Raw genomic sequence first — 72,089 nt, 5'->3', positions numbered from 1 at the left:
AATGGCTTCTTCTGGACAGGTTAGAGGCCTGACACATGTTTAAAGTGACCAGAATGGAGAGCACTGTGTACATTATTATTAACTCTATTTAAGCCCTGGTATCAACTGTGGGAAGAGCCACAATTAACATTGTGTCAGGGATAATGAAAACATCCAGCCATACCAGTGTGCATTAATCATCTATCCACTAGTCACATGGATCTGGAAGCAGTGTTCATTTATTCTTAGGCATGTCTACCAGTAAGAGTTGTAATCAGTAACGTCCTGCTCCTCTCCCAGATGCTGGAGGAGGCAATATCGTGCTGCCTAAGGACAAAAGTGCCCCAGGGACTGCAGCCCAGCAGCTGCTGCTCTGTGTACAGAGACAAAGAATTATAGAATAAACCAGGTTGAAAAGGACTCTTAAGATCGTCAAATCCAACCATTGCCCCAGGATTGCCAAGGTCACCACTAAACCCTGTCACTAAGGGTCTCATCTACATGCTTTCTGAACACTTCCAGGAACAGTGATTTCCCCACTGCAGTGGGGCAGTCTGTTCCAATGCCTGAGCACATTCTCTGTGAAGAAATCTTTCCTAATATTCAAGCTAAATCTCTCCTGCTGCAACCAGAGGTCTTTATCTCTTATCAACTCTTACTTGGGAGAACAGACCAACACCTATCTCTCTCCATCCTCTTTCAGGCAGTTGTAGAGAGTGATAAGGTCCCTCCTGAGCCTTCTCTTCTCCAAACTAAACACCCCAACTCATCAGACTTGTTGCTCCAGTCCCTTCACCATCTTTGTTGCCTCAAGTCTTCACAAAGTGCTCCCTAGATATAGCATTTGCAATAGAAGCAGTATTGTAGAACAGCTGACACAGTGGGAGGAGCTGGATGTTGTTATCGTTCACATGTTGTGGTGTTCCTATGACGATAATTAATTTCTTAAAATCTCATAGATAGGAAGTTTAATTGCTGTGGCTGGAAGAAATTCAGCATTTGGTTCTTCTAAATTTTTGAGCCTTCAACAGCAATCCGGAGTATTTATACATTTCTCTCACTCTTGCCCTCTCTCTCATTCACACTCACTCCCAGATCCTATGAGGCTATCTTTAGGCTTGCAGGCAGCTTGGATAATTACTAGAAATCACCACCTACTTTCATGTTAATTTCAAATTTTAAAACCAAAAAACAAACAAAAAAAAACCAACCCAACACTGCAAACTGAACTTTAGCTATTCAAAATATGCAGATATCAGTGCAGCCTGGATTCATGTAAATTATCATAGAAGCTTGAGCTGTTTGACATCTAAGCTTTTTCTGGAAGTTTCACTGCTACCCCAGTCAGTCCCCCATAGTACTGTGCTATGCTGTAACATACTGCCAATGGATATAACAGAATTTGAATGAATCATGGGAAAGATTGGAGAATATCACTAACAAGGAAAATGCAAGAGCTCTATTGGACACACACCACCAGGAATGGAGGATTGCCTGTTGTGAAATGTCCTGTCTCCATTCAGCAATCACTTCTGTGGCTGAGAGAAGTAACAAACCTATTATCAAAGGCTCAGAGCAAAGCAGACACTGAGCTTTGTGACCAGCCAGAGTTTAACCTAACTTTTTTAATGTTCACGAAATTTAAGTAGATTTGGATTAGTCTTTTATTCTTCATATATTCTAATATAGATACTCTTTTTAAGCCCTGGCATAGGCTCTTCTATTCACACATTCAAATATTAATATAAACAGGGTGTATTTTCAGGGTGACATATGACTAAGCCATCGCATTTTAGTTGGGTGTGCTGAAAACCTACCTTTTAAAGACCACAAAGCATCTTACCATGTGGTGCAAGCCAATCTTCACTGGTATCTTTTCTAAATTATGGATGTTGGTTTACACTCTATCCAGCTCACATCTCCCCTGTGGAAATAGCTGGTTTCTGAGTGCATTTTAGTCTGAGGTATTGCTGTATAGCCATACAGTTTTATTTATTTTGTTACGACCTGTTTCCTTCACCAGTTCTTTTTTCTCCCTTGGGAAATCTACATTTACACACGACATCTGTCACCTATCTAATTCTTGGGAATGAAAGCTGATGGTGCAATAGTTCCCATCCATATGTCAAGCTGCCTGTCAACATGTGCATGTCTCTTCCCCACACCTTGTTTTTTTGTTTGATGAGGGTGGTCTGTTCTGTCCCTCACTGCAGGCAATGGGGTAAATCCTTTGAGGACACCTAGCATGGCCACAGCTTGCGCACTTCTCTCCCAGGGATGTGCTGTCAGGGCAGCTCTGCAGGGAAGGCCATGGCTCCAGCAAATACGAAGCAGTTTGTGCCTCTAGGCAAGAAGAATGTGAAGCATCCTACTTTGGCTAGTTCCCGCTTATTGCTGATGGCAGACCTGGAGGAAACTGGCTGTATGGTAAAGTTCGAATTAAAAAAGAAGATATCCAAGTCCATCAGCCACTTCAGTTTGCTTGCAAGGGGAAAGAAGCACTTCAGACTCTCATTAAGATACAGTTTTAAGTGTTTGTGCTTGTTACAGAAGCAGATCTGTGTGCTGGAAGGCATGCTTATTCAACTGAGCCAGCTCACTGCCACAAACTCCCTTTCACAAACTCTTGGATTTCCTTCACGCTTTCTTATTCCTCTCAGAGAAAATACAACTGCCTCTGAGATGTCAACATTTAGATATAATGATGATAAATGCTATATAAAAGGTGAAGGAATCCAGAGATGGGAAAAGATCAGTTGCTTGCTACCTATGGTGATTAAAAGTTTCATAGTACTTTTTTAAATCATAGGTGTGTTCACTCTCCTCCTTTCCTGGACAGATTCCAAGTTAGCATGCTATCAGCTTTACTATATATAGAGCTTTCTAAAGATTGAATTTTTTCCCTTCACTTCCTCTGATCCCAAGCTGAGCAGTTGCAATACTTGCTCAGTCCTATCCTGGAGGTGGTTGGATTATGGTAGACCCACATAGTAACTTTCAACAGCAAATGGTAACATGATTTCATTACAGATCATACCTTCTGCTATATTAGCCTCTTATGTACCTTCATGCATCTTCCTCACCATTAACAAAACTTTCTGCCACAGTAGTTACTAGAACATTTTATTGTGGCTGTTCTCGCCATGTCCCAAAATCAAAGGCAGGGTAGCACAGCCACAAACCAAGGATATTGTGATATTGAATAGGTCAGTAGAGTTTGAGATGGGTAAGTGTGAGATGTTGTGGAGCTGCTTGCCAGGGCTGAGCTGGAAATGCCCCTGCCAAGGCAGAGTAAGGTGTTGTGGGAGAAAAGAAGCACATTCTCCCTTACACTCTAAAGATTTGACTTTCCTGCTGCCCTCTCCTATGTGATTTTCTCAGTATGTAGATGTTTGACTGTGAAGTGCTCATCCTACCCCTTAATTGCCCCATGGCCCAAGATAGCTTAATCTTCTCCTAGCACTTAATGGGGCTTAGGTTCCCAGAAATGTCACAAGGTCTCATCAGCTTGAAGACTTCATGACTATTTCACATACTCATTGAGGTGTGGACTGTGAAGGGTTTTGTTGCTCAAATCGTGTTGCAGTCTGAGAGATGCTGACCCTGTCAAAAGCTAATTATGGTTCTCCGAAGTAGACAAGGGAAACAGAGCTAAAATTAAAAAACGATGGCATGTAGATGCTACTGGTGGAATAACATTCATTTCCCTCTGCTGTCATAACAGGGAAATTAAAAACATCACCATTTCGTAGATATCAGCCATAACATGCTTCCTATCTCGTTTTCATGTCTGTGTCCTTTTGCTTACAGATAGTCAGAAATTTCTCAGCAGTGACCCTTTTCATTGTTTTTCAGTCTTCGCCATTTTTCCTACCATTTTTCTGCTGGTGTTATTCTTCCTGTTTTCTCTTGAGGCATTCTGTTATCTATTCAAAGCTTCATATTATTTCCTCCCTATTCACTCATGCTTATTTTAGCTGCTTTTTCCTTCCTCTTACTTTTTCTATCAACTTCCTATGTATCCTATGTCCTCCTTGCTTTCCTCCACACTTTAGCCAGTTGTCTACTCAGAAACCTCTAATATTTAGCCATTGTGATGTAAATGTAATTCATCAGAAACATCTAGAAACCAGAGCCATTTCAGCCTCATAAACAGTGTCCTTATACAATAATGACAATCGCAGTGTTTGCTACTACTTTCCACCTTATTTTTCACTAAAATATTCAGTTCCCTGACTGGGAGAGCACATGCGAAGAAGCGGGACATGAGGAAAGAAAAGCCACCAGGAGTGGCGGCAGTGACTCTCTAAGCAGCTCTGAGCCTGCAAGAATGACTTCTGCTGGTCTGAACTGATGATGAAACCAAGGCCAATGTCAACGTGTCCTCCTTGGGCCTTGTCATTGTCAGTATATACAAGAGGAAACTTGAGCTCAGGCCAAGGACACTAATTTCTCAACTAAAGCTATGAGTATTCAGTACACTGTTTCTGCTTTTGTCCAAGCTCCAGACAAGACTTTTTCCTGACTAGAGTTAGAGAAGTGAGCTTGTCCTGTCCCAATAACAAACCATGTCAAATTTACAGTGACTTTGCTGTGGACAGGCTAATAGTAGAATGCATGCATTACTCTCTCCATGTTTCTGCTTTTCTTTCTCCTCTACAGCTCTACATTATCTTCTGCCTGTTGCCTGTGTTTACCCATTTCTGGCTGTGAAGATCGAAAGTGTAGAGGCATCAGAATGAAGTAAATGTGAGGATGTAGAGTGCAAATAAAGCAAATCAGAACATTAGTAATTAGCAGACTGTCTTCTACTCTATATGGTTACTGCAAGATAAATCACGGCCACATGAAGAAGGCCCACCTGAATTTAAGATCAGCTGTTCTTTTTCTGTAGTTTGGTTTTACATTGCAGAACTTCAGTGTTTTATTCCTGCTGCCCCATCTCATTGGGACTGCAAACCTCCATTAAATCCCACAGATATTACAAATATTTATATAGGGGCTTACTGTCTGCCTTTGAAACAGAGCATGCAAAACTTTTTTATAGTAAATGGCTATATGGCTCCTGGATACCCTGGTACTGTAACAGAGAAAACATACATGGTTCATTTTGCACAGAAAGCAGCAGAGTACTCTCCTTCTCAGCTGTGTCCAGCAGGATTCAGCACTTGTCAGCAGTCTGTGGAGCTTCATGTAAAATCCCATGAAATTTTGGAGAATACTAGGTTTTATCAAAATGGTTAAAATAGCCTCATCAAAAGGGTATTATGCTCTATAAAAATTGATGGTGTTCCTTCTACCATGCTTTTAATCCCTTGCAGCTTTGCACCTTGCACACATGGAGAAGTAGCTGAAACAGAAAAAAAAAAAAAAAAAAAAAGGAATTAAGCATAAAATATATTCATATGGGCCAAAACTGACACTTTCTCCATCCATGGCTGATACTTAAAATGCAGATTTAGGAAACTTTAGAATTTTTATTTTCTTTTTTAATTGTTTTTTAATAAAAATCAGGGCCTGATCCAATCCTTTTCTGCCATCAACCAGTTTCCCACTGAGTTCAGTAGTGCTTAGAGTCCTTACTAAAGAGAGCTGCACAAACATTGTTCAGCCGCAAGCAAATAAGGATGGACTCAGTAGATCTGATGGGAGTGCCTATAAGGTACAACCCATCCCGAAGTGTCAGTATCCTGAAACTTGAAAATGTTATATTATTATACCCACAGCCTAATCTCAAAGGCATCTCTTCAGCTACTATATCCTGTTCAGTGTCCTGTGTACAAACCAAGAAATATAAACAATAAATAATAAACAATAATACCTAAACTACAGCTGCACCTCTGTAGCTTATTGTATGACACCCAAAGGAGCTTTACACCACCCAAGAGGCCCAGAGGACTGTTAGCTCCTTTCAGAAAAGAAGGCAAAATAGAATTGCACTCACCTCCCCTCAGCACTCATTAATCAACAATCACAAGCAAGACAAGCCTGGAAAAATGGATCATCCTTAATCTACTGCTCTGTGAATGCATATTGCTAGAGATGCAGGAAAGTTCTTTATCTTGGGGGAAAAAAAAAGACACATAATTTTCAACAGTGAACTGTGCAATGTGCATATGATGGGGGGGGGGAGCTATGGGTACTTTTCAGGGGTCCGGAAATGATGACCAAGATGGCAAACCCATATATGTTATATATCTCTTTACATATATATGTATCTGAAGTTTCTAAGGAGTCTGTACATGTTCACAAAACAATAATATAGAAGTCTGTGCATTGAAACAGACTGAAATAAATGTACTGGCTGACTTCCCATTAGGAAAAGGGTCTTGGCCTAGACATGATTTCAAGTGCCATCCAATATTCATGACTTTGCAGTGCTAGACAATTCCTGGTTGTCCTGGGTTTAGCAGTGGCAGTCGTTTTTCTCTTTCTTGGTAGCTGGTGCAGTGCTGTGTTTTGACTTTTGGGCTGGGAACAGAGCTGATAACAATGATGTTTTGGTTTGGCCAAGGACTTCGTGAGCCTCATGCTCTGCCAGTGAGAAGGGAAAGCCAGGAGGAAGCAGAGACAGGACACCTGACCCAAACTGACCAAAGAGGTATTCCAAACCACAGCACGTCATGCCCAGGGTGTAACTGGGAGTGAGCCGGAAGGGCAGAGGGACTGCAGGGTGAGAGGAGGTATCGGTCAGTGCTTGGTCAGGCTGGGGGGGGTGAGTTATCGGTCGCCTAGTGATGAGGTGTTGTATTGTCTTCCCTTGTTATTTCCTTTATCGTTACTATTATTGGTGGTAGCAGTAGTGATTTGTTTTATACCTTAGTTACTAAACTGTTCTTATTCTCAACCTGTGAGAGTTGCATTCTTTTTGATTCTCCTCTCCGTCCCTCCGAAAATAGGGGGAGAGCAAGAAGGGGGGAGAGTGAGTGAACAAGCTGTCTGGCTGGTTTTAAACCACGACACTGGTCTGTAACTTGGATTGCAAATGGAAAACTTTAATTCCTGATGGTTTAACTATACTAGGTAACTTCTGAGTGCAGAAAAGTGCTGTTGAATGAAAATAGATATCTTTCTGCTTTCCTGTCTTGTGTGCCTTGAACCCAAATCCTCATTGGGAATTAACATACCCGCTTTAACCACTATAAAACCCTTCATCTTTTGACTCAGCTCAATCCTGAACAGGTTTAAAGAACAGTCTGCAAAGTAATTGCACAGATTAGGGCTCAGCTATGTTGTTACAAATATTCAAAACACCTCCCTGCGGAGGACTGTTCAGTATTTCTTGATTTGATGTGTGTAAAACTTCAAACTCCAGCGGTGGTTTGTCACATGCATGGTTGGTGTGTGTTGTTTTAATGAATGGTTTAAAAGCCAAATGTTCAATTTTCTGGTCTTCTTTTTTTTTTTTTTTAGCTGAATCTCCTGTAGTATTTTAATCTATGCGGCATGTGTTTGTACTGTGCAGGTAGATGGAAAAAGCATTGGCATGTTTTCAGACACAGTACTATGAAATAACCCCTTCTCGGATGTTATCCAATGCTTTTAAAAAGTCATTCATTGCCTTTCCCCAAAGTTTTGATCTGAAGAGACTTCTATGCAATTGGATGAAACTTTAGAAATTGTGCTTGATATATAAATCTTTCCTTTATAGAAAACTTGACTCAGGGATCGTGGGAGGGATATGAACAAGCCTGAAGCTTTTTAAATGTCGATGTGATATTTAGCTAATATTCAAGCAGCTAACAGTGAGCTCAGCATAACCAACAGAAATATATTTTTCAAAGGAAAAGCAAGCAGACTTTGTAGAGTATTGCAATGTGTCCACTTTCAGCTGGCACCTGATGCAACACCAGCATTTTTTAATATCTGTTCTTTTTCAATTCATTTCTTATGATGAAGATTAATTCAAAATTACAACACTGACATATTTTCTAAAAAAAACAATGGGAAAAAGGACTCTGTACCTTTTCCTACAAAAAAAAAAACTGAAAAAAAAAAATGAGAGTATGAAAGATTAAATGAGCTATCAGATTCTAAACTCTTTTTGAGTCACCAGCTAGAAGGCATGTTGACTTTGTAGGTCAGGATGTCTCTTTTCTGCTTCAGACTTTCTGCTGGCCTACTTCACAGTGGCCAGTTATAAACCCAGGGAAATCCTCCTTTCCCTATCTGACTGCTGTCAAATACACATTTTCAGTTGTAGGGGTTTTCTTTCAATCTGAGTAGTTCCAATGTTCATCATCACCATTAGAAATTTTATTTGCATTATTTTGCATTTATAATGATTACTATTTTTATGCTTTTTATTGGTGTAACTGCAAGTGAATGATACATGCATGGTGAGTAATATTAACCAAAATAGTATCCAAAACAGCTATGCAGAAAGTTTGGGTAATGTTGTTACCTAATCAGATTCAAAGAGCAAACATGTCTGCAGCAGGAACTGGAGGGTAAACAAAAATGTATTAAATGAGGTTCATTTGGGGGTTGTTTTTTGGGGGGGGGCTTGTTTGGGTTTTTTTTTAAGCTTTCCAGACAGTAAATGTCTAGAGGAAATTGCCTGGGATAGTGATCTAATCAAGTGAAATTATGTGCCCTGTCAGTTCTCTGACTCAGTTTCCTCACAGTAAGACAGGAAAACTTGTCTGCTTTCACATCCTACAGGATCGACTGGATCTCCTTAGTTCCTCAGTGTGATAGCACACAGGCAGACTCTGCCTTTGTGCCAAGATATGGCCAAAAAGGCCAGCCAGTGTTGACTTCTTTGTAGGACAGGGATGTATCATTTGCAAGCATTCAGACAGCCATCCTGATCCTGCAAAACTCCTTGTGTGGGTAACAGCCACAGAGTCAGAGATACAAGCGACCACGCCACAGGAGAGGAATGCTCTGGAAGAGTTCTCAAGCAGAAGCCACAGGCACGGTCCACAACTGCTCAGGTAGCCGGGTGGCAGCCTGGGACAGAGACCAGCTGCACTGCACAGCACAAGGCGTGCTGCTAGACCAAGCAGTGCTGGCCTCACCACGTCCCCAGCTTCTCTGCACCTGCTGGCTCGCTTCTTCTCATTGCTGAGTACAGCAACATAGCCTTATGGCTGGGCATTCAACTGAGCCCCGTGTGAGAATCCCACCTGAACTGCTCGAGAGCTGCCAAGGGCTTTGGAGACAGCTTTAGCCCTTGTTCCAGCAGAAGGGCTTCCAGCTGCTCAATACCAGAAGTAAAATGTTTATCTTAGATGTTAAAAAGAGCAGATGCTGGTTTCATTGGATCATAAATAACCCAGGAAGATGCATAGGTTAAAGTGCAATGTGAACCAGATTTTCTTTCAGATTATATCTACTTTGCATGGTCTGATTTTAAGGTCATCACCATCTGGAGCACTGGATAATTCAATTAGAAGATTCATTTTGACTTGACCTCATTTATCTTTTGGAAGTAGCATAATAAATCACAGCTTTGTGAGCCACTGTACAAGACAGTTGCTCTGCCTTCCACCTTGCTCATTGATCAGACTGACAACAGCACATCTGACTCTAAGATCTGGAGCTGGTCTTTGTTTCTCTGACAGTCTGGCTTCAGGAGTGTAAGCAAGAGCCAAGCAACTGAAGCAGAAATAACACCAAGCAGGAAACAAGTAATTTCCATGCCACTGGAAATGCATGTGCAGAGAGCAACCATGTGTAGCCTTAAATTGTGTTTGTAAATAAGTATTTCAGTTACTGTTCTTAGTCTGAGTTTATTGCTGGCAGTGGTCCTTGCACTCAACAGTGGTGTCATAGAAGTTGAGCTTAGCATTCAAGCTCAGTTGAAAAATGACAGCAATGCATGTTTTCTGCCAATTTTAATGCAAACTTAGCAGCTGAGCGTGACATTCTCTACACACACTGCATTGTGGGGGTGGAGGGATTTTTTTGCAGAGCAAGACAGGCACGTGGGATTAGCTAGCAAGGCATTTCTATCGGCAAACACATCTTCTCTCACAGCGACAACCCACTTGCATATATGGCTTTGTGAATTGCTGTGTCTCCATTGTCTTGCCATGGCCAAGATTGTTTGCTTTGAGGGTGACACAGAATTCAAGATGCATTTAGACAGATAGAGTGCTATCCAGTAACTGAGATCCTGAATTGACTTAGAAGACTGAAAATCTAGAAGAACTATATAGATAGGGACTGGAAAGAGACAGATTAGAAGAGATATTATAGACATCGATAAACACATGAATACCATGAAGAGATTTAGGATTAGACTGTTTTCTTTTTCAACAAACTACTTTGAATTTATTAAGTCTTACACCATAGGAATTGATGTGTGCAAAAACATTACATAAAAAGCAGCTAAGCAAAATCTTGGCAGAGAAAGCCACCATGGGATACTGAATAAAAAACCCCACTCATTTGATTCTGAAAATCTGAAGATTGATGGATATTAGGAACATATGAACAAATATTATTTATGCATCCTTTTTTGATTCATGTTTCGAATAGGTATCTAATATTGGCTACTGATGGACACCGGGTAATGGAGTAGATGGTGCTTGCTACCTATTTACCTTCTTAAACTGCTGCAGGAATTATCCTGCTCTTCATAGGTATGTATATCATGTGCACACCCAGTGTGGAAGAGGACACCTTAATAAATTGATGCTAACATGGCAGAAATTGCAGTATTTTTATGCTATCAGTGGGATCTACACAGCCAAATGTCTTAAAACTGTCACCCAAGTGAGAATTTTTTAAAACTGCAATGTCTGTGCCATATACAACACATTTTTTTCTATAAATGAGTCTGCCTACTCAGCAGGAAACAGGTCTAGACTAAGAAAGGACTTGTGTATCTTAGAAATAATATGACTTTAGGGAAACACTTATATTCAAATGGCACACTCTGCTTTGTCAATTTGTGTAATGCTTGAAAATCAGTATGTCACTTTGTCTTGATAAAGGCTAAGTGCAGATAATGGGTTAATTGGATTATTGGGCTGTAATGAAAATGGTCCCAGGAGAGCACAGATGCACAAGATTGCATACAAGATTCGAGACTACCCATCAACAACTGAAAATACTTTTACCTTTGACATGCAGATCATGACTTGAATTTTTAGCACACTGATCCAGCATATGGTTTACAGTTTGGATGGATAATCACTATTGATTGATTATTTTCTTGAATGTCAAGGAAGATACATAACTTCTCCCAGTATAATTCAGTGTATGAATATTTCAGCTTTCCTGGATTAGTACTTTAGCTTTACTGATGACAGGTATTCCACAGTCAACATTCTTTTTCTGTTTTTAAGTAATTCAGACATTGCAGATGCAAAGAAGGTGGAATGAGAGAAATAATTTACAGGGATTTTCTAATACTGTTTTGTGGTTTACTGTTTGGCTTTTTTTTTTTTTTTTAATTTATGATCTGTGGGCTATTTCTGTAAGATTCACAAGCAGCAACAGAAAAGCAAGTGAATTTTCAGCAGGCTTGCTAAATTAGTTAAAAATTCTCTCTAACTACATATTCCTGGACTTCACTGGAAAAGACTGGGGAGATCTGCAAATCAGAAAATCAAATAGGATCAATTTGTGCCATCTCAATTAAAACTTTAAAAATAGTTAATTTTCTCCAAAAGCAGCCCCTGTTTTGCAAAAAGGACCAAGGAAGTGATTCAGCACTACTGTAAGTGCAGAGAAGCAGGAAAGGGTGCACTATGCTTTTGTTAAACATTGCTCAATATAGGCATACGGAAATTGATGCCTTCCCTATGTGTTAGCTGTTAATGCATAAAACAGCACAAACGTTCATGACCTAATGTCTGGATGAGGAACTTCTGTGATCTCTCACTTCTTTCTTTCAGTTTGGAACTTGCGGGTTTTTTTGTTCAGCCTACCTCAAAATATTATAACAAAGAGAAGGAAGAAAATGAAATTTAGGCAGGCAATGTAATATAAAAGACCTTTTTCACACCTTTTGACATACCACATGTAGACAGAGACAAATTCTAAGCCTTGTTAAATGTGAAGGCAGGTCGAATAATAATTTTAATTTTAAAAAATAGTTATTCATACGCAGAGAAATTTCCATGTTGGTCAGGTGAATGACTCATACTGAATAATCCATTTGTCTCCATTAAATAATTTTAAATCATTGAAACCGCTATGCCAGGCTGCCCAGGTATCTCTTCTAAGATCCTGATCACTCTAAAACGATGTGATTATCTGCAATACTAGTTCTGGATATTTAAAACATACTTTAAGAACTGTGTCCTGTTTAAGGACAGAACAGTCCATTATGGAATCAGAAACTGCACGTATGTAAATCAGGCTCTTTCTAGGGAGAGGAAATAATTTGAATTCGCCAGGACACGAAGAACTGTCTTGGGCTCTTCATTTTTAAATGCACGTCCTCATTTTTGTCACCAGAACTGCTAGATCACAGTATGGAGGCACTTTGTCACAGTCCAGCTGTGTGCAGCTAAGAGATCAGCCTCTCTGTGCTTCTTCAGGACATCACCCTATCTATTCCCTTCTACCTAAGCAAAAATCACCCTGGGAAAAGTACCTTAATACTCTGCCTGTCAGCTTATAGAGCTCCTTGCTAAAAAGCTGGATTTAGCGTGAACAGCCTCAGCAAAACTGGTGATGTGTAGCAGCTGCCTGGATCAGTTTGTCAGGAGACTAACTAACCCCAGTAATTACAACATTTCATTTAAAAATATATCAGAGCTAAGCCATTAGATTAGTAAACAGTTCCTGTTTTCTGGCAAAGGAGTCTTTCCAAACTTACTCAGCAATTTGTGTCAGATGCTAAATGTCTATGGTCATAATCTCAAATTCCCATTTATTTTCAGTGAGTCAGCTGTTTTTTCTTTTCTTTGTCATAAAAACAAGTAGTTTCACAGGACTCGGTTTCCCTAGACGTCGCACTTCTCACTAAGAGGGCATAGGTTGCTTCCTGTCCTCCTCAACGCTGAGGTCATGAAAACCGCTCAGATCACTCATTTCTCTCCTATTTCCTTCACACTGACTTTCCTTTGGAGAATACCTGATTATTAATGGCTTACTTCACAAATATAAAAAGTGCAAAAGCCATTCCCTCTTGAGCGTAAAGGAAGTCAGGAAGCCAAACAGTACATGGGAAGACATGTATTTTTGAAAGGCTGGCTAGCACAGCTCACTGAAATTAAACTCTATATGCCTGTGAAGCCACTGGGATTATAAATTTTCCTATCATCCTCTATCTCTTTAAGCATTTTGCCTCTGTATTGTGCTGGTGTGAACAGTCTTTTCTCTTTTTTGACAAGGAACAGAATCCCATCTTGATTTTATATGAGGAATTCTCCTGGGGGACTTTGCAGACCCACAAAAGATGGGGCTATTGTTTGCTGGGAAATGACAATACCAGATCAGTGGAATATACAGCTGCGAGCCACAGGCCACTGCTGTTCCTGTGTTGTAATCTTCTCCAGTGAAGTCTTCCAGTGCACAGGGGAATAATCCCTCTTTTCAAACAGACTTATGATTTTGGAGCTCATGGCTCATGTTCTTACTTAAACATAGGGTCCAAGAACTCAAAATTGCCAAAAACCCTTATGTGAAGTGGTCCTGTCTCAGCTGTGCACTGAGGGCTAGCATTGCACTGAAGTACAAGACATACAGGTTATGTGAGGTACACCACTGCTAATGACTTAAATAGCACTGTGGGATGTGCTTAGGCAGTGGCACTCAATGATGTTAGATCATTAGAATTGTTCCCAGAAAGTTTTTGGTCCAAGACAACAAATAAACTCCCAAAGTTTCCCAGACATGGTAATTTCCAGTTGTGGCCGTCATGTTAGGGAAGGCAAGTGGACTTAACGGGCTGTGGGTTGTCCTAAAAGGATTGGCCTCTGTGCTAGCGAAAGATCTATGTTATGCTTGATTTACCATCATAGCTGTAGTCACTAAGTTGGGCTCTTACTTAAACGCCTTTTGTAATTGTGATCTTTAGATTTTATTATTATAATAGCTGGTATCTACAAATGGTACTGTGGGCCCTAAATCTATTCCAGAGGATGCAGAGCACAGCAGGTTAGAACCCATCACTGAAACAGCTTGTTGTCTGCAAGTGTCCTGACTTAACAGTGGATTAAATCCAACTTTTCCATCCTCCTTCTGATCTTGACACAAATGATGTGAGACCTAGTCTCTCCACCAGCATCTTCCAGTGGAACATCAGAACTGGTAATGGCAAAGGCGGGACTTGGAAGGCCCAGCACAGAACCTTCTGGACAGTTAGGACAGGAAAATGGAACTTGCCTTTGGAAAAAAATAGAAGCACTAACAAGTTCTTGTGCATTTGGAATGAATTTAAAACTCATTTTTCCTGGATGGGGAAAGAGAACAAATACAGTCAACAGCAGCTTGAGCCAAAGAAGCCAACTCGCGTTTTGTTATTACTGCTCCTATGAGCAGACTGCAGTATGAGGTGAACCACCGGTATAAAAATTGGTTGGATGGTTGCTATTCTTTCAAATCTTGCTGTTTAGATGTAATTGTAGCAAACACTTTAAATAACCTGCCTTATGTCAGAACACAGCAAAGGGGTGCAAATTTCAGAAAAAATTATACACTGTATAGGCAGTCATCCTTAGTCATCGTATTGTTCACTTAAATGGACAAGCACCCTATAGAAATAGCTAATTTAAAGACAAGAGAAATAGAAAAGGACTACCTTATTCATTGTGTACTTTGAGAGTGCCATGTTATTTAAGCACTTGGGCAATGATCCTGATGCTTTCCACTCTCATTTTTCGCCTGTGTTTCCCTTCCATTCTTTAACCTTACATCAGACCACAGAAAAATAATACTTAAAAGGAGAGGTGCCTGTGGAACAAAAGGGAAAACAAAACACCGTGGGTGTGGAGGGAATCTGCAACAGTGGATTCAGCTGTAATTTAGTGCAGTTTGTGTCCTCATCTTTCCAGGCTGCCCAGCACGAGGCCACATTGCCCAACTCATCATGTTTCAGTGAAAGAAAAACCCATGACTATTGCGACCAGGAAATGTTGACATAACAGAGTTACTAAGAAAACCTGAATATTAGTCATTCTTCACATTAGACACATTGCAGGCAAGGTCATGCAAGCTTTATTCACATTAATACCACTGCTTTTTTCTTTCACAGGGTCTATGACAATCAGGCAAAGTGCTTTTTTGTTTTGTCAGTGCACAAAATGAAACAGCATTTTCCACAAACACACTGAAAAGAAACAGGAGCTTGTAGCATGGCTGTATCCTGTGAATAGGGAACAGGTTTATTGCAAGGAAGGTGGCATTGCAGAGAATCACCAGAAGGATAGATTCAGACACATGTGGATATCTTCCTCCTCCAGCTGCTATCATTATTACTCCTCTAATGCACATGAAGAGACATTAACCCTGTATTCAACAATTCTCTCTTAACACTGAAAAATCTGGGCAATGAACTCTTCCCCTTTGCTGTGGGACTACACCAAGACTACACCACACTTCCTTGAAAAAGTCATTACTGAAAGTAGCAGTAGCTGGATACCTGGAATATTGAACCACTTGGATTCAACTAAAGGGAGTTACTATTGCAGGTGTGGGCTCTGTGGCATGAACCAGAGGAGAGTGGCAGAGTTGGCTGTGTAATTTCAGCAGGATGAACAAGGAAAGGAGAGGGATGGGAACAGGTGTGAGTAGGCATGCACCTCATACAGTTGTGTTGGTAGAGGCAGGTTCTTCCCACTGTGGTGGGAAAGGAGGGGGTGTGTGCCACTGCAGGCCACAGGACCATCTCTCTGCTGCGCACCAGGGTGGTTTGCATGAGAAGCAGTGAGAATGTGAATTGCAAAGGCAGTGCAGCTGAGCCTGTACACCTGCCTTTGCACCCCAGGATGCTGCCAAGTCCTTTGCAGGGACCATTGCTTTCAGACCAGTTTTCATTCTCACTCTTAAATTCCCTTATTAGGAGAAATCCACTTTCCATGATCTCAAACTTTCCCAAGGCTGGAATATAGCTGAATTCCGTCACTTTATTCAAAATAAAGAACTCCAAAATCCTTTAGAAAAATGAATATATAGATCTCTTTATCAGTTCAGATGAAGATTATGGCTCAGAGTTAAGAAATTTGGGGCAAACAGAAGGTATAGTTGCTTATTTAGTCATTGGTTTTTGATATCTTCCTTTTTAGTCCCTGAAGATGTGTGTGAATGACCACCCCCCCAATAAAGCACTTCACCTAAAGACATAGACTAAGTCAGTGCCATTTAGGATTAGAAGACAGGATTTCTACAATTTTGATCTCCATATTTAGCTACCTATCATTATCTATTTCCTCCTTTTCAGAGCAAGCAATCACAGAGGAAGCACAGATGTACACATTTTGCAAATGATATTAAAATTGTGACAATATTTGGGAGTTTATTGAACTGAAATGTGAGGAATGCATGTGCAAAAATTACATTGCTTCCTGCACGTTGCTAAGCTTGAATCCTTGAATCCTCTGCTCGTAATTGGTATGAGAATACAAAATGTCCCTTTAGTTTAAAAAGTCATTACTACACCAACTTCAATGGAAGTAAGCATGAATGAAACAGAAACACTTTCCTGTGAAAGCAACTGACCAGCATTAAGTTCTGGGTAACCAAAGGGGTAATTTCAGGACAGAGGGATCTCAGGCAGAACTAACCACAGGTATGTGTCATTCATTATTCACTGTGATGTTGAAAGGGGAAAGCAGTCTGCTTTTCAAATTTGAAAGCCAAAGGTTACATTTAAAAATATTTTCAAGTTTTTAGTAAAATTAATGTTCTTACGTCTGCTATAACCCCCAAATATATAAATACTCTGCTTTGAATATGTACATCAAAATACACAATTCTCGCTATTATCATTATGTAATTCAAGTGTTTCAGGGTGTTAAAAAACAAACAAACATTTGGAGTCACTTATCTGCTAACTAGACTGCAAACAGGTTTCTGCTGGGATGGTATTATCATCTAGTTACTCTAAAAAGCTTAAAACTACTGAACTACTAGATCTAATTTGAATTCCACTCAAATAAATGGTTGAAAACTCACTACAAATCAGTCCTTGCTCAGAAGGATTTCTTGTTAATTTGTGATTTTAAAGCTAAAATAATTTTCTGAAACCCGATTTTATTTATTTTGCTGAAATATCAGGTTTATTATGCTGGGAAAGGCTCACCTTTTTACTACTTAAGCTGCAATCTACCAGTGTGCTTCCCCTGCTATCTCCCCCACTGCAGTAATTTGCACTCTTTTCACCCTGGCTGTTTAACCATCACAATCCAAAATAACAGATGGAATGATAAGTGAGCTGTTTTAAAAAAGGAGTAAGATCACATTGGTTTGTATTTTGTCTCATTTAATTTGAGAAGTGCATTTTATTCCACAAAAGAATCTCAGGACAGCCATACAGCACCCATCATGTGGGCCTTAATATCAGAAATACAACAATACTGAAAACATGACACTAGGAAGTGTCTCAACACTTGTATCTGAAAAAAAATCCCAAACAAAAACTGACAACAAAGAAAAGACCTCAACCAAACAAAATAAACCAAACCAAAACAGAAACCCTCCACAACTTCATGATCTAAAAAATTTAATTAAGTTCGTTCATTATGCAAAGGTTACTTAGACTATGTATCTCCCAAAGATTCTGGTCTCTTTACCAATTACTCTGGTAATTTCCAATGATATGGAAACTTGTTCTCTGGACACACAGTTCAGACTGCTATCCTTATTTCACTGAGTACACTAAACAGCAGCCAGATGGCTGCTTATTAGGAGCCTTTTAGGAATTTGAACCCAAAGTGAGAAATAAAAGTGTTCTTTTCTCTGTTTTCCGAGGGTGTGAGCTGCATGCACACTGTGAAAATGCAGGACAAAGCAGTTATAACGTTTTCATCCAGTGTCATAGACATTGCCTATCCTTGCTTTTGAAGGTAAAAGAAGTTCATTCAGGAAAAAATGGTAGTGTTATATCCTTTTGGAAAAGGAGTATTAATTTCTTCTGTTTAGAAATGGTGAAGCACCAAAAGTGCCTCCACATCAGGAAGAAGAACTGATGTGCGTTCAGAGCATGGCACTGCAAGGACTGCCTTTGCTGGGCTTTGCACCAGCAATCGGCTGCAACAAGATGGTTATTTGACTCTTCCAATAAAAATAGTAGTTAACAAAAGCCTAAAGAGGTATAAGGCAACCCCTCCTGCTCTGCCCGTTCCTTCCATCCCAAACCAAAGTCTCTCTAGATTTTGAAAAAACATCTGCAATAAAACAGACATAGTGCACTGGGGCCAAAATCCAAGGGATCTTCAGCTGATCTCCAAAATGCCTAGCAGAATACTTACGCAGTAGTCTAATTCAAAGAGGTAAAATGCATACTATAGCTCTTCAGTTATTTCAGGAGAACTTTAAGCACCAGGCTGCCTGTCAGAGCGAGGTGTGAGACAGGGAGAAGCCTAGCGGTCATCCCACCACCCAAGAAGTCCATGTATTCAGGCGGGCAGTACCCACTACCCCTGGAGCCAGAGACTGGAAATTGTTGGGATGGGAGAAAGCAGAGGCCAGGAACGACAGACTCCATGTGCTGTGCCCAGGAGGTTGTGCTCAGGCATCAGGATAGGCCAGCCTGTTTATTTTGCCTTCCCCAAGGAGATGAAGTGGGTAAGATCCGTTTGCTTGGCTGCTGGCATTCATTTTCTCCCTCATACTTTCACAAGAACACTTCTGCTTGACAAGGCTTGGCTCAATCCTTGAGTTCATAAATTTTCAGACTTTAAGTCTGTTTAAGCCTATTAATGTCTTTGGGTTACAATACATATTTAAGAAAGACTTACAGGCTTAATTTGAAGACTTCCAAATAAAAAAATGCACAGTGATGTTCCTAAGTATGTTTTTACAGTCTTTGAGCTATGCACTCAGAAATGTTTCCTGTTATTTCTAAATTCCTTCACAGTCAGCATCAAAGTTCACTCTGACTTTTTTATTACCTGTTAACCTTCCATAGGCCATCATCAAGCCAGATCTTGGTCATTCTTTTGTAAAGCAAAATAATCACAGCTTATTAGTCTTCTCATAAATGGGAGAGGTTTGATTTCCTCAAATATTGCCCATTAGCAAATCACTATGATTTAGGCTCCTTTCCTACTTCAACTACTTTCCCAAACATGGACATCAGCACTGAAAAATCTGTTCATTTTTGTTCCCATAAATGCAGGATGGAGATAATACTTCTTTAAGCCACTAAAGCCACAGATTATCCCCTTTGATCTAAAGTGTTGGAACGCAGATCAGGATGAACTGGTTTTCTACTGTTATTTGCAATCAGATGTAGTTCCTGTTTAGTGTCACTGCTTTCTAGGAGGAGGGAAACTGCACTTTGACTTCCAGTCTTTTCCCTCAGATACAGCTGTTTGTGGATGTAGTTGGAGGTTTCTCACAAGGCCACTGTCCCACTACAACCAAAGCACAACAAATTAAAAAGGGGATCAAAAGGAAAAAAAAAAGGTTCCAAAAATAACCAAGAGTACCTGAAGGAAGAGGAGAGGGAGGAGGAACTGTAGGAGGGTGGTAATAGCATTTATCTTTGACAAACACAGAACATGTTTTAAAACACAATTCCTCATTCTTCAGTTATCTACAATACATCATTTTACCAGATTACTTCAGTGTTGCTGTTTTACACATTTCAGTCTTTCAATATATGCAACACTGAAAAGTCCTTTGAACTCAGAATTATTATTCTTCTTTTCTAGCCTGGCTTTCTAAAGGAACAAGCCCTGTACAGCTATGCCATCTGCTTGTCTGCCTCCCAACTCTAATTTCAGTGCAATACCCAACTTGAGCCATCTCAAAGAAAGAGGTGTGAAGTTCTCAAAGATGCTAAGTTCTTGCAAGTTCATTGAAAACTGCCAGTGAAAAAGAGGAAAGAAGCCAAATTTTATATCTCATGGTGAGTGAAAGACAGACCCAATCCAACATCTTAGCTATTTGAAGAGGTAGCAGTCATCTGGCTAAGGTATAGGAACGTTTTTGGCTGTTTTGTCAAGACCCATGTAGCTCTGAATCAGCCATAGGATGCACTGAAGCTTTTCTGTGCTAGATATGTGAGAGGGAGCTGAAGGTGAACCTGAAGAAGGACAGGACTAGGGCCTATAAAACACACATCTAAGGGAAGCTAGACTTCATCTTGCTGTTCCTCATCTTCCAGTGATTCCTTTTAAAGAAATTACCATCTTGTTAATGAGGACAAGGAAATGAGAACTACTGATAACTTCTGGGCTATGTGCCAGATCATCAGTGGGTTTAGTTTGGCAATTTACAAGAACAAGGAGTGTCAGCACAGCTGTGACACTAGGAAACTCAGTGATAATCCACAGAACTCAATGAAGAGATGACAGCATTATACCAACACACTTTTCTGCCATCTTTTCCCAGTGCATAGTCATCACCTTGCACCAGCCTCACCATATGTAAAAGATTACAGTGAAGACTACACGAAATGTTTGAGCTGATCCAATTTTATACCAGCTTCCTATTAAATATCATTTGCAGTTTTAGTTGGTGTGGGGTTTTTCTTTGCACTTAGCAATATTATACTTAACCTCTTTGTAGCTTAAACGCATGCAGCTGATTATATCACTTTCAGATGAATAGAGAACCAGGTTTTGAAATCCCCTGACCTTAGAAACCTGATGGCAAAACACAAGGGATTTTGAAGTTGAACCCACACCCTTATATTATTATTCCTATGCTGTTAAAAACAGCATTTAGTAGAAGTTCGTTCTGCAGCAAGTTCAGGACTCATTCTTTGAAGGCTGTTTCCTGGATTTCCTGGTCCAAAATACCTTCTTGTAAAGTGGTTCCAAAACAGCATGGGTTCCAAGAAAGAGTGTGACTTTGTGTTGCACACATCTGAGAAAGAGACTCTGCCATGGCAGATTCACATCTGCTGCCAGCTAGGCCCTTTACTGTTAGTATAACAGTAGAAGCTGGAGCAGCAACAGGGAAACAACTCGTCAAGACAGAGCAGACATTGATGAATACAACTAATCAAAACTTGAAAACAAAGTAAGCATTGTTGGAGAAGCAATGGGAAAATGTGTCTGTCGGGTAACTGCTGTGTGACAGTAAAATGTCAGAAAATTTGCTTTGCCTGGGACTGCAAAGGCCATGACGCGATTTTTGTGGAACTGTTTATCTGAGAGCTGAAAACTAAAAAAGTTGTAAAACAATAGGAAAAAAAAAAAACTTGTCATTAACATCTAAAGGCAGGTCTCTGGAGAAGAAAATTAATGCAATGCTTTTGTCCTAGGGGATTTGAATGCTTAGATGACAGCACGCTGGGAGTCAGTGGCTTTATACAAAAGAATTAGAAGTTGCAAGCTGTAGAATTAGACACCAGAAGATGCCATATTTCTGGTGTCTAATACTTCATACTTCATCCACACAGTATGAAGGAGCTTTAGATACCTGAAAAAGGGTTTTGTAGAATCTAGTGAAATGTGCCTGGAGCTGCCTGAGCCAGCCAGAAAGAAGGAACCAGGTCTGGACCATGGAAGGGAGGTTAGTTCTCAGCTGCAGGCTGTAAGACTGGGTCAGTCTCCACTCAGCATGGTCTCTCAGCACTCCTTGGCCAGTGACTCAGGTAACAGCTAAACCAGCTCAGATGTTTTCCCCAGAAAGCCCAGAAGGATCCTGTGTAGGGCAACATGTTTCCTTTGCTCTTTGTATGCAGTAATGGAAAGGGCAGAGCACTCGCTTGGTGTACCATAGTGTTGACCCTCACTCTCTAGAGAGCACCCTAAAGGATGGTTTAATCTCTCTCATTGTTCATTCACTATTTTTGCAAAGAATATCTGTAGCTCACAGCTTTAGACTCTCCCCTGGGAATGGAGTGGGACCTCTTTCTCAGTCAGAGATGAAGAAGGTTTAAACCTGAATTTCCCCTATATTATATGAACACCCCAATCACCATCCCTACCTGCCACCAACAACTGTTACCCAGAGCACGTGGGGTTTGCAAATACAGTGGCAAGGAAACATAGTTTAATTTTTTAACCCATCCAAGGCGTTGGTTAGAGCCAGATCATTTGCCTCCAGGAACTGCCAGTGCTGGGCTCTCCTTCATCACTGGTTGCTTAAATCCAAGGCAAGGCCAAAGAACAGCTGGTCTGATTTCAGCATACCCCAGCCAAACCAGGCACTGCCTGGTGATTCCAGCTACCAGAAGTGTTCAAGGTTTCATGAATGCTGATATATGTCACCAACTAAGCAGCTGAGGTGATTGATACTGTCATGCTTAAAAACCAGTCAGGCAGCTCATTCACTCACTTGCCCCCTTCTTGCCCTCCCCGTACTCCCGAAGGGACGGAAAGGAGAATCTAAAAGAATGCAACTCCCATGGGCTGAGATAAGAGCAGTTTAGTAACTAAAGTATAACACAAATCACTACTGCTACCACCAGTAATAATAATGATGATGAAGAAAATAACAAGGGAAGAGAATATGACACCTCACCACCAGCCGACTGATAACTCACCCCCCCCATCCCAACCGACCGATAGCTTGTCCAACCCCACAGTCTGCTAGCCCTTCCAGGTAACTCTCAGTTACATCCTGGGGCATGACATGCTGTGGTATGGAATACCTCTTCGTCTAGCTTGGGTCAGGTGTCCCGTCTCTGCTTCCTCCCAGCTTCCCCTCCTCCCTGGCAGAGCATGAGGCTCAGAAAGCCCTCGGCCAGACTAAAACATTTGAGCAGTAACTAAAAACATTAATGTTATCAGCACCGTTCCCAGGCCGAAAGTCAAAACCACAGCACTGCACCAGCTACCAAGAAGGGGAAAAAATAACTTCTACTGCTAAACCCATGACAGTTCATTGTGATGTACCTTGGAGTGAAATTGCACACTAGGTGTTCTTCCTTTTTCTCACTGGCCAACACACTGGATGGTTTTCACCCACTGAACAACATACTGGTGCCAACAGTGTTTGCTTCCACTACACCCTCTATGAGAGATCCCCCTGAGCTAGGTTTGAAGGAGTAAAGTGGCACAGGTTACTTCAACCAGGCAAGCTACAGATCCACTGTGTAATAGTCTGCATTTTCAACACCTGTGTTACTTTCAAAGGATGTAGGAGTACTGTGTGTCTGCCCTGAAAGCAAGAGCAACTTTGCCATTTCCTGTGCCTGTGGAATCTTCAAAGGCAGATTGCAGAGGCTTTGAGTCAGGCATCTTCTTTCCAAATCGCATGCTTGTGTGAAAGCTATTAGTTACTTGTGTTGACCATTGTAGCATGGGACAAAAGGTTGAGTCAGTGGAGTACTTTGTAAATTTAATTATCTTCCATTAGGACAACAACAACTTCCATTCCTCTATTAAAACTGCAAACAAGAAAATAGAATACTTCTTGAGATACTTGCCAGACCCACCTTTGGTATTTGTTAAGCAGTATCAGTGTAAGCACTGAAGTGCTGACAGTGTAACCAGCTGGATGATTTCCCCATACAGCATCCAAAGCACATGTCCAGCTACAGCTGTTCATTACTTGCTGGAGAAAGGTAATTGTAGTCTCAGTGGACTCCTCAGTAGCTGTGCAAACAACCAGCCTTATCATTTTTGCTGCCTTTTGTCTATGATATGAATAGCTAAGAAAGAATGGGGTCCATGTCTCATCATCATCAAAAGCATGAAGAATATGGGGTAATATATTTTGCTATTTATTTTAAACTGTTCTAGTTATTCATGTGTAGCAGGGTTGGTTTGGTTTTTCCCAAGGCAGTAAAAGTTGGAGAACTTGGAAACAGCAGCCATGCTATTGCTTGAAATACACTTACCAGATCCAATAGCTCTGGCGTTACAAAGACTTTCATCCACTTGAAGTATTAGAAACTTTCTGTTTCAAAGTCTGTGTACTTGGAACAGCTTCTCATCGAACTTCTCCATAAACTAAAGAAACATGTATTGATGACTTGTGACCAGTGAGCATTAAACCATGGCACACAACACAGACAAGTGTCACAGAACACAGACAAGTAAACTTCCTAGGCAGTCAGGCTTGTTTGAAGAAAATGACAACATCCACAACTGGCAATAGCATAAAGTGTCACTGAAGTAATGGGTAAAACTGCATTCAGGTACGCACATCCATCCTATAGAAATGATAGCTCTGATGCCTGGGAGGTGATGCACTGTTTCAAACTACTATAATTGCTTCTGCTTTATAACTGCACTTATAAATCTGGCAGAGGCTCAGATTTATGTGTGTGGTCATACACTCTTGTTCTGGATTTGTGTTTCTTAAAAAAGAAAGATTATTTATTTATGTATTAAAAGGAAGTTCAAACTCTAAAGCAGAACATGGGTACTTCCGGTTTTCCTAGTGAAGTACCTCTGCTCACAGCTGCCAGGCTGAGAATTCCCCATTAGTGTGGATGTGGGGAGTTCATTAAACCAGAGCAGAGCTCTACTAGCTGGCAACACCTGAGAGCAGCTGCAGTCCTCAAGATGCAAGAGAAGACCTCTTCCTAATGGCTGGAGCAGTGCAGAGTCCAGGCAGAGCGAAGGCTCTCACCCTTTGCCTGTGTCATAGCCTGGTATGACATGAAAGACACTGCCAAATGACCCTGGTCTGCCAGTCACAGAGCATGCTGCAGCTGAACTGGATGTTGAGGGAACAAGCAGCTAGCCGCGTTCCAAGTGGTGGCATCACTGAGGGGCATTATAAACCCACTGTTTTAGAAACATTCAGGCTTTGTGGGGAACCAGTGAAGTGGAAATGGGTTTAATGTGTCTGTAAGTGTAAATTGTGGGTTCAGATTAGACTAGACCACAACACATATCAGTGGAGCCCCAGTGGCTCATGAACAGCATCCACAAAAGTACTGGGCTTCTAAGGGGGATCCTGTACTTACGACCAAGGACCACCAATGAGACATCTTAGAATCACAGAAATTAACATAACAGGGAAGACTCATGAACCAAAGTACACAACCAGGAGCAAGATGATTTAGGGAAGGAAAATGGGCAACTTGTCTCACTGATGGTTAGTTACACTGCAGCATTCCTAGGAGAGTATAGGACGTGGGATGGACAATACAGATTGACCAAGAGATGCTATAAAGCAGACAATTGTGTTTTTTTCATTTCTGCTTTCTTCTACAACTGGTCTAATCTTAGTCCTTGAACTGCCCGTGTTCTGTGCAGCACGTGTAAATGAGATCAGTCCTCTAGCTAATTTCTTTCAAGGACTAAGCTCAGGTGCATCTTTGTCTCCGTGTACTCAGTGCTCAAAATCAACATCTCTATTGCCTTACTTATAAATACTTTTCAGTGTCTGCAGATAACTAGATTTACCATTAATCATTAATTGTGATTACTATGAGTCCAAACTTCAGGCAATGAGTCCAAACTTCAGGCAATTTCACCCTGTTCCTTTCTGCACCTTGACTAAAGCACTAGGAACATTGCAGCTCTGTTTTTAAGGCAACACTCATGCCAACAGGCTTTAACATCTGAGTTGCACCCTTGGCAACTCAGCTCAGCCAGACTGGGCAATGGTCATATAAGGAAGGATTTTAGTGGTCTGATCTGCTCCAGACAACTGGACTTCTTGACAGGCAGCTTGTAAGTCAACATGCAAAAAGTTCATGAGACAGCAGACTGACTTGTATGAGATCTCCTGCCAGCTGCAGGCGAAGCAGCAGAAAAAGCAAACTGACCTCCTAAGTCTTCCCATCCTCACCAGGCACAGCTGTCCCCTCTAATAGGAACAAAACTCATCATCCTGATTCTTGCTTTTCCCTTTCTCTGGTAGTGAGGCCAGCTCCCCAAGCAGCATGGTGCATCATAGCCTGCTTCCCCGAGACACAGCCCAGCCATGTCACCTCTGCGTTTCCAACTAGCCCACGGGTCTGTTTCCAAATTACCTTCTTTTTACAAACCCCCTCTAGCCCCAGAGCACTTGTCCTCCTACCTTGCCCTAGCTCTCTAACCAACCTCTTCCTCAGCACCCTCTGCTAGCAAAAAAGCTTCCTGATGGCTTTGTATGTCTCAAACCAACTTCCTATGTGCCTCTTCCTTAACAGATTCAATTACATGTATATGTACTTCAATAGGTACTTCTAAATTAAACTTTTGATTCTTCCAATTATTTAATTCTCTTGAGAATTTCCTCATCAATGTGTTTTCATGCACCATACCTAAAATTTACTATGCAAGATGAAATTGTAGTGTATTTGTTGAAGCAAATCACTGTGATCAGTCATATGCTATAAACTGCACATTTATTCTGATCTATTCCCTCTGTTCTTGCTAGAAGTTCTGACACTCGGTACTATCCCATACAAACGCTCAATCTGCTAGTCTTCGGTCTTCTCCAGCTAATTTCAGACCTGATGCCCTCTCAAGTATGATGCCATGCAAAGCTTCTGAAGCTAAACCCACTACAAACAACTTCATGTCTAGCAGCACTTACCAACACATATGAGGGTCCAAAGATGGGCCATGATCAGAGGCCTGGGGCAGCTCCTGAACAAAGACAGGCTGAGAGAGTTGGGGCTGTTCAGCCTGGAGAAGACTGTGGAGAGACCTTATTGTGGCCTTCCAGTACTTAAAAGGGGCCTATAAGAAAGATGGGGAGAGTCTTTTCACCAGGGCCTGTTGCGGTAGGATGAGGGGTGATGGCTTTACACTAAAAGAGGGGAGATTCACGTGGATGTGAGAAAAAAATTCTGTACAACGAGAGTGGTAAAAACAGGTTGCCCAGAAAGGTGGTAGATGTGCCATCCCTGGAGACATTCAAGGCCAGGCTGGATGTGGCTCTGGGCAACCTGACGTAGTTGAAGATGTCCCTGCTCATTGCAGGCGGCTGGACTAGATGAGCTTTGAAGGTCCCTTTCAACCCAAACTATTCTATGATTCTATGATTAGTGCAGAAATAACCAAGCAGCAACACTGGAAATGAGGAAATAATCATGTAAAGCAAGCATTTCACCATACAGAGTATCCCTACAACCAGATGTGAAATTATAGATTTCACCAGTTGCAGGGAAAGAACATTTTGTTCTGGGACTACATTTGGGATACGCAAGCTTTGGCAGGAATTATTTAACATGAAATGAGTGAAGATAAATTAATAGAGTTTCCATTGAATATGCCAGGACAATTACTTTCAGCCTGTTTAAAAATATTCACAGAATGTACTTCAGTACAACATCACAAGGACAGTTCAAGCACGATGGAGGTCTGTAGTTCAGGATACGTAAGCAGATTCACTGCTGAATTCAGCCTTGCATGTGGGAACAGGCTACTGCAGCAAAAGCTGGCCCTTACTAGTATTTTAATAACTGAAAAAAACAACAGTTTTATGACCATTTCTGGCCTATTTTCTTTTCCTCCCAACTCATTTTCTGAGTTGTAGATGGGCTGGACGAGAGGACACAACCCAAGACCAAGCGCCACTACCGATGACAGTTTCCGTGCTCCAATACTGAGTCACAGCGCAGAGGAAGCTGCTCCCCCGTGTCCACCACCATCGATGACATCTCAAGAAAAGGTTCCTTACCTCAAGCTACAAGAACAGCCACACACAGCAAAGTTCTGATCAACAAAATGTCAAGATCAGATTGAACAACGCATTCGGGGTCAGGCTGCAGTGAGTATGTATTGCTGATCAAGACGAAAATTGAAGACAAAAGAGCCCTAAGGTATTAACATTTCAGAATTTTGTATTTTAAAATCTTCCAAGCACATGCAGTTAAACAGAACAATTTAGTGAATTAAACCCAGCGCAGTCCTGTTTGAGCAAGCTGAAATCAACGCATTTATTTCTATGTTACAGTCATCACTTGCTAAACTTGTCCAGGTAGATGCCTAATGATATGTCTCTACTTTTCTGGCTGCATGCATTGTGTTAGAGGCACAACGCTGGGCACAGCACAATACCAATCCCATCACATGTGCAATTTGAAAAATAAACACAGAAAATCTGGAAGAACACTGTCACTGGCAGTCGGATGCTGTGGTGTTTCTGCCCCATCCACAGTAAGAGGTTCTTAAAGAAAGCACAAACACATAAGCATGAGGATTATAAACACTTTATTGATTTTACATGTTTTCAAGGCACTTCCATGCGGCAGTTTAGAACTCCATTTGGTAAGAAAGTAAATCCCTCATAAACCCCATCCTCACTAAATTAAGCACATAACTTCAAGGTTAAGTGAAACAAGCAAAAAATTCAAACCAGATCCTGACCATAAACTGCGTACATTCCTGGAATCACAAATATAATCCGTAAGTACAAAATGTTTTGGATGAGAGGTATTTCTAGATTGATTGGTATTTAGGAAACCCAGGATGAGATTCATCCCAGTGAGTTTTTACCATCTAAAAGTGGGACTCCTAGCTAAGCCAGTCACCTCAGCTCACCCAGAGTTGATGCCCCTCACATTTATTATCTATGTAAGAACAAGGTGAATTGTCCTCTGCCAGAGACTATTCTGTATTGTCCACAGGAAATTACATCAACGCAATCAGATCTATTTTTTTACACTGGGAATTCAGGGTAGGATATTAAAGCAAATCCATATGTACTTGTCAGTTAAAATATACTGATACAATATACTGACATGAAGTTCTCATCAAAACATTCCATAATATGGCACGATTGTCTCATAGTACCACCAACTGAGAAAACTGAATGCTGGCACATGTACTGATGAATTAAGCATTTAGTCTCCTTCCTCCCACCCGACCACCCCCACAAAAACCAACTAACCAACCAACCAAACAAAACCAAAACCAAACAAAACCCCAAACCTCAATGTTTAAAATACAATTCCATAATGCCTGATCTACTTGAAATGAACACATGTTGTTAACCAGAAGCATTCTGGAGAATGTTCTCCAATTCTGGAGAACAAGAGTTCAGCCCATTCAGCTGCAGCCAAAAGGCCAGCACACCACCTTTTATGTATTTTTCATGTACAATTGTTTGCTCAGAGCATGCGAATGCTGAAACTTAAGAATGCCCATTCTATTACGTGTTTCTAATTGCATTGCTGCTTCTTTAACTCAGTTGCTATTATGTCATGGTCTCATTTTTACCATTGCCAGCACTACAGCAGTGTTTCATCCCCACTGCACACAGAACACCACAACTTTGGCACACCTGTCTTTACAACAACACATTCAGCAAATTGCCAATAGTGGATTTTGTCACCACTCCAGCAGCATTTAGCACTACACTATTTTGGTACTGGAGGCATATCACTTCGTCTCCTGGTAGGCACTGGAGTATGACACCTCTTTTGCTGTTGACAGGAAGATCTCAGAAGGAGGGAAATGTGAGATGGGCTTCTTTAAGTGTCAGGAAAGCATAGGGATTATAACGCTTTACTCCTTGTGGAGTGAGGCTTTGGACGGGGTGTCAAGGGATCGGGTTCCTGCTACCGGCTAGAAGGCATCAGAGGCAGACTGTTGCTGACAGCTGAGATCTTGAAGAAACTGCTGTGTTCTTGGTAGTAGCAGAATTGGTGGTCTCAGAGAACAGTAAAGAGATGTACAGTTGCACCTCCACAAAGGATGCTGGGGTTTCCCTGTGGTGGCTGGCAGCACCACTTCTCTGGATGAGAGTTTCCAGAAACAGTCCCAATGATTTTGTTTGGAAAACAGAAAAGATCTGAAGTACAGATCTGCAGCAGTGCACCTGGAAACCCTAAGCCTTTTACACTGACTATATACTGTTTGAATTCAAATCTGTTTATACTGGCATCAGGGAAATATGGTAACAACAGAGAAATACAAAAAGTGTTCAAACACACTTTAGCTTGAGCATATAAAGGGTTCATATCTTTAGTTTCTAGTGTTTCACTTGACTAACTGAAAATGTGGCTTGTATATTTTCCAGTGACATGGAATACTGTCCTTGAAGTGGGCTCTGAAAAATGCATTGCTTCAAAATGCACCACAATTATGGCAGAGGTGGTATAGGTGAGAAAGACTGCTCCCACTGCTCCTGTGTTTAGCTCCCAGAACACAGCAGTAAGCAGCCCTCCCCACAGGTAAAAATTTAAAATATATAAATGATATAAACACAGCTAATCATCAACAAAAAATCATCCAAACCAAAGTAGTGTGAAATGAATAGCACCAAGGATGTAAAGGCCCATACATCTGCTCTATAAAATCAAAACCTGCAGTACCCAGGCTCAAAATAAAAATTCCAGTGTTAACTGAGTGACTGCAGTGCTGAGACTGCATCCTCATCCTGAGCACAGTGTTTTACAGGAAAGCTAACTGGAAGCTGTAGGAATGCAAAAGTACAAAAATAGATTATGTTCAGTGGCTAGTGAGGAACGTTCACTTGAAGTCAGTTCATTCTCTGAGGTCAACAAGAATTTTGTTGCTGTTCTCAGTGGAAGAAAGACCAGACCTTAACTGGAGACTGCACATCACTATTGAGCTTGGACTCCCAGAAACACAAAAATACACCCTTAGCAGGGCAATTATTGCACATTTTACCACCACAGAAAAATTAGAATAGGTAGGACTTGTCATAATGTGTAAGGCACATGTGTTCTGGAGGTGAAGTGTAACTTCTGAAACTTCAGAAGGGTATACATACTTCTTTGCAGAATTGTTTCTGTAAGTAGCTCCCCAACATACAACAGTATGCAACAGAAGACTTGATTCTACTGTGATCTGCTTGAACTACCAGACTCCAGAAAGAGCTGTGTTTGTTTTACTGAAGGCAGAATTTAGCCTGTTGTCATGAGGAGATGTCCTGGGTTCAGCAGTACCAGTCATTTTTCTCCTTCTTAGTAGCTGGTGCAATGCTGTATTTGGAGTTGGATTAGCTGCGTTGTCTATTGCTTTGCCATCAGATCCAGAGACATCTTTTTCTCTTTGAAGGTGCTGTATAGTGTTGAACAGGGCTTTGTAAGTGTAGGCCAAGCCCCAGCACGTTGCCATGGTTTGTCCCTCTCTGGTATGACCAGGATGACAACACACCTCAGTTAAGTCTTTTGCTGTCTACTTCAGACACAACCTAAGCCTAAAGATAATGCACCTGACAGGCTGACTGTCAGAGACACAGTTTTTGCTATGTGGATTAAGAGCCATGCATACATTTTACCAGTTTGTAGACAGGCTACAGTTCGGTATCAAGTAAGAGAAAAAAAAGTATCTCACAGCAAGAGTAATTTACTGGAATCCTTATCTACTGTTACTGCTGAATTGAATTCTAGACTTTCAGTTCTGTGTCCCAGATGAATATTTGTCAAAATAATAACAGCTGTGTTTCTTTAATACTGGTGTCTGAAGAGCCTTTGGGTCAAAATTACATTATTGAGATTAGCACCTTGACAACTTGATGTTGGCAATTACATATAGAAACAGTTGAAAGTTCTTCAAATAGAAGTGGTGGTTCAGGAAAAAAATACCAGACTTTTATAGCAAACTTGGTTCTTCAAAAGAAGTCATTATAATAAAAATAACACAATCCACAATAGAACATTCTATTTTATGCCTGCAACAGTAACTAAAAATATTGCATAAACAAAAAATCTATACGGCCAAATTCTGCATTGAAGTACCAATTGGAAATCTTACTTTATCTAATGTGATCAGTAACACTTTTATTATTATTTCACAGGTATGTGGATTTCATCTAGCAAGCAGTGCACCACTTGACCTATAATAAATAAGTTTAATAAAGAACAAATTATTCATGAACAATGTATGCTCTCTTTTCCAATGACATCAATCAGCATGACCAAAATTTGCTGTAACTACACCCAGTATTGATTGCGCTTCAAAGCTGGGTTTGTTTTTCGACAGTACTGGATCATTTCAGGATCAAGGTTTAACCAGCTGTTTTGAGGAGCCTGTTCTACAGTGAGAGAAACTACCGCAGGAAGGAGCTGTTCATGTCTTACGGCCATGAATGGTGAGGCTATGTTTCTTTCAACCCCCTTCAGGAGAGGAGTCACTGTGACGCTGGGTACAGTCAAGCTTCGTTCCAGACATTGATCTGGACTACTAAGGGCTGCAGCTGTTTGACTTTTGACAAGTAGTTTTTTCTTCTCTTTCTTCTGACACATTAGCAAAATGCACACAGAAATGACAGCAGCAATGAGCAGCACAGACACCAGGACCAGGGGGATAATGATGTACCAACGGTTGCTACTTTGACCTGCCTGATCTCTGGGACTCCTGACATTACCCTGGGTTGTGGTCTTAGTCCCTGCAGATCCACCTGTTCCCACTGCCAGATTTAGCAATGGACCTTTCTCATGTAGATTTCCCCAGTGATTCTGATGTGGCCACCTGGTTGGTTCAGTCTTCTGTGGTGCTGCTGTAGGCTCTTCCTTCTGAAAAAGAGCTGCTTCCTTGTCCTTTGAGGTAGCATGAATCTTTAAAGTGGTCATGCTGGTTATGGAAGGCACTTCAGTTGTAAAACCCTGCACAAGTGGGGGACTGTGCGGCACAATGTAATACTGAAAACAGCCAACAGCAGGCTGCACAGCATCTGCCCTAAGTACATATGTGAATGAGTCATTTAACAGATCAATGCCCGTCATATTCGTATCAATGTCTAGAAGCACAACACCGCTGTCAATGTCAGACTGGGTGAATGTCTGAATGTCTTCAAACACTACATCATTCACAAACCTTTTCTTTACAATCCTTCCATGAGACGGGGGCACTATCACTTCAAATCTAGGATTGCTATTTGTCAAATTAGCTAGCTCAGAAGCATCCAGGTCGCTGCTTCTGAATTTATAAGCTGCTTGATTTGAAATCTGCATGTCAGATACAACTTGTACTAAAGGCTTCACTGTGATGTTCAGCAGTTGTCCTGTTAGGTTGCATTCTGTAGTGAAAAGCATGAACTCTAGTACTTCTTTGGACGCAGTGAGGTTCGTCAGGTGGTAAACCAGCTTTCCTGAGTACAAATCTGCCTGCTCAAATTTAGTAACCTGTTCATTTCCAATCATCAGGTGCCCGTATTTGAGCGGCTGAGTTATTTCATATATGATATTAGTGCTTTTTCCATTTGTGACAGCTGAAAGCTGAACATTAGTAATAGCGACGGATGTCTGGCCCTGTGGAAGAGCAACACTGGTCAGGTTGACCAGGACAAGAGTGATTGGTATGACTTCAAGACTGAACAACTTGTATAAAGGGCGATGTTTACCATCAGTCACACTGAAATAAAACACCCCAGAAGATAAACTTCCATCCTGTACAAACCAAACTTTATCACTGTCAACATCAGCTTGTGTGAAATCATTTATAGAGACACTGAGATTGCTTTTCATTGCTAAATAACCATTATTGGGGTTATTAACAATGGTGTATTTTAGCTCAACTGGAGCGTTATCTAGGTCTTCAACTTTCAGATTCTCTGACCCCAGCACTGACACATCTCCCTGCAAGACTTTCAAGTGCAGCCTTTTAGTCTTCAGCTCTGGAGCTTGGTCATTCACTGGAACAACTGTGATGTTAAATGTCTCTTCTAAAACTTCGCCATGGGGCTTTGTCACAGACTTGCTCTTTAGGTTTAACCAAACAGCAAAAGTGAAATTGTCCTTAAGTGATTCAGAATTATCATGTATGTACACAATTCCAAATTTGTTCAGTATATATTGGGAGAAGTTGGGTTTTTCTTTGGTAATGTTTCTTTCTCCAGCAACTACCACACCATGTTGGGGTAAAGATACAACTTGATACCAGACTTCATATGTGGAGCGCTGCACCTTAGGTAGCTTAACCAATAGATTTGAAGCGTCTAGATTTGTTCTGTTGATTAATACTCTACCTCCCTCCTGGACTGTGGCACCTAGCAGAAAGGTAAAGAGAATCTTAGAAATTGAGTATTTTATAATGTTTCAGAAATTAGCTATCAAACACTAATGATGCTCAGTAAAGATTCTCCTTCATGATATCCTTGATTTCCACATGTCATGGCTAAAAATAAATTACCACTATGTTTAAAATACAGGCACATACACGAGACAAGATTTTCTGTTGATGCATACATGAAGAAATATCTATATTCCAAAAGCTTTTCAGCCACCGTATAGCAAAATGGAGAATACAGCAGCTGGAAGGATCAAAACTTAATCTCATTTTTAAAGATGCAGTGATGCAGGTTTCCAAGCTACTGTCTACACTACACTCTACTAAAAAAGTATTTTAGTCATTTGTTACAGATGAGAAAGTAGCATCGTTTTTTCACATTTATTCATTAGAATCCTGACAGATCAAAACAAATTTGGAGCCCAAACTGTACAGTGTCTTTACCTGTATTTGCCACAAGATGACTGTTCTGATCATGCCTTGTAATTTCATATGAAATAACAATATGGAACACCTGGAGGTCCAGAGCCGATGGTGGAGAGGAGACAGTAAATGTGAAGAAATCCTCTGCACTCCAGCCAGTTGACTCACCATGCAAGTGCTCATACATGATCACACCTTCATCCACCTGTTTCAGGCGAACGGATGCCACAGTTGTAAGAGGAGAAGCACTTATAACACAGAAGTGTAAGGACAGGAAAAAAAATATTTGGAACACTGTTCAAGAGAGCTCTTGTACCTTAGACCACAAAGTGTATACAGAATCATAGGAAAAAAACCTTACAGTCAAGCCCAATCGTTAACCCAGCACTGCCAAGTCCACCAATATACCACATCCCTAGGTGCCACATCTACAAGTTTTAAAAGACCTCCAGGGATGGTGACTCCACCCTTGGCAGCCTGGTCCAATGATTGACAACACTTCTGGTGAAGTGTTTTTCCTCATAGCCAATCTAAACTTCCCCTGGCGCAACTTCTTGTCCTATTGCCTGCTACCTGGCAGAAGAGACTTACACTTACCTCACTACAACCTCCTTTCAGATATAGAGTGATAAGGTACCCCGAGCCTCCTTTTCTTCAGACTAAACACTCCCAGTTCCCTCAGCTGTTCCCCATCACACTTGCACTCCAGACCCTTCACCAGCTCCATTGCCCTTCTCTGGACCTGCTCCAGCACCTCAATGTCTCTCTTGTAGTGAGGGACCCAGAACTGAACACAGGATTCGAGGTGCAGCCTCACCAGTGTCGAGAACAGGGGAATGATCACTGCTGTGGTCTTGGTGACCCCTCTATGTCATGTTCATCTAGTTGTTGACCAACACCCCCAGGTCCTTTTCCGCCAAGCAGCTTTCCAGCCACTCTTACCCAAGCCTGTAGCATTGCATGGGGTTGTTGTGGCCCAAGTGTGGGACCCAGCAGTTAGCCTTGTTGAATCTCCTACAATTTGCCTCAGCCCACTGATCAAGACTGTATGTAACATACACTGAGATTACCTCAAAAATCTTCTCGTCAGATGGACTCTGTGTTGCCAGACAAGCTTACCTGAAGGTATGTGAAATGTTACTGTGCATGAATATCTACTAAAGTTCTCATGTGAAGAACAGATATATAAAACACTGAGAAATTTATCTCAAACTAGCAACAGCAAACAGGAGCTTAGCTGGACTGTACTTTTAATGAATTGGAGTTTCATATCTAGGGTTTCTTCTTTATAAGGATACCACTGGATCTGCACTCATTGTCCTGAAAAAGCATATCAAAGACTGAAGGCTTGAAAAGGACTCTGATGCAGATATTTCATGATGAGTAGGCAAACACAGTTGATAAGAGACTGTGGAAACCAGAAGGAGGTGCAATAACCACTGAAATACAATCTCATTTACAACTAAGAGCTGATGAGATTATTAGTGAAAAATTCCTGCATCACAGCAAGAAGGGGATACCCAAGAGTCACAAATGAATCTGGTTTGTACTCTACCTGACTTCACTGAGTTTGAAAATCATCACACTCAAGAGAATCCAATCAATCCCAGCATGAGTGTCTAAGCTTCAAAGTACTGTGAAATGCTGTAGTCAATCTTCAGAGAAACACATATTTATAGAAGATATAGCCCTTTACCTCTTTAGGCCCCAAATCAAAAGGCAGAATTTTCAGACTAGGATTCTCATTCCACACCTACACTTTAAGATCAATACCATGATACTTTGAAACTGCAATAGGATTCCTAATAATCACAAGACCAGAACTCTTACGAAATCTCATCCAGTAGATTCAGTGTCTGGTTTGCTTGATAATTCAATCACTGGCGTGCAGAGAAGACAGCTATACCTATTAAATCCCTGGCAACTTCCCAGGGAACTACTGACCTGGCTTTCATGTGTTAGTTTATAATGGCCAGAAAGATCCCTGTCTCACATGGTGGTGATTCTAAGTTTACTATTCATAACAGGCTGCAAACACCCTGAAAGAACTCACTACCATGTTTTCCTATCACATATGCTTGAAAGGCGTGAAAAAAGAAAACACCCTACTCACGCGTCCCTTCCTGCCCCCCGCTGCTATCATAGATGAAGCACTTTAGCAGTACAGAATCTGAGTTGTGACTACAGAGAGAGCTAATCCTGAAGTTACCGCAACAGACCCCACTGAGATCACTAGAGAAACAGGGCTTTCAGGGTCGGTTTTCTCAGCCGATTCAAAACCCTCCCATCTCATTGTCTAAAAAATTCAGACTGATGTGATAAAATCCTATACACACATCTCCAGGTTTGTACTTCCCTATACTGATTTAATTCTTAATGGCTATTGTAGGACAAAACAAACAAAATTGATACTAAAATGACACACTGGTTCAGGATAACTTCTCAAAGCATGTATCTAGGACTTCAAATTGGAGAATGCTAATATATGTAACAAGAACAGGCACAATATGCATTCTTTAAATCCAACAAGTGTTTAGTATCAAGCTTAATAAGCTGGGGTGGTTTTTTTTCAGTTGCAAGACCATGCTAATATCTGGGATGAGAATGAGATTGGTAAGGATTTCTGTGTTTACCTCTGCAATGATTTTAAATATAACAAAGAAACTGTAGCTTGCGGCAAGATGAAAATACTCTCAAGAGACCATAGAAAGTATTGGCAGAGAAAAAAACCCAAACATCATGTTGAAAACTACTGTGTGACTCAAGTGGAAGGGCAGACACAGGGACTGTGAGAATGAAGACCTCAGGCCCACTATAGGAGAGGATCTGGTTCAAGACCATCTTAAGAACCTGAACGTGCACAAGTCCATAGGACCTGATGAAATCCATCTGCAGGTCCTGAAAGAGCTGTCAAATGAAGTTGATAAGCCACTGGCCATCGTATTTGAAAAATCATGGCAGTCAGGTGAAGTTCCCGACGACTGGAAAAAGGGAAATATAACCCCCATTTTCAAGAAGGGGAAAATGGATGACCCAGGGAATTACAGACCAGTCAGTCTCACCTCTGTGCCTGGCAAAATCTTGGAGCAGATTCTCCTGAAAGGCATGCTAAGGCACATGAAAATCAACAAGGTGCTTGGTGACAGCCAGCATGGCTTCACTAAGGGGAAATCCTGCCTGACCAGTTTGGTGACTTTCTATGATGGGGCTACGGAACTCATGGACAGGGGTAGAGCAGTTGATGTCATCTACCTGGACTTGTGCAAAGTGTTCGACACTGTCCCACACGACATCCTTCTCTCTAAATCGGACAGACACCAGTTTGATGAATGGACCACTCAGTGGATAAAGAACTGGCTGGATGGCCGCACACAAAGAGTTGTGGTCAATGGCTCAATGTCCGGCTGGAGACCAGTAACGAGTGGTGTCCCTCAGGGATCAGTGTTGGGACCGGTCTTGTTTAACATCCTTGTTGCTGACATGGACAGTGGGATTGAGTGCGCCCTCAGCAGATTTGCTGATGACACCAAGTTGTGCTGTTCGGTTGATATGCTGGATGGAAGGAATGCCATCCAGAGGGACCTTGACACGCTTGTGAGGTGGGCTGATGCCAACCTTGTGAAGTTTAACCATGCCAAGTGCACCTGGGTCAGAGCAATCCCAGGCACAGCTACGGGTTGGGCAGAGGAGTGATCCAGAGCAGCCCTGTGGAAAAGGACTTGGGGGTGCTGGTCGATGAGAAAATGAACATGAGCCGGCTTCAGTGTGCGCTTGCAGCCCAGAAAGCCAAGCGTATCCTGGGCTGCATCAAAAGGAGCGTGACCAGGAGGGCGAAGGAGGTGATCCTGCCCCTCTACTCTGCTCTCATGAGACCTCACTTGGAGTATTGTGTACAGTTCTGGTGTTCTCAACATAAAAAGGACATGGATCTGTTGGAACAAGTCCAGAGGAGGGCCACGAGAATGATCAGCCTCCCGTATGAAGATAGGCTGAGAAAGCTGGGGCTGTGCAGCCTGGAGAAGAGAAGGCTGCATGGAGACCTCATAGCAGCCTTCCAGTATATGAAGGGGGCCTACAGGAATGCTGGGGATGGACTCTTCATTAGGGACTGTAGTGACAGGACAACGGGTAACGAGTTCAAACTTAAAACAGGGGAAGTTCAGGTTAGATATAAGGAAGAAGTTCTTTACTGTTAGGGTGGTGAGGCACTGGCACAGGTTGCTCACAAAAGCTTTGAATGCTCCGTCCCTGGTGGTGTTCAAGGCCAGGTTGGACAGAGCCTTGGGTGACATGGTTTAGTGTGAGGTGTCCCTGCCCATGGCAGGGGGGTTGGAACTTGATGATCTCTAAGGTCCTTCCAACTCTAACTATTCTATGATTCTATAAGTGTGTTTAATGCAGAATTAATTTTCTTATATTGACTGAACTACAACCATCCATGAAAATATTTCTTGGAATGTAATAGTGATTTCAATTATAGTGGGTTTTTGGCAATGAAGCAATAAGCCACAGGGCACAGGGAAGAGTTCCGGATCATGGCAAAATTGACAACTACCTTTACAAGCTAGCTGCATAGTACTTTTCAAAAGTGAAATTTCAAGTTCCGCAACACAGAATTAAGTCAATGAAAACCCAAAGAACTAGTATCTTCAGTTCAAATCAGATTTACAAGCTTCTTATTACCAAAAAGAAATTTAATGTCTTATTCTCCATTACATAGAGAATATTTTTGCAAAATCAATGTCATTTTGCTTCATGTGCCTACAACACACTAAATAGTGAAAGCTTTATTTAGGATCTTTTTTCTCTCCCAGATACCTCATTCTGTACCAGAATAAACGGCATGCTGGTTAGGATACGTTAATTCTACCTGCAGTATGTCACTTAGCTCTACTTTGTCTGAAGTATAAACGGCCAGTATAAATACCTCTGTCAGAGAAGAAAAGCATACACATTATTGCAGCTCAAATCCTCACACAACTTACAAAGATCAATGGAAATTTAGGTCTACATTAGTAAGAACTAAAGCCATAGAAAGTAAGTGGCACGTTCTGACATGGCACTATCTGATAAACATACGTAAAGACCATACCCATAAGCAAAAAGTGTAAAATTCCAGAACCTTAGCTGAAACACTTTCTATCTGATGTGTTTACTGTTTCACCTAATGCTCATAAAAATCACAGATTTTAGGAACAGAAGGGAACTTTGTCATCATACAGTTCATCTCCATCAAAACATAAGAGAAAACTTGGCAACTATTGGAACAAGAGCAGTATCATAATGGGATTACAACACTTTTACAATGGGATTACAACATTCTGTGTTCGCCCTGATTTATAATGTTCAAGCAGAGATTAATTTCACTACAGTCTTTGATCAGGTTGTTCCAAAGTCTGATGATAACTAATAAGAATGTCAACGTTTATTCCAGGTTTTGTTGGCCAAGTTTCATTTCTGGCCAATAAATTTTCTCATTCCTTCATATATACTAATCAAACAGCCACTTTTAAAATGTGTAAATGTAGGTTAAAACCAAATTGTATCTTAATTTTTTCTAATACTGAACTCCTTTTATCTCTACCACTTAGATTTTCTGATAATAACTTACTGCATGCAGAGCTCACAGTTACATTCAGATTCTGCACACAAAAGTAATTTCAGTTGCAAAAGAATGTTTTCCATCAAGTTACGTGAGCTGCCACATTTCAGTCATTCGAGTCCCTGTATTACAGCTAAGATTCTTTAAACACCTAATATCACAGCCAATCAAGTCAATAAAAGTCCTCTTGGGGACACCCATGAGGACTGTGCACAGCTGAAATTAATCTCCTACTTGGACTTTTCATAGATCAAAAGGCTACTCTGCCAAAAACTAAAGGCTTCCAACCTCGGACTGCTGGTTAATGGCACCAGAACAGCTCTTTTTGAAAAATACTGTTACAAGCAAAACAGTGGAAATTGCCAAGACCCTGCTAGTATCCAAGTAGAGGGGAAAAAGGGCTCCTCCTGCATTCATCACTAGATGCCAGATATTTAATGACATAGCAAATCTGGGTGATTGCACCGATGGGTCACATATGCCTGGTTATTTAACAGATAAAAATGGATCAGACAAAGAACAAGCAACTGAGATGCCCTATGAAGTAACAATCTACCCCTGAACTTGGTATTGTAAAGTAAATGCTTACCATAGACTGCGTAAAACTGAGGATTTCCTGAGTAGTATTATCAGAATTTACTCTGATCAGCCTTCCAAGTTTTGGGGAAGTTACAGTCATAAAAGTTATAGTTCTGTTTCTTGCATTGGTCACATCACTGGTTACAGCTTTCAGATCATGTCGTGAAATAGGCTTCCTGGAACCTAAAAATTGTCAATTATAAGTAACACAGATTTGAAAGAGCAAAGGGCCCCAAAAGGCAAGTTTTGTATGCATGTCTCACCCTCTCATCAAGCTATTCTACCCACCATTTTAGTAATGTTTTATAAGATTAGCAGGTTTACCCTTTTTATAGTTACCTTCTACTTACAACTCTTCTACAGCTTTTTCAAACAAAAAGTCCATCACTAGCATGTAGCTTGGTTTTACAATAAATGAAGAAACTGCAGTTCTTTTCAGCGCATGCAATTGCTAAACACTAGCTTCTGCAAAAACAATCCAAAATAAAGAATACAGCATGCATAAGAATCCCTGTTCCTAAATTACATGTCTAGAACTGAATTAAAACTCCAGTAACTGCTGTTTCTGGTAATCCCAGCTGCCCGCAGAAAGCAGGGTAATTTGGCAGGGAAAAGCCTCAACACAGCAAACTTTCTAGTGAACACACAAACCAAAATCAATTATTACTGGCAGCTTGAACCATGCTTTATCAATATGAAAGGTTTTCATTAAATTAAATTAAAACATAAATACAGAATTAAACACATTAGAAAAAACATCACATCACAGAAATAATGATCTGAACTAAAATAATGTATTATTAAGATAGACAGAGACTGAGGGATAACAAATCCTTTTAATACATAGCACCACACTAAACAGTACATTCTGGTTTAAAAATTATAAAGAATATAAAGAGCTTTCTGGCATTTAGTCAAACAAAATAAATGTTGATATAGCTGACAAAGCCAAGCCTACTACTTCCTTAACAAAAAAGAAAAAAAAAGTTATGTTTGTCTTCTTTTTGATGCACTGTTTCATGGTACATGTTTAATGATACTTTAGGAGCAGCAATATATCCTATTCCTCCTGCTTCCACTTCTGCCTCCATTTTTACATTTTCTTTTTTTCTTGAGCTAGAAGCTTTTACAGGTACTAATACATAATTTCAGATGCTAGTAGTATATATCCTAGAAGTCTGAATTATCAATCCATCTTCAATAAAGCATAATGTTTATACAGGAATAACACAAAATAACATTTTCCTGCTATAATAATAATAAGAAATATAGTAAGCAACCTGAAGAATGGTGATGTTCTGCAAGCCTATAGTAACATCAGGATTCTGACAGTTTGCATGAACTTGTGCCCTGGTTCAAATCACATCTGCTTTGAAATACAGTTGTTACAATGAAACGAGATGTTCTGGCTCTGCCTCTTTTCCCCTTTTTACCTTCCTATGCCTCTCTTTTTCTATACTGCTTTGAAATTAAAGCAGTCACACAGGTCTAGAAAAATTCTTCCACACTGTATCTAATTTCAAGGAGTCTCCCTCCTCTTCCTCTCTCTTCCCTTTTTTTGCGTGACAGGCAGAGAGTGAGGCAAGACCTTGTGTTGTGTGTATAGCAGATGTGATCAGGAATGTACAACTGAGAGCAGCAGTTAATCAGACCACATGCATCTGCAAACACAGCTATTTCTCAATAACCTTCTACTTACAGAAATAAGGCCTCATGGCCTTAACAAAGTAAGACAGAACAACTCTCAGACATGGTCACACTGCTCTGATGGAAGTTACCACTCCAGTTTTTCATAACAGCACCAGGTTACCATTACCACCACCATCACAGTGCAGATGTCACTCGCTGCACAAGATGAAATAGTCTAGGGCCACAAACAATAAAGTCTCTCAAGCTTTTCTGCAAAAATGAGATCCTCTCCCAAACTTAACCTGCTCCTTCACCCACTTCTGTCCTGAGACTTAAAAACCTTTTCCAGCACCCCTGCAGTAGTTATGCTGTGGTCTGACACCTCAACAGAGAGAGTCAAGACTGGGTGAAGGAAAGGGAAATGAAAACACTGTCTCCTTGTTCCCAAACATGGAAGCACAGAGGTTGCAAAAGCAACCCAACACAAACACAGGGAAAATGAACAGAGATGGGGAGGAAGACACGCAACAAGGATGGGTGATGTACAGTAGGGCCAAACTAATCCAGACAAGTAACAGACGACAGCATAAGGCCATCACTGGTACCGAACAATTTTGGTACCCATTTTTAACTGCCTACATTTAAGACTTGGAAAGCACTTTGCAATGACCATTCTGCCTATTACTCCTAAACAGTTATGAATCATCTCATCTGTGGACTGCTCAGACAGCTTTGCTTACAAATACCTACAAGGCCGCCTTTCCTTCTCAAAGAGCAACCCAGTTCACTCCTTCCTTGAGCAATTGCTTCCCTGAAGAAAGCAAACCCTCACGTTTTAGATATCTAGCATACATGAGAAAAAAATAATCTATCAGTCAGTTTTCTGAGCACACCAAGTAAAACAAGCTTCTGTTAAACAGAAAAAATCCATGAATTATATGAACAAATCTGCTATATCCAACACAAAAGAAGACAGCCATACATGCTCTTATAAAATCGCACAACAATATACTTGAGAGAACACCCAGTCATGAAGACATGGCAACTTCTTCATGGTATTTTCAATTTTTACTTCCCTAGAGAGACAATTCTTCAAGTTGTCTCAAAATTAACTTTTCCTGCAGTGCTATAAAATATAACAGGACACTGGCTATTGTTTTTCCGTGTATTATCTGGCAGCATCATTACTGTAATAGTCATTTCATGATCAGCAAGTACAGCTGAAGCCCATACCCCTCCAGAACGTCTTTAGAAAGTATCATAAAGCAAACATATGAAAAAGCTAATAATACTTTTTAACACCAAAATGGAGTTTTGCTAACTCAAAGTAAGCAAGAATTCAGGAAAAACTGTGGCCTTAGATGAACACAGCTTGCAGTGCTGAAAGAAATACTGTACTTTGCAAACCAGAGAACAGGTTGATAGCCTAGAGTATTTGCTTTCTATGGAAGTATCAGGTATAATTTTCTTACCATTATTTTTAGCTTAAGACAGAATTTCCATAAATCCCTGTGCCTGAGGCAACCTTACACACCAAATCAAAGATTAATAAGCTTTTTAAGTGGATTTATGTGAATCCCATTTATATTGACTGAATTAGAAGATCATGCTGCTACAATCTCATTTTTTGTTGCCTGTGTTTAAGTAGCTTTTGTTGCAAGCCTGTGTTTATGCAGCTTATGCCCAGGAAGCTTAAGAAACTAAAGTGTTCCTCTTCTGTATCAAATTAGCAACTGAAGGTATAGTTTAATACCTATAAAGCTTTACCAATTCTCAGTCTCTCTGTCTGTACAGATGTTCAGAGCCAAAAAGAAGGTAGCACACATTAAAATGTAATGCAAGACACTGCTGAGACAAGACTAATCTTCATTTTAACTTTAGTCCTGCAATTAATGTTAGATTACTAACTCAATGAGGGATTACTCCTGCCAATGCAAAGTAGTAAATGGCTCTGGTGAGACTCTCTTAACTCCTGCCTGGTAGGATTTCACCAAAAAAATACCCAACCAGTATTTGTACATTTGTACCAACCAGTACAAATGTACAAATAGGAATCAAAGTCTTCAGTCCTCCTGATTAATCACTGACTCAATGCTGCTGCCCATAACTCAGTTCGAACAGTAAGAAAGCAAATCAGTGATCTGGTGAGTTTATGTTTGCTATTCACAATCCTATGAACACAAGCTTCACTCTGCTTTTACCAGGCAAAATACAACCAGCTAAGACACCTCTAAATATATGAATAAAATACCGACCTTTTAAACAAATATGAAGGGGAAATGTTGAGAGCTTAGGAGGACAGCATAGTTGTCACTCTGTGTTTATATATTTCACTGCCAATTTCCATGACTCCAAGCACATTAAAGATTATAAAACAATAGAGCAATACATTGTTTGAGAAAACATAAATGTTCTTTTAAAACTCAGACATACAGATGTTCTGAGGTACAGTTTTCTATAGTTTACCAGCTAGCTATCTGAAAAACGTATACATATTTGTACATATGCAACTTCTTCAAGTGTATGAAATCACAATAATCTTTAAAAACAGACCTGGGAAGACTTTGAGTCCTTTGTTCACTTCAAGGGTAATGACTAGTGTCTGAGCTGTTATGCTAAAAATCTGGCGAGGTACAAAGTTCAAACCATCTGTCACCTGAAAGTTGAAGCCTCCAGACATTGCTCCTGTAGAAAACAAAAATGTAAATTTATTCTTGTGTTATTCTGTCTGTCATCCAAAACATGCAAACATACACGGGACCTCTTTTGCTCTTGGCTACAGTGAAATATATCCAAACTAATATTGAACCAACTCTTTACTAGTACCTTTGTATCTTAATTAAAATAAATTTATAATGCAGAAAGAAGAACTTTCCAAGGAAGAACTACTGGCCTAGAACTAAGGCCAGAAATCCCTTAGATGGAAATCAGCAGAGTGCCCTTTTCTTTCTTTCTTCACTGACCACAGTGAAGCTGAAACCAAGTTAAACTTGGGGAGAGAGTGACTCCCAGATTGTCTACTCCTTTGTATCTTAGGAGGGACAAAGTCACATTTTGGAAAAGAAGGAATCTGGGTACAAAAAACCCAGAAAGTTCTTTCATTTAGATTTACATTTTAAGGACTGAATCCTGAATGTTGTTTCCTTTGCCTCTTTACTCTGCTTCATCTTTGCTGAAAAGTCTATGTTGTCACAGCTTAAACTATTTCAGAGGTTATGTGTACTCATAATAAGTGCACATCTTTTTCTTTAATCTTAAGACCTGTATGTACTTTGGCACAAGCAATAGCAAAATACGTCCAGGAGTCTGAGTGGATTCCTGTAAAAATACACATTTCAGAACTGACTTACTGCTTTAAGTAGAGGCTCCCCAGTTTGTATAATTAGGTAGAAAGAGGGAATGAAAAATAAAAACATTAACTGCTGCAGTTATCACTGCTCATCTACTTGGTTTGCCAAACTTAGCCATGAGACACTGCTACATGAATATATATCCTGAATGTGAGAGAGTGTCATGGGTTTTCACATAAAGAACAGTACTGCCTGCTGAACTACAAATTAACATACCAGAAGAATCAAATGTGGGTTCTGAGATTATAGTTAACAATTCCCCTAGGCAATGCTCTTATAACCAGCCAGGCGCAAAAGCAGTTCTGCAAGATCAGATCATACTGTTTTTATTTTAAACGTTTTTATTCTCTGATGTTCTCTCTTTGTAAAAATGCACAAGTAGTTACACATTTAAAAAAGGCATTGAGGAGTCTACTATTTGCATCAGGTTGCACAAAAAAGGCTTACCTAGCCTCACTTGTATTTTTGGCTAATACAGCTCAAATGCCCAACTCACACATTTTGTCACTAGCAGTCAGGAACAGAACTAAATCCTGAAGTGCTCCTTGGGTGGAGCATGTATTACTTTATCACAATTGAGTTTTAAAGGCATATATGGTCAGATGGGATAAAGAGGACACCAGAAAGAGTATTGTACTGCATTGAAAAGACACTGAGAATTCAGAACCAGCAAGAGTTCAGTACTGCCCTAAGGGAAAAAAAAACACAGACAGGATTTAACAGCAGACCCCATACTGTGAAAGCAGGGTAAGAGCACCCTGGAGTAGAGCAAGGTTGGAAAAGGGAAGTAATTCTCATACTGAAAGAGAAATACAGGACCAGAAAGCTATGTTCTGGTTTTCCCTTTATGCTGGTGACAGAAAAGTCAGGGATTATAGAGGAAACACAAAATTTAAGGGGAAAACATGAGAACAAAGAGGGAGATCTGCAAGTCACAGCACAGAATAAGGAGCACAATGTAACTCGCAAGACTGAGCAAAGATGAAGGGAAAATTTTATGAGGTTGAACATTAGAGGCACAAAAGCGAAGTTCAGTAGTACTTTTTCTAGTAGTACAAAAGACCCTGAGTCACTTCCATGTACAGATGTAAAAGACCCATGGTGTCATGAGAAGCAGCCAGGGGATGGAAAAGGTGCCTCAGCCAAGATGCTGCTCTTCCCCTTGGGAAGGGCTAGAGTGAGTAGGAAGAGTAGACACAAGGCTGTTGAGACCATGAAGTGGGGTTTCCTCCCAGGAGAAGCTAAAGAATCTAGCACACAGCAGAAGACTGAAGATGAAGGACAGAGCAGCTGAAAAGGGGCAAGAGAAAAGGGGTAAAAAGCTGAATGACAGCAACCAGATAAGTAAACCCCCCTGGACAAGGCTGGGAGCAGTAACATTAGAGTACTAAGTACACTTCTACCAACAGTCCAACATGAAGAAGGAAAGAAAATCAGAGACTGAGAAATGAAAACAAGCAAAACGTCCAAAGCACTTTCTGAAACACTGGAGGCCATGAGGCTGGGCAGATGGCATCTCAGAGCAGCTGTAAGTGACACGTCACCTGAGCAATTTTACATTTCAAATTTACAATACAACCCACACTCCCACTCACTGGAAAATTAAAACTGCTGTTCTTTTTGCTTTTATTAATCAAGATTCACTTCTTAAAACTGCAGATGTGCATTTTCCCATTCTAGAACACAGAGTGGATTCATTTCCTCACACTGAGACTACCACCATCCCCTAACACCATAGGAGTTTTTACATGTCCAAGTCTCCCTCAAAACAATTTAGACAGCTTGGATCACTTTTGCCATGCTCTTAACCTTTTATTTCCTGACCAAATTATTTGAGCAGTATACTTAGAGCTCGCCAGCAGCTGCCTGTAAAACAATTTCAGCAACACATACGCACTCCGCAAAACAGCATGGGATGTCGGAGAAGTTCAACCTGCAACCAAGCCTCATGGATACACAGCACAGACCTACAGTGACTGTTGCACCCAAGGGAGCACTGGAAACAATTCCAGGCTTTCTGAGGGCTAGGAGGAGAGTACCTCTTGTGTCTTCTTCCCCAAAACTGGTTTATTGCTTCATTAGCACCTCCCTTCTTATTTCAGCTGAGGTAAGATTATAGGAGAGTTGGCTATAGCTACTTTTCTCCTCTTCCTCTGGCTGTAACCCTGCTAGGATGTTCATTCCTGTGGCTTCCTAGCTCTGCCACTTTATTCTCTCTGTAGCAGCAGCACAAACAACCTGACCTCTAGCTCTGGCCACTGGCAGAAAGGACCCAATCTTTAAATCTAAATTCCTTCACAGTCTGAAAGGGAGATTGACATCACCTAGACGATCCGTAACTTCATTGCCCAGAGCTGTTCAGGAACACAACTAGGCTGTGACAGGTATCTGAGACACTGTTGGTGCATGTGTAGCTCTGCACTGTAGCAAGCCACAAAGGTTCCAGGAGAGTCTCAATGACAAAGGTAAAAATAATGATTTCCTATCTCTGAAAGCTGCATGATAGTGTTCCTCTCTGCAAACCTGCATTCAGAAAGAAGGCTGCTACCAACAGAACCACTAATACACCAAGGTTTCTTGGTAAGCACACATTAAAGTAGCCATCAGACCTTCCTGTTTAGTGTGAGACCATGTATCACATAACCGGTGCTTTGAGATTTTTGTGACATTACAAGGATATCTTCAAAGGATTACAAATGTATGGAATCAGAGTAGTATTTTGGTAACAGAGGTGGTACTTTTGAAACCACATACCATTGTGTACAAATACCAGCTGCCCGTCAATTATATGAGCCTGGGTAAAACTAAGGATACTCTTGTTTGGAGAAGACTTCAGAGCCAAATGCCCATTGCTAGGTGGAGTGACAGAATATATGAGTTCTGATGGTGAGGAGTCCTTGTCTTCTGCACAGAGGTCATCAATAGTTATTTCTGTGACTGAACCCACCCAGACCTACAAAAGCAAAAAAGAAAAACTAATAGTAACAAACAAAATGCATACAAAGTAAAATCAGAGGGGGAAAAAAGCCCTCAAAGAAAACAATAAGTATTCCTGCTGTGCAACACTGGCAGCTATGACGTGTTTCTCCTGACTCTCCTCATGGACTGGAACAGTTAATGTTGGCAAACAGTTTTCAAAATACAAGACCATGAAATAACACAAGCAAACACATCCTGCGCCAGTTTGAGTTTTACATAGCTTCAGTATGAGTGCTCTATTTGTCAGGCACTATCCAAACTCTTACAAACATAACAGAATTCTATTATGACAACTGAGTCAAAGGAGCAACTTTCCAACACATACACATGAATATTAGTGTTATGTACTTCACAGCAGGCAATGCATTCATATGCTCTACTTTCACCAGCAGAAAAGAAAAAACAGCCTAGGGACAGCACAATCTCTAATACAAATTAAACACTTCTAGCTGCCTTATTTCCTTCTAACAACACATGCTAAAGACCCTTTCTCAGTGCACCAAAAAACCTACAGAGGTGCTTAGTCCAGTGGGAGATGACAAAATCAACACCTCCAAAAGCTATTTAGCACTTTGCAAAGTCACACTTTTTTATTTATTTTTTTTTTTTTAGTCTAAGATATGCACAAACTGCAAAAAACCTTATTTCAAGCAGGGCTTGCTGTCTGAGCTTCATCCCTATCTTACAGGATAACTTGTTTGGAAACAGTATGCAACAGCCCATTTTACTCTTCATCTTTGCTGGTTTTAGTTGGAATCACAGAGAAAGGTACTAACAACAATACACGTTTATCTCAACATGAAATGAAACTCCCGTCAATGCCAATGCTTTTTATGCTGAGTTTATATCGCAGTGTACAATCTCAAGAGCCTGAGCTTTTAAAAATCTCAGCTGGAGCTTCAAAACACACTACATCATCTCTTTCTGTCTTCACAGGGTCTCAGTACACTTGAAAAATATCTGGTAGTAACATCACACCAAATGGTTGAAGAGGAAGTGTGATCCTTGTAAAAGGGCATTTTACCTCTGCTAAAACAAAAAATGAGCAATCACAGATTTTTCCTTAAGTATTAACTTTACTTTTTAATAAAAACCATGGAATAAAACCTTTCAAAGCCACTGGGATTTTTGCCACAACACTTCAATAGAGGAAAAATTTCAGACTACACAGTGTAACAAAATATGTGCCATGGAAAAAGAGACATTAAAATGAAATGATATGCGCTTTCTGGTTAGAAAAAAGGCTTGAAAAAGAATTTGTATTACAATTTATAATAGAATTCTTGCAAACGGGAAATAGCTATTTCCTCCGTTTAATGTGTATTTCTCTGTAATGCAATTACTACTACTGAAGTCTCATAAAAGATGCTACCTATGAGCACAATGGATGATAACTAATAGGAAAGGCTGACTTACTGAGTGGCACCAAATAAACACATCAGTGTCACTGGTTGTGTACTGAGACCCTTTAACTTGTCTCTGTAGAACTCAATTTAGATTATTCTGAACAGAAAACAAAAGGTCAGGTACAGCATATGCAAAAAAGATAAGAAAGGATTATGCAAACATGTTATTATAAGTGACTCACTGAGTTTTGAAATATTTTCCCATCCTAAAGGAAAAAAATAGCTTTTTTCTAGAAGGACAGTGTTTATTTCTATTGTTCCAGCATACTAACACACAATGCTTTTTAAAGCACTGTACATGCCTTGCAACATGATCCTTGAGGACTGAAATGAGATCCAAGGGCTGAAAAAGGCTATAGCAAGTGGACACTCAGAACACTGCAATTGCTGTACAAGTGTCTTATTTTCCACATCTGGGATCAAGTCTTCCTTTAAAAGCACCATGAAAACTGCATCCAAACTTCCAGGACGTACCATTTCACTAATCCTGCATGTTCCACAGCATGGTAAAAAAAAAAATTCACGACCCTGCCCAGTGGGAAATCATTCATTCTGTTCTACTTAGAGCATTCAGTTTATCAGTATCTCCTTGCATGCTATGCATCCTACCAGACACTCTATATTCACGGACATTTTAATACTCTGGTAAGTGAGTGATATTAAGAAAACAACAACAAAAAAATCAGTGTTTCAATTTGTTGGATTTTTTTTTAAATCTAATTCTAGGAAAATACAGCCCTCTTGTGGCAAAGGGAGGATACAGTCATTTCACAGCATCCCTACCTATATATTTAAACATATACATAAATGCAGCAAATAATGCCAGACAGCGATTTTCTTAAAAAGATTCCTATCTCCCTTCCCCATTCCCACCCCAGAAAAAAAAAAAGAAATCGCCACAGAACCTGTGGAAATTTTAGGAAATTACACTTAAAATGCTCTATGGTTCTAAAGAAATATATCCCTCAGGCACTTATATTCTAATGGAAAGGCTAAAAACTTCACTTTCAGTTCTTAGAGAAAAATAAGAAAAATCTCTACAAAATGGTTCATTGTTTGCCCTCCTGCACCTCTTCCTATGGTGTTCATAACCTTTGGAACAACAGACAAAGTTGTTTGAATGGATGTTACAGATGCCTCATAAAAGAGATTTCAACAGCAGATGCCATCCACTAACCGTATTTCATAGACAACCGTAGTTCTTTCTAACTCTTTGTATTGGGACCTGCAAAATTTCTGAGGTGCTAAACTTTAGTCGACCCAAATGGTCCTACTGGACCTTACGTAAACCTTCGTACATTTTGCACAACCTGTCAAAAGATATAAAAGAGGTACTGCCTTTTCAAAAGTAACACACCAACATTTGCCACTAGCAATGCCCTGGAAGAGCACAGGCTGTTTGGGCGCCAGCTAGTACCACCCTGCTCAGGAATGCCTAGCTCATCTAAATATTTAGCAGGACCAAGAGAAATCCATTTTCTCCCATCTACTTGGGATGTGCAAGTTTGCTTTGAAGAAGGATCATCTCAGTGTATTCCTCCCAGTATACAACCGCCAGCTTTTTTACAATCTGCACATGAATCCAACATTTATGTGCATATTAGTACCCACTCATGCAAAAAATAAAGGTTATTTCTCAGCAATAGTTTATGCATGACCAGCAAAACCACAGGCACAAAGGCAGCATCCCAATTCTTGGTATGCAAACTGCCTCCCCAGCAGAGAGGGCCAACTTTGGCTAGCTTAAGCTCTGTCACCACTGTTCCTGGGAAGACCAGACTTAGATATTTTTAGAAAAATCCATATGCTGCACTGCAGAGCACTGCAAGGCCTCAATTCTGTTAATAGACTGCAGTTCAATGCCAGCAATGCACCAGAAGGGAGACAGAAATATTTCTGACTGGACATACATCCCTCTTGTCTGTGACTAGACGAACATTACTGCATGCTATGCTGATGTCTGTAGAGTACCACTGTAAATACTTTAACTTAAGTTTTTACTCGGTACCACCCAAATGCTTGTCAAGTGAGTCTGTCCTTCTGCCACCTCTCTCTGCTCAGGGCAGGGTATCTTGTGTCACAGAGATCTGCAGATCATCACAGATCACCTACCTTTGCTGCAAAGCTACACAATATTACCACTATCGCTGTAAATATTATGTCTTTCCTCATGTGAAAAGCCTAAATACAGAAGAAGGAAACATTCCTGTTTTGTAACACAAATACTCCACATGTAGTCTATTCTCTAATGAAGCACCAGTGAGAATGCTGCTCTCATCTGTTGTCCTGCCCCACTGGAAATCTGGAGAAGAGCAGGCAGCAGAATGCACTTCAACAGGTCTGACCCTTCAGTACACTTAATGGCAAGAGGCAGAGTCTCAAGGCTCTGCAAGGACAACAGTGAGATGTTTGCACCTTCACCATCATTAATCTTGGCGCTTTTCAAAGCTACACTGTTCACCAACAGCCCTCAAGACGCCCTAGCAAACAAATCCAAAACACAACAGTGATCCAGCTGCAAGACATCCTGCTCCACAAGCTCCACTCCTAACTCAGTCCCAAGAGACTTCATGTATCTTTTAGATTAAAGGAAAGCTCAGTCAGCCTCCTAGATAAACTTGACTTGTTCTTCATGATGACTAGAATCTCCATAAATACACACTACCCATGTACTGCCTTCCTTCACTAACAGGAATTTATTCAAATGCCAGAACCACCACATATTATATTGACTATTTCACTATATACAAACCTAATAATGTGCTAATGAAGGTGCATTAAATGGTATCAGGTTCAATATAATTTTAACATTTCAAAATCTTTACAAACATACCCGAAGAATTCTGTTAACTTTTACAATAGGAGCTTCATCATTTACTGCAGTAACTGTTACAAACACAGTTTTGGGCAAGCTTTGTTTCCGTAATTCCGTGTTTTTCACCATCACAGTAAAATTGTCCATCAGTTCTTCACTGTCATCATGAACATAGTAGATTAATTCTTGTTCCACCTGGAAAATATAACAACCTGAAAAATTAAAGATACTAAAACACCATCTGCCCATTCTTCTAGCCAGAATATCTTAACTTGCCAGTCTCAGCATTTCCCCTTCCTCCTCAAGGGAAAATGGAAAACCCAATCCCCCTATACTTACCACAATGTTTCCTGGAACCTATAAACTGAACATAGTATTAAATGGTGGCTTATGATAAGAAGTTCCGCTTCTTAGAGCTAAAAGACTGAAAATTAGCTTATCACGCATATACTGGCTCTCTGTGAGTGGAAACATGACCTGAAGTTTTTTTTTCCCCACTTTCCTCCTTGTTCAATCCACACACAACTTTCTCTTTTCCAAATGTATCCACAATCTGTCTTAGGTTTCCAGAGTATCAGCTCTGCCTGAGTATGAGTGGCCATGAGTATACTGTGATTACAGCACACTAGTCTGTGTGACCAGTGGCAGCTTATCCCAGCAATGCACCCTCCGTCCCCACCCCAAATGACCAGCTGACAACTGCAGAAAGATCTTTGATACAAGGCCAGAATAAAGCTCAAACTCATGCATCTCACCACCTCTCACTAAATCATCCCACAGCTTTTAGCAATACAAGACTTCATCATGACTACAGCAGAGCAGATCTAAACACATTACCTGTTTTCTGGTAAATGTGGCTAACTTTATTCCAGGAACACGAGAGTTTTCAACATACCCATGCTTTGGCTGCTCAATTAAAACAAATTCACAGCTGAGTCCAACAAAGTGTCTACTAGAAATTTTTAGATTGTCTTCCACCAGGGCTTTAGAGCCCCCTTCAATCACAGTGAAGTTCTGTACTTCCAGTGGAATAATTCTGGGGATGATGTCTATGGAGACCACTATTCCACTCACTGTTCGGACACCGTTAGTCACATCCAGAGAAAAACGGTCATCTAGTTGGTCAGGAACTGTCTGCACATACTGGACATTGCCCTCATCAACATCTTGCTGTGTGAAGCTCAAAACCGGCCTTTGGTCAGCACTGAGATAACTTTCTTCAGAGGAAAACTTCCGAATGTATCCATGCACTGGAAACTGTCTTACTGTGAACACAATCTCAGATGGAGAACTGTTTTCATGAACAACCTTAAATTTAAAAACACATCCCAAAATTACTTAAACAGAAACAGGAAAAAATCTATAATTCTCTTCTGATTTATTTTACTCTCAACCCTGGCATTGTCCTTCTGATTAACTGGTATTCCTTATTTGGGTTATATGGTTCTTAATACAATACTTCAAGTAGACATGTGTTAAATAAAGATGGCATGGGAGTGTTTTGAAAAGTAACTGTTAACGAACAGCCTCAGAAGCCCTGGCTGAAACAGGGATTTCAGTTACACAGTAATGTGCTGCCAGAGCCCCCTTGCGGTGGTTACTGAAAGGCTACACGCAAAAAAAGGGCAGGAAGGTATCAACCAAAGGGAAACGACCTCATCAGGTTTGTGCCTGGATGTTTTCAAAGATTTGGACTTAATCCTCAGAGAGTATTAATTGGGCTAGATCCAAAAGGAATGAAACAAAACCCCAGAGGTTTATATTGGACATTAGGAAATTTTTTTTTCACTGAGAGGATGAACCAGGAATTGGCACAGGCAGCCCAGAGAAGGGGTGGAATCACTGTCCCTGAAATGCTCAGAAACATGTAGTTGAGACCCTTAATGAAATGGTTTAGTGATGGACTTGGCAGTCCTGGGGTAACAGCTGGAACTGATGGTCTTAAAGGTCTTTTCCAACCTGGCTGATTCTATGATTCCCTGGCATTTCACACCAGCTCGAATGATATACGAAGTAACAACAATTGTCACCAAAAAAAACAAATATACAGGTGCGGTATCTTCAAATCTTAACCTTCTCGAGCACCGATATGTAACGGAGTCAAAGACTATGGGCAGCCTCTTTCTTTAACACAACCAGTTTTCCGTTCTAGAAACAGAAGATTGCTAGCGTCATCCCCTTCCAGAATAAAGTGTCCAGAATGCAGTCATGTTAGTGCAAACTAAAAGGGTTGGAGACTGCAACAGCTGAGAAAGCAGTGGAGAAAACTTACTACAAGGTTGGAGAAATGAACAACACAATTAACTTACTTGAAGTTTTCCTTTACTGATTTTAACTGGTTTTCCTTCTTCAACCAATAGATTGTTTCTGTTCACAACCGTTGGTGGCCACTGATGACTTTCTAAATATATACGAACATGCACTCCAGCATCCAGACGGACATCTCTAGCATGCACCGTAAAGTTAAATGTGTCAATAAAATTGCTGCTGTCATCATGCCTGTAGGTCACATACCCCTTTATCAGATCAAGTTGAGAAAAGGTATCCATCAACAGATTATTTACATATATTCTTCCATATTTTGGGAAAGAGAATATCTTGTATGTAAGCTCATGATCATTTCTTATATCTTGGTTTGTAATAGCACTTAGGTTAGCTGTTGTAACAGTTTCCTCTTTCCCTTTTTGAACCAACAAGCCTGTATTATTTGCCAACCTAACATAAGGATCAGTGGCACTAACTTCTAGAAGCAAAGAGGTGTAGTGTTTGCCATCTGTAACAAAGAGCACAAAACGCGCAAAATCCGCACCACGGTGTATAAACAGGACTTGCTTTTGCTCCAGGTCCACTTGTCTGAATTGGTAGAGTCTATGTGAAGTATCATTTGTTAGCACCAACTCTCCATTGGAAATACCACGTCTAGTATATAGCAACTGTCCATCATCAAAATCAGAATCAGGATCATGATAGCAAAGATCTGCCAAAGTCAATAATCGCTGCCCATCTCTCACTACGTTAAATATCTTATCAATTACACGTACTGGTTTCTCATCATTCTTCAGTTGGACAGAAATGTTGAATCTAATTTCTAGTGACAAAGGTTCTACTTCAGGATCCAAGTTTGTCCAGTTTCCTGACTCTTCACTGGAACTCAAAGCTCTGACAAGAAATTCATCAAACACTGTCTCTGAATCGTCATGCACGTACATAAGACGCTTATTAGTTATGTCTTTGTCAGTGAAAGTGGTGAGATTGTCATTACTTTCGAATGAGCCTGAAAAATTAATGAGTTTTAATTTCCCATGTTGAGGAAACTGTACAACTTTATACTGGAAAGTTTTATTATCTGGTGTTTGTACAAACAGCTCTGTGTTTGTTATTAACTCTCCTTCACCTTCAGTAACTCTAAGGCCATTGTTAGTCAAAATGATGTTTCTGAGATCTGATTTGATGTAGACTTCAAAGCTGTACACATTTGATTCCAGATACTTTGTAGAAATAAGGAACTGAAATGAATCAGTGTTATCTTCATGATATCTGCAGTTTAATTCATATGCCACTTTTTGATCCATAATATCTTTCTGGCTAAAGACTGAACCTTTTTCCAAAGGCTGGTCATTAAGTAGTATCTGCCCATTCTTTGGTAGGGATAGCAATTTAAAATTAAGCTCATCTTCAGGTATTTCTAGATCCACAATCACAGCAAAAAGATTATCTGAATTCAAGTACTTCTTCTTTGATTTTTCAATTTCTAGAGGAGCATGTTTCGATAAACGGTATCTCAACCATTTCACTTTGATTGCAAACACGTGCTCTTCACTCATTCTGTTTCCTATGCTAACTTTGAATTTAAATTGGTCAGTAACATTTCCCAGCTGTATTTCTTTAAAAGTGCTACAGTATCTCACACGGCTGCGCTCAAGAGAACGTTGAGAAAAAGAGCTGACTCGCTTCCATTCCCCACTTGAATGTTGCCTTTGGACTTCCCCAAACTGGGGTGGCTCTGTGATCTCGTAGCGGATCTCCAGCTCCTGGAGGTTGGCATTTGTTTCAACTGCCAGGTGCCTAGGTGTGATCAGAGCTGTAACACCTTGGAGTAGTTTTATTCCCAAATTGTTAGCAACTCTGTAATCCAACGGAACTGCCATGACGCGCAACACAACAGTGTTGCTCACCTTCTCACCATCACTCGCCCTCAGAACAATCCTTGAGTTCTTGACGCCTGTGTGGACAAAGAAAACAGTGCCTTCTCTTAAGTCCTCATTGGAAAAAGTAGTAATAGCTTTTCCAGGATGCTTTGAATCTTCTAAATACCCTACATCTGCATTCAGATTTCCAAGCACTGAAAGACTCAGACCAACAGGATCTGTATCCTTATCTAGAACTTTTATCAGGTCACTAGTCAAACGTTTCTTTGAGTTCTCCAAGAGAAGAAGCAAGTTTCCCTTGGGAAGTATAATTTCAGGTGCATCATTTACTGGAGTGACAGTAATGCTAAACACATGCTGCTCACTTCCTTGCAAATATGGAGGCACAATCTTCTCCCTGCTGGTAGAAATGGAGAAATTAAAATAATCATAAGTGCCCTCAGAGCCATCATGGACATAAAGAATCTTTCCTTGCCGTATGTCCTGCAGAGTAAATGAATTTACCTCCTGCACTGGTTCAACATTTAGTTTCAAGTTTCCATGAGAGGGCGATTTTTTAATTTCAAAACGAATTTGTGATAGATGAATACCTAATTTCTGAAAGTCTAAGTTGACTTCAATATGTTTAGATTCAAGTGAAGCTTGTCCGCCCTCAAGCACAATCAAGTTACTAAGAACTAAAAGGTGGCTTTTGTCTTTCTTGCCCGGAAAGACAGAGCTTTCAGAGGAAATAGCAAACGTTGGGGCTGCTTTCACAGTAGGGCTGTTCACAGCTGTCTCTAAAGAAAGGTTTGTATTAAAAGCACTCTTTGTTTCACATCCAGCTGAAATGTCCTTTGTTACTAGAACATTCTTAAGTGATTTCTTTTCTGAATTGGTTTTCAGGTCTCGTATGCAACCTTTGAAGGATCCTCCTCTGGCGTACTTCCCAGACACTGAGACTAGCTCTAACTTAATCACTTCTGATCGTGTGCTATCATCTACACCACCTACAAAGAGAGAGCCCTCCAGAAGCGGCAGCTTACTGTAGGGAGGCAATGATTTTTTCACAGTTTCTTCATCCAGTGTAAGTTGCAAATATTCTGCAGTAAATTTCAGTTTGATGTAGTGCCAGTGACTATCACTGACTGACTTACGAGAGGAAAGCTGGGTTCTACTTCTGAATTTTCCAACATGGGCTTTAATTAGTCCATTTTCCATTTCCATTGCAATGAAGTCTCCCACTTGCCCAGCATGGTAAAGCAGCAAGCCATGTGTAGCATAGGTTTGCAATGTACACTCCAAGATACCCTCATCATCAACATTCCACGATGGGAAAGAAACATAGGATCTGGAACTGAAGAAACTAATGGGTTCATCTTCACCTGCAAAGAATTCATCACTGCATCCCACTGAAACTTCATGGACATTTTTAAAGCCAGGAGAAGATCTCAGAGGCATCAGAATGTCTAGCTGATTGAATGTTACGTCATCAATACATCCTCGGAAACTAGGTAGTGCTTCAACAAGGTAGGGAACATCAAGTTTATTAGTACCGCCTATGTAGAATCCATAATCAATATTTAATTCATAGAAAATTCCAGGCATTTTTGCACTATTTCTATCCTGTTTATCAATTACCAATGTGACATTGTCATGTTCATGATGTAGTTCAACCAGGTGCCAAGCTAAATCGTTCAGCTGAGATCTTTGCTGAGAATGCAGTACTCGTTCCCCCATGCCAAAGTTTATTCTCAACTGCAAGAGACAGAATTTTAACCATCAAAATCCAAAGTAGTATTTTTCACAATCATACATCAATATGTAGTTAATACATCAATTTTCGTATTAAGCACATGCCTTAAAAATGTAATAGAAAAAGAAAATCCACTAAAATTTTCTGTAGGTTTACCTGTCATGACAAATACGGGTTGAATAACTGCAGAACAGGGAATAGACTCCTCTGCAGTTCTGCTAGGACCAACAACTCCTGAGAACCCAAAGGACAATAACATTTCAAGGACTTAACTTGCATAGAAGTCATCATTTGAACCATTTTCCATGATGCTAACATCTTCAAGTCTGAAATTTTGACTCTACTGACCTCATGCTTTGAACACAATGATCTTCATTTTAAGATCTACAGATCTCAAAAGGCATTTAGAGGCAAATTCTAATAAGTATAATTGTAAGAAATAAATACCGTATTTGAAATTATCAATTATATTTTGTGATCTTTCCATTTTTAAAAACATAACCTATTAGAATTGTTATAGGTAACACCTTAAAACACTAAACAATACAAGCCACACATGTCCTTTTAGCTACAGTTATAGACCATACCTCTAAGTATCCTGAATGTAGCTCCATTAAACAATAACCCTTCTTCCCAGCTGCAAGAAAAAGCAGTCCATGCGGACTGCTTGTTCGAAACCGTAACCGTAAGGATATCTGAGAGGATACTTCTACCATGTTCAACTCCACAAAGCTATCACCATAAAATGATACTGAAAGAAAGAAAAACAAACAGAGGACTTAGTCACACATACACAAAAGTATTTTTCTTATCTACAGCTAAATATATGTTTAAAACCTATACTAATCCTCTATATACTTAAATATGAATGAACGAAACTAGATCTCAGATATCAAATTTACCAGTTCAATCTACTGGATAAGAGCCCAAAACAGTATGCACAAAGAAAGAATATGGCTCAGTATTCTACCTCCAACAGTGATGACAAGGAAATCATAAGAACAGTGCAATCACATTTAATACTTTTCTTCAAATACTCTTCTTTTTTTTTTTTGTTTTGGTGTTTTCCTGAGCTTGCCATAGTTGCTCTATTTCATAGCTGCCAAAGGATTTCTCTCTGAAGTACTCCTCCAGTTTTTCTTGGAAACATATTCATCTAGAACACACTCTTACATCTCCATCAGAGACATCCTCTCTCATCTCTGATGAAAGACCCACAGGTCTCCAGATATCTGCATCATTCTTTCATGTTTTCTCACACATCTCTTTTCCAGGCTTAAGTTCCCTCTTGCTTCCTGTATGCAGCCTCCAACCACCCCTGCTGCCCTGTTGGCCAGTCACGCAGTTCTGTGCAGACTTCCTTCACTCTCCTCCCCTTTTCTGCCTTGAAAAAACAGAAACAGCAGCAAACTTCCTCATTTGACTACTCACTGCCTTTACCATCCTTGTTATTACTATACGGAAAAACACAAGACCAAAGATTGTAAGACCAAGTCATCAGAAACTCTCTGGTAACTTTCCTCCTATATTTACTACTTTCTCCCATCTTTTAAACCATTACTTAATATGCATAGCCCTGCATTTCCATACAGGGGCTCCTCAAAAGCTTTTTATGTCAAACTTCACCAAAAGCCCCTTGGGAATCTAAATCTTAGCTAGCTTTCCCATACCCATCAAGAAATCTCCTAGAGGTTCGTAATGCAGAACTTGTACCACAGAATCACAGAATGGTTTGGGTTGGAAGGCAACTTAAAGATCATCAAGTTCCAAACCCCTGCACAGACCGGGCTTTATCTTTAAAACAATCTTACTGACTCTTCCCAAGTTGATCTTACTTACTCCTACATCTTTTACCCTTTGTTACAGTATCTATAAATATGAATGGCATGGGTGTCACACTTACAATCCCATGGTCATTCTTGTTTTAAAAACACTGGCATAAAATTTGCCACCCTCCAGGCTTCAAGTACCCAGGTAGTTTGAAGTACAAGATCAGATGCTACCCCTAGCGAGTAAGCAGTTTCATCCCTGAGGTCTTTTAAGTCAGCGCCTCTTGTTTCCCAAGGGGGAAATTCAGCTTGGGAAGCTTCCCAACTAGCAGTAAACACCATTTCCTTTAGCTTCTCTGCATTTCTTCTTTAGTCATGCCCTTTTTGAGTGCTTCTTTTATATTGATAACTTAATCAACTGGCTGCACAGACCCTCTTCAGAGGTTTTGTTCTTGATATACTTAAGAAGGATTTAGTAAAAGCTTCGATTCATTCAGTTAGACGATCTTTGACCTTTTTTTTTTTCCCCAGGCCTCTCTATTTTCAGATTACATCTGTCAGGTTTATGATGCTTTCAGCTGTGTCTGGACACAACTCTTTAAAGACATCATCAGTTAAATATTTATTTTGCAGCTTTTAGCTTCATTCTGAGTCAACTTTCTTATTTTAACACAGCTCTTTTTAAAAGTAACCATAACTCCAAAGAAGTTTCAAGGTGTAATTGTTCCTGTCTCTACATTAGCTGTCCCTTTGCTGAATATAACATGCTCTGATGACACTTACAAAGCGTGGCTTTAACTCAGACCCTGAACTGGATTTTGCACAGTACACAGTACCAAATCAAAGTTCTCATTAAACAGCTGTTTCATGACACAATCATTAACGGTATCTAAAACTTCTCTGCAGTATACATAAAAATTCGAGGCGGCTCTCCAGAGAATCAGATTTCAGCAAACGCCATGGCCAACAGCTATGTAACAGTGTATCAAGTACCCCGAGAAAAACAGGATTTTTAGATTACTGAAATACACCTATTTCTTGCAAAGAAAGAGCCATCACTGTGCACGGAAAAACTGGGTCCAAGTTAACAAAAAGAAATTCTTCCCCATCAGTTTACTTCTAGCATAAAAGTTTTCATCAAATAGCTCTAATATAACTCACAGGCCTTCCATTAAATCTATACAGTAGGAGAACCAATGCTGTTTGTTGGTAACAAATGTTTATACTATGGGGTTAATAAAGACCTCCCTCTTAAAGTATGTATTCAGATAACAGAACTGGAGACAACCCACACACACACATAAATGAGGACTAACTTTTACTAATAGGATAGGAAACAGGTTAAATATAATTTATAGTTGTAAATTCATACCACAGCAGTGATGAGGACTGCCACTGTTCTACCTACGAAAGAGATGACTAAAAGTGATTGTCGCTATCCTATAAAGCTTTGCACCCAGTAATACAGGTAAGGGAGAGGAGTCCCCTGACCTCCAGAGATACCTTCTGAAGATCAAAGGAAGCATAACCTAGCTATCTGAAATAACATGTCTTAATCAAGATATTACTCCATTTCCTTCAGCTACTATATTAGCATCAATATAATGTTATGGGTACAAGGTGGTTTTACCTTGAGAAGAGAAACCATTCTAACCCTACTGAGACTGAGAAGCAGTTACGTTTGCTTTGCTATATTACATCCTAGCACCCCTACAGAAGTAGCAAGTAAGAGACTTCATTATAATTTTCTCAGTGAAGTTCCTCAGAAATTAACAAATGAAATCCAAAGCACTCACAGATGTTAATATCCTGAAGGTTTCATTACGATCATTGTAACACAGCCCAGAATTTCTGAATTGAAACTAAAGGCTGCTGATAGAACAGTAACTTTTTAAAGACATCATAATCTCATCAGTATGTAGGGGAAAAGAAAGGTTTTGGGGGAAGCAATTAAGCAGAAAGATAAACTTATTCATGGATTATTCAGTATAATTTAGAATAACTAGAAATGAAGTTGAAGAGTCAGTATTTTGCAGTGTGCCACTGGGAAGCAGTTTGGTGTTTACACTATGTATCAATTTCCTGGAAAAGAAAAATTAAACATAAGTTAAAGCTTTTGCCTTCCATAAAACACTTCAGAGTCAGAATCCATCACTGAATGTGAAGCAGGAAACTCAACATCAGCCTATGCACTGATCCAGTACCAAATGAGATCCTGGGTCAAGACCACCTACGGTGCCTTGGTGTGATTTCTGCTTCACTGCCCACCAAACTAAGCAGCATGTTATTGTAGTATAGGAATCAAGTTTTTCTGGAGCAGAAACTTTTAGACTGATTTCTGGCTGAAACCGTGTTATGAATGACCTCAAAATGAATGCAGTGCCACAGCTTGCTAAAAGAGGACATTTTATTGTGGACCATTACAGAAAGTAAGCGGAATTCAATCAACACCACCAGCCTTGCATCTCTCTTGCTACTGGACAGGTGAATTCAGCAGATCATATAGGGAATTCTTCTGGAATGCCTGGGCAGACAACCTACTCTCTTAACAGCTTTATGCCCTAAAGAGGAAAGATGAGTGGAAGCAACTGAGTCAGATCTACGTCAGCTGTAATGTCACTTCATGAACATGGACACAGATACATGAAGGCTTAAAAAAAATGAGGTATAATCACTTAGGATGTCAATTTAAGGATCTGTTCAACCTGAGTTAATGGCTAATATGGTTCCTATCCCTCTTCCTTCTCCCACAGAACCAGCCCTCAACTCTGACTACAAACATATTAGGGCTATAAATCCATCCTAGTATTTCCACCATAACAGATAACATTTATATGGAAGGTGTGAATTTTGGTTCAAGTAATTTTACTAAAGATTTCTGACCAGCTCAGTCCACATCCTTCTTAGAACTAAGCACAAGAAACCAGGTCAGGCACAGCAACAGCCTTCATAATCAGACCAAAAAGCTCTTCATTCACTCAGCATCTACTGATGGCATTGGATTGTCATTTTACCCTTTTGTTCGGCTTTCATTCTCTAGCATTAAAAACTTCATCTAATTCAGCAAACAGCTACACCTTGAATAATTTTCCTCTTGGCTTCTGTACTCAAAGTGCAAAGCAATAAAAGCTCTCTTCCCCATTGCCAAAACTAACAACCTCAGAAATGTAACCACAAGAAGCCAAACCTGGACTCAAACAGCTAACACAAGCTATGGACATCCATCCAACAAGATCAAGACTAAAGAGCTAACTGAAAGAGCAAACTTATTTTTTTCCCATTTTTTTTCTGTATTTCTCATTTCAGACTAGATTACGTACCTTCGCAACAATGCACAAGGATCATAAGGAAGAACAGTGATCTTAGAATCACAGTTCCATATTCACATCTTAATTGGAAATAATTTAATGCAGTTTCAAGTCTGCTCAGCGTCTTTCTACCTTTACTATGGAGAGGAAGCAGTAATCCAGAAAGACTTTTATATTCATAAAGCTTTTTATATTCATACCAGATGAAAAAGAGGGCATTTTACCAGAACCCTTCCCTGTCCTTAACAGCCATCCTTTTATGGAAAAAATGAAATAATCTGATCTTCAAACAGAAAAGAAAAATGACGTAGTTCCCATATAAGAGAACATTTGGACAAAGTTCTTGTCTTCAGAATGCTCAGGAGATAACAGTGCCAGGCCCCTTTAAGGATAATGCTTTGGCCAGAAGCCTACAGCGTTAGGAAAAATAATGCAGGTAACAGTTTAAAGTATTTTCAGATATCCTAAATCCTCCTGATGTAGACAAAAACATTTGTTTACTTTTAATACCCAGCATATTGATCTTCTATTTTCAACTCTACAATAAATGCCATAATTAGACTACAGAACTATGGTTGCTTATACAAACTGTTTCCATTAACATGTTAATCTGCTGTGAATACAACTATATATAACTCTATTTACGGGAAGGTGACACATAGTCATGCAATCTATTACACCGCTCAGTCATTAAAGATAAAATCATAAGAGTAAAGGATTAAGTCTAACATAGCCCATGTATTTTCAGTAAGAATCCTCTCCAAATTCTGGAACTGCCGCATCAGGAGTTTTTTGTTGCAGCAGACAGCAAAAAAGCCAAAGACAATCACCACTTCTGAGCCATAGTAAGACCTCAGTAGAGAACACGGTTCAGACAGTGGCCTTACTAACAATCCATATCAGTGTGCTCTACAGGCTTGCTGTATAAGGAATTAAAAAGAAGAAAGCAGGAGGGGGAAGGCCACTTTCAAAATTGCTGTCTTGCCATCTATGTTAGCCTGCGGTGCACTGGTATCTAGGAGGCCCAGTCAGAGGGTCCTTATCTGCTAGGTCACAGAATCACAGAATGGTTTGTGTTGGAAGGGTCCTGAAGATCATATAGTTCCAACCTCCCTGCCATGGGGGTTGCAACTAGACCAGGGTGCTTCAAGCCCCAACCAGCCTGGCCTTGAACACTGCCAGGGATGGGGCAGTCACAGCTTCTCTGGGCAACCTGTGCCAGTGCCTCACCACCCTCACAGGAAATGATTTCTTCCTAATACCTAATCTCAATCTAACATCTTTCATCTTAAATCCACTACCATTTGTCTATGCCTTCATGTCTTTGTAAAAAGTCCCCCTCCGCATTTCTTGTAGGCCCTTTCAGGTACTGGCAGCTGCTCGAAGGCCTTCCCTGAGCCTTCTCTTCTCTATGGTGAACAACCACAGCTCTCTCTGCCTGTCTCCATAGCAGAGGTACTCCAGCCCTTTGAGCATTATCGCAGCTCTCCTCTGGACTCACTCCAAAAGGTCCAGATCCCTCTTGTGCTGGGGACCCCAGAGATGGATGCAGACTCCAGGTGCAATCTCCCTTGACCTGCTGGTCACAATTCTTTTGATGCAGCCCAGGACAAGGTTGGAATACTTGATACACATTTCTCCCAAGACACTCCAACTGTACAATGTACCTTTAAGAAAATAAAAAAGTATTTTACCTTTTCATGTGAAAAATGTGATGTCAAAATAAAGGTTAATGCATCCATCCTATCAGAACACTCAGATAAAGTGCAAGAAGCACATACAACATCAGCTGTGACTGATGAGGTCCTGGCTTTATCACCTTTAGCATATCTAGAAGCAACACGTTTTAGGCATTTGAATGAATAAGCTTCCCACTGTCCTGCTAAGATCTGCAACTTGAAGATTTGTACCCTGCAGATCACTCATGAAAGTGTAACAGGAACAGAAATTAACTGGCACAGGTAGCTCAAGTATTAATCTTCCAGACAACTGTGGGTTTCCCTGTGTTGACAAATTCAGGTATGTTTTTGACTCTATTTTGGACGTTCAAGTAGAACCTCTCGCTAAGAGTGAGACCTGGTTCTCCCTGTGGTTGCTAAAAAAGGTGCGACCTCTTCTTTTGAGAAGCAGACCTTTTCACACTAATATTAAACAACTAGGTACATTCTGAAACAGCTCAATTCACAGCTGTAGAGAAACCAAAGTGGTATAATTTGGTACTCTAAAAGGTGCTCTACCTTTGTCCCTCCACCCTCAAAACAGAGCAGCTGATTTTCTGTACTGGTACATTTATTTCGTACCACCAAGTCTTTTACAGTGATCCAGTGAGAGGTGCAGGGGTTGTGCAACCTGGGGAAGAAATAAGGTTTCCACATAGTAATAATACTTTCAAGCTATACAGAAGTACAGCTTGAAGACTCATTAAGGGTCTTTATGCACTAAATGCTAGGCAAAACAATGAGAGACACCTTGAGTTCCAAATAGCTTCTGCTGTAACCAAGAGGAAATATGCAGGTCCAAACTTTGCTGTCCTAAACCACAGGAAAAACAGCACACAACCTCCAAAATAAATATAACAGGAAGACTCTCCCTTGCAATAGGATTTGAGTGATGGAAACAAGTGTTCACAGCCTATTAATACCAAATATAAATAAGATGTTGTGATATTAATAACTTTTAAAGGCCTTGTTTACTGTCATTGTACAGGACAAGTGGAGACACATTAAAAAGGGAGAGAACGTTAGTGAAAGAGTACCAAATTCCACTTACCCAATGTAACAAGCTTTTAACAGCCTTTTGCCAGAAAAAAAGGCAGAATGAGAGATAAAAGAACACACTTGCAGTTATTGCATGGACACACATTCTGCAGTATAAACATGCCTAGAGGTGTCTTACAGAACCAAAACATTTCTCTATCTCTTTCCAGCTAACAAAGCTTTGCACCCAGGTCCAAGACTTCTATCACTGCTTTACTAGAAGAGCTGACAATCCTCTCCAAAGTGAATTCCCTAGTGTACAAATACTGACTCTACTCCTACAAAAGTCCATTATTTTAGAGTGTTTTAGTTTTGTACTGTGTAACTTAGCTGGAACCATTTATCAGCACAACTGAGCCAAAGTGGTTTTTTACCATACTGTGAGTATCTGTTCTGAATTTTGTGATTTCTACATTTATTTCCCCATCCAGTTGTATTTCCTTCTTTCACCTTGAATATGCCAATAATGTATTTGAAACCATTATGACTATAGCAAATCCTAACTTCAGACTATATATAAATATCTTGGAGAAATGGATACCGTGTTCTAGCATTCACGTACAATTACTTTAAAAGTGGTTAATACAAAAAAAGATGCTATGAAGACAGGATAAAAAGAGTTCATTATATTAAACTGTCCTAACTGAAAAGTAATTCTTTCAGGCAAACTACCTTGTATGGCTAGCATTTTGCTGGAACTTTGGAAAAGGTTTCCATGTACTTTACTACACATCAGTAATAAAAATCACTATTTTTTAAAATGCACTGCAAATAGTGAAAGAAATTGCCATGTTTCATGTAGTTGTCAGGAGCTGCATATTCTAGAAATAAAGATGACCAGTTCTGATGATTCAAAGCTCCAGTAAACTAGCAGTTAGAAAAATAAAATTTAACAGCAATTACTTTCTTCAAGTACTTTCCCATCTGGCTTTTTGCTTCTGAACAGCAGTGAAGAATCAGACTGGTAGCTGATTTTTGGAAGTTTCTCATTGAAACCTGTCCTTATGTTAGAAAATCCTACAGTTTGTGTGACTGCCCATTAAAACTAAACTAGAACTTCATAAGCATGACTACTCTTACACAGTTGCAATCTGATGCTGATGACAGTCCTGTCTTTTACAATGAATCTCAATGACTCTCACTTTTTGCAGGGGCAGAAAAAAGTGAACCTCCTTTGTCTGATCCAGCAGCAATTACTAATAATCACCTGGTGAAAAACAACCAAACAAAAACAAACTTGAAAAAATACATCCTCAAATAAACTCATGGCTTCTTCATTTTCTCTTACAGCTAGATGGAACTGTATTTTGAATGTTCCTTTCTTTTACTCAGTACTTGCTACATCACAGATATAACCCAACTGGTGAGACTGAAAAGCACTCCAGTACCACAGAATATCTTAGGTAATACGGTTTGCTTACAAATCTTACTCTCTAAAAGAGTTCTGCTGATAATTCCCAAAACAGGAGTTTGGTAAAGAAGCTTTGCTGTGAGGACAAAAGGCAGAAACAATGCAGCAGAATGAGGGAAAGAAATCAAAGAACCAAAACAGTACACTTCATCATGGAAAAATACTAATTCCATCTATGTCCTTTTATCTAAGCTGGCAGCAGATGACATCAACAGCACAGAAGGGCCACAGGGAAAATGGAAAAGGGAGCTGTCAGACTCACCAGGAATGCTCTTTAAGGCTGATACAACCATTATTCAAAAGTGGATTCTCAGGGCTGATTCACACTTTCTCAGTGCATCATTACAGTGAGATTTAGTGGGTAAATCAAACACTGCAAATCTGCAAGCCTCTTACACTCACTTAAAATTTACACAGTAAAGAATATTCTTGTGTTGCATCTACAAATGCTTTAAAAAACATCAAAAAAATTAGATGATGTGTAAAAGTGCCTTCCAGCTCAAAACTTTCTATTATTCTGTTTTCCAGATAAAATATAGTCCTGCAGTTAAAGCACTGAACATCTAATGAAGAGCTAACATTAACTTCTGGTTCTCACAGAAACACACTGAAGAGTTGGGAAAAACAGTAATGCCTCATTTCAGTTCAGTGCCTATAAGAAGCTGTTGGTGCTTTTTTTCCTTCCAGACTTCAACTGATTTTCAATTTCACTCTAAGATTTTAGGAGCCAGAACTCTTTATCTCTGGGTATTGCTGCAGCTATAGCAGCAGCTCAAGAGAAGAGAGGAGGAGCTTAAACTGACCTGATAGTGATGCCAGCACACATGGGCTGGCACAGCTCATCTTGAAGACAGCTCAGTCACAGCATCCTGCACTGCTGCACCTAGGTTAGCACAAGGATCAGCAGCCTGAATTGCTGAAGTCCCTACCTTGCAGTTTGGAAACATACCCTCTGTCTCTGGCTTTGTATACCACTGCCTGTAACGCCCAGGAAGGAGACACTATTGCAACAACGAGGCATAAAGTGGTTTGACAGCTTCGTATTTTCAAAGCAGTACTGGTTGGCTGAATGTTACTGCCAGCAAAATTAGTGACAAAGCCCTCTGTTATACCACTTAAGACAACACTACTATTAATAGAGCAATTTCAGTGGCAATCAGATCTCCCTGACACAGAATCATAGAATAATTAGGGTTGGAAAGGACCTTAAGATCATCTAGTTCCAATCCCCCTGCCATGGGCAGGGACACCTCACACTAAACCATGTCACCCAAGGCTCTGTCTAACCTGGCCTTGAACACCACCATGGCTGGAGCATTCAGAACTTCCCTGGGCAACCCATTTCAGTGCCTCACCACCCTTACAGTAAAGGACTTCTTCCTTGTACCCAATCTAAACTTCCCCTGTTTAAGTTTTAACCCGTTACCCCCTGTCCTACCACTACAGTCCCTAATGAACAGTCCATCCCCAGCATCCCTGTAAGCCCCCTTCAGATACTGGAAGGCTGCTATGAGGTCTCCATGCAGCCTTCTCTTCTCCAGGCTGAACAGCCCAAACTTTCTCAGCCTATCTTCATACGGGAGGTGCTCCAGTCCCCTGATCATCCTTGTGGCCCTCCTCTGGCCTTGTTCCAACAGTTCCATGTCCTTTTTATGTTGAGGACACCAGAACTGCACACAGTACTCCAAGTGAGGTCTCACGAGAGCAGAGTAGAGGGGCAGGATCACCTCCTTCGCCCTCCTGGTCACACTCCTTTTGATGCAGCCCAGGATACGCTTGGCTTTCTGGGCTGCGAGCACACACTGAAGCCGGCTCATGTTCATTTTCTCATCAGCCAACACCCCGAAGTCCTTCTCCGCAGGGCTGCTCTGAATCTCTTCTCTGCCCAACCTGTAGCTGTGCCTGGGATTGCTCTGACCCAGGTGTAGGACCTTGTATTTGGCATGGTTCAACTTCATGAGGTTGGCATCAGCCCACCTCACAAGCATGTCAAGGTCCCTCTGGATGGCATTCCTTCCCTCCAGCGTATCAACCGAACCACACAGCTTGGTGTCATCGGCAAACTTGCTGAGGGCGCACTCAATCCCACTGTCCATGTCAGCGACAAAGATGTTAAACAAGACCGGTCCCAACACTGATCCCTGAGGGACACCACTCGTTACTGGTCTCCAGCCAGACATTGAGCCATTGACCACAACTCTTTGTGTGCTGCCATCCAGCCAGTTCTTTATCCACCGAGTGGTCCACCTATCAAATTGATGTCTCTCCAATTTAGAGACAAGGATGTCGTGTGGGACAGTGTTGAACGCTTTGCACAAGTCCAGGTAGATGACATCAACTGCTCTACTCCTGTCCATCAGTTCCGTAGCCCCATCATAGAAAGTCACCAAACTGGTCAGGCAGGATTTCCCCTTAGTGAAACCATGCTGGCTGTCACCAAGCACCTTGTTGATTTTCATGTGCCTTAGCATGCCTTCCAGGAGAATCTGCTCCAAGATTTTGCCAGGCACAGAGGTGAGACTGACTGGTCTGCAATATCCTTGACAGCTCTAAGACATCTCTACAAGCAATAAACCCACCACTACCACAACCTTGCATGAAAGCTTTTTGTTCACAAAACTGGTGAGAACATCACTTGGAGCTCTGAACTTCTCTTGTGGAAAGCAAAGAGAGGCATACTTCATTTGTAGTATCTGAAATTACTCCTGTGAGAAAAACTACCAATGCTGCCACCACCAATCTGTGAAAAACCAAAAACTGTCTTTTCAAGCTAGAATTAAGTACCGGGAGTTTCTTTCTAACTAGTGTTTTCCTCTAGTGAAAAGAGCTGCCATACAGTCACAGGAACTGCAAAGACACTTGACAGTTTTTAAGAAAGGGAGGTATGGCAACCAATTTGTGTCACATGGGAATGCAAAGAGTATGAAAAACCACCCTTCTGAAACTGCCTGAGGGTCCATTACTTTAAAAAGGTATTTAAATAATAAATTTGATTACCAAACTTTGATGCTGTAATGTATTTGAAGACATACCACAAGAAGAAAACCAAAACTTCCAGCTGAAATTTTTGGTTGATCCAACGGTTTGAATCACTGCCCAAGACCCGCGCCTCAATACTCACCACCACCAGCGGGAGCCTCAAGCCCACGGCACGTCTGAAGTCAGACCTAAGCTGAATTTGGGTGCCAGAAACCAGCTCCCCGCAGTGGCTGCGCTGTCCAGCCTCCCGGGAGGCCGCTCCTTGCAGAGACAGCCGACAGCAGCAGGACACCGGCCCCCGACCACCCCGAGGGACACCCAGCCCAGCGCACACTCCCAGCGGCTGCAGCTGGGCCTCTTCCGCGGCCGGTGCTAGCGCGGGGACTGGGTCCACGGCCGGCTGCGCCTTACGGGCCGGGGCACCCTGATGGAGGGCTGCTCCCTTTCGCGGGGCCACGGCGAAAAGTTCGCTTCTGCGCTCAGGCGACCTCCAGCGTCCTCCGTGCCCAGCCCGGCCGCCTGTCCCCACCGCACCGGCGGCTGCCGGTCATTGGCGCCTAGCCGCCCCTTCCACCGCCCCTTCCCCCGCAGGTGCCTTCCGGCCGGCCGGGCCGCTGGCCAGCGCTTACCCCGCCATGGCGGCACCCCGCGGGCAGCCCTACCTGCGAGAGCCTGCCGGCTGCCGGCCAGCAGCAGCGCCACCAGCAGCACCGCCAGCAGCAGGGCGCCGGGCACGCTATCCCCCTGCCCGCCCGCCATCCCGCTGCCACGGCAAGGCAGGAGCCGCTGACCGATCGGGCACCACGACGGCCGCCAGCGGGGCCGGGGCCGGCGCGGACCCCGGGAAGCGGCTAGAGGGTGTCACCACCCCAGCCCCGCTGCCGGCTCCCGCGGGGCCCCAGGCCCGGCGCTCCCCGCCTGCTGCCCGGGACGGCCTCCTTTTCCCTTTCCTCCCTCCTTCCCTCTCTCCGCACGGCGCAGCTGTTGTCGCGGCCCGCCCCCCCGCTCCATGAGCACCGGCCTGGGAGTGGAGAGGGGGCCGTGCCTCGTGGAGGCTCGGGGGCACTGCGGAGCGCCATTCCTCGCAGGCGGCGGTCCTGCTGGCCGTGAGTTGTGCTATGTGGCCAAGTTAGGCCAGGCTGTTCAGGTTTTTGTTGCTCACGTCTTAGAATCCTACGAGGACGGAGGCTCCGGAGCGTCCCTGGGCCACCTGCCGGGAGGGCAGGCTTGACTGTCGTCACGGGTCTAGTTTTGGCTTTGTGTGGGGTGGGAATTGACCAGGGGTCGTTTGCAGCCGTGTCAGTCCTTCAGCCATTGTACACTGCTCG

General features: G+C 41.0%; 1 protein-coding gene across 3 annotated transcripts; it reads right to left on the bottom strand.

Annotated features, from left to right (window-relative positions):
• Positions 1-31,575: 31,575 nt before the first annotated feature.
• Positions 31,576-71,743, bottom strand: LOC133222423 (chondroitin sulfate proteoglycan 4-like). 3 transcript variants are annotated; one of them, XM_061372100.1, is made up of 10 exons: positions 71,424-71,742; positions 59,126-59,289; positions 54,965-58,540; positions 53,493-53,963; positions 52,674-52,850; positions 48,210-48,408; positions 44,659-44,790; positions 40,487-40,659; positions 34,317-34,500; positions 31,576-33,852 (listed from the first exon to the last, which is right to left on the bottom strand). In XM_061372100.1, the coding sequence occupies exons 1-10, from the start codon at positions 71,518-71,520 to the stop codon at positions 31,799-31,801; spliced, it is 7,227 nt and encodes a 2,408-aa protein (XP_061228084.1). In that variant the 5' UTR covers positions 71,521-71,742; the 3' UTR covers positions 31,576-31,798. The 3 variants fall into 3 exon arrangements, with proteins under 3 accessions (XP_061228084.1, XP_061228085.1, XP_061228086.1); XM_061372101.1 differs by lacking the exon at positions 71,424-71,742 and adding an exon at positions 59,798-60,250; XM_061372102.1 differs by lacking the exon at positions 44,659-44,790 and having other exon boundaries at positions 71,424-71,743.
• Positions 71,744-72,089: the final 346 nt, after the last annotated feature.

This window comes from Neopsephotus bourkii, unplaced genomic scaffold (genome assembly GCF_033783945.1).
Source record: "Neopsephotus bourkii isolate Nb327-2 ecotype Australia unplaced genomic scaffold, CSIRO-AGI_Nbou_v1 NB_1594, whole genome shotgun sequence".
In the NCBI taxonomy this organism is placed as follows: domain Eukaryota; kingdom Metazoa; phylum Chordata; class Aves; order Psittaciformes; family Psittacidae; genus Neopsephotus; species Neopsephotus bourkii.
The sequence above is the reverse complement of the archived record's forward strand: the minus strand, read 5'-3'. Positions and strand labels throughout refer to the sequence as shown.

What these genes read in the sequence shown, in the direction of transcription:
- LOC133222423 (XM_061372100.1), bottom strand. Translation starts at nt 71,520, where the DNA reads ATGGCGGGCGGGCAGGGGGATAGCGTGCCCGGCGCCCTGCTGCTGGCG. An exon ending in TCAGTAAAGGAAAACTTCAA is followed by an intron (nt 53,964 to 54,964) that starts GTAAGTTAATTG and finishes TTTAAATTTAAG; the next exon opens with GTTGTTCATGAAAACAGTTC. An exon ending in AAGTTAACAGAATTCTTCGG is followed by an intron (nt 48,409 to 52,673) that starts GTATGTTTGTAA and finishes TTGCTTTTGTAG; the next exon opens with GTCTGGGTGGGTTCAGTCAC.